A 72,089-nucleotide genomic window follows, 5' to 3' on the forward strand; every position below is an offset into this window, starting at 1 on the left:
TCTCTGAATCTCGGTCTGTAGTGGTAGCTGCACAGTCAAACATGATATCACTGACGACTTCCGACTCAAAGCATCTGCCACTACATTAGCCTTACCCGGATGGTAGCTAATGTCACAGTCATAGTCCTTAACAAGCTCAAGCCATCTGCGCTGCCTCATGTTCAACTCCTTCTGGGTGAAGAAGTACTTGAGGCTCTTGTGGTCGGTGAAAATCTTGCACTTCTCGCCGTAAAGATAGTGCCTCCAGATTTTCAACGCAAATACCACTGCTGCAAGCTCCAAATCATGCGTCGGATAGTTCTGCTCATGAATCTTCAACTGTCGCGACGCATATGCGATAACTCTGCCACTCTGCATAAGTACTGCGCCCAAACCAAGCTTGGACGCGTCGGTGTACACCACTAACTCCTCATGTGGCACTGTCATAGCTAACACCGGTGCTGAAGTAAGTGCATCCTTCAGCTGATCAAAGCTCCTCTGACAATCTGGACTCCAACTATACTTCGCGTTCTTCTTGGTCAAGGAAGTCAAGGGTACTGCAATAGAGGAAAAACCCTTGATGAACTTCCTATAGTATCCTGCTAAACCCAAGAAGCTACGAATCTCCGAAGCATTCTTTGGAATCCCCCAATCCCTCACTGCCTGCACCTTGGACTGATCCACTGCAATCCCATCCCTAGAAATAATGTGGCCTAGAAACGCCACCTGCTCCAACCAAAACTCACACTTACTGAACTTTGCAAACAGTCGATGCTCTCTCAAAGTCTGTAAGGCTGTATGCAAATGCTGTGTATGCTCCTCAATGCTCCTCGAGTAGATCAATATGTCATCAATGAATACAATGACAAACTGATCTAGATACGGCTGGAAGACACGATGCATGAGATCCATAAAAACTGCTGGAGCATTGGTCAACCCAAAGGGCATCACCAAGAACTCATAGTGCCCATATCGTGTCCTAAAGGCAGTCTTAGACACGTCTGAATCTCTGACTCTCAACTGATGGTAACCAGATCGCAGATCGATCTTGGAGAATACCGAAGCTCCCTGCAACTGGTCGAATAAATCCTCTATCCTCGGTAGCGGATACTTATTCTTCACTGTGACTCTGTTGAGCTCTCGGTAGTCAATGCACAATCTCATGCTGCCGTCCTTCTTCTTCACAAACAACACTGGAGCTCCCCATGGAGAAAAGCTAGGACGAACAAAGCCCTTCTCCAACAGCTCCTGAATCTGCTCCTTCAACTCTCTCATCTCTGTAGGAGCAAGTCGATACGGTGCCTTAGAGATAGGCACAGTATCCGGCAACAACTCAATACTGAACTCCACCTCCCTCACTGGTGGAACTCCTGCAACATCGTCAGGAAAAACATCTGGATAGTCACGTACCACCTCTATATCTGATAAAGATCTGCTAGAAACGTCTGTGGTAGTGACCACACTAGCAAGAAAACCCTGACATCCATTGCGCAACAGTTTCCTCGCACGAACAAGTGATATCATCTGAGGAATACTGCTAGACTGAGATGCAAAGAAAGTAAACATCTCACCTCTGCTGGCTTCACTGACACTGTCCTACGTCGGAAATCAATCGAAGCTCCATTAACTGATAGCCAGTCCATACCCAAAATCAAGTCAAACCCAGTCAATGGAAGAACCACTAGATCTGCTCGAATGGAGTGTCCCTGCAACTCCAATGCCAGATCCCTGATGACACTAGTGGTAGTGATAATCTGTCCGGATGGCATGGTAACATCGTAACCACTGTCTACAACCTCTGGTGTAATGCCTATCCGTCTGATAAAATCCCGGGAGATAAACGAATGCGTGGCTCCTGAATCTAGCAACGCAAACGTGGAGTTGCCTCCCACTAGAATTCTCCCTGCACGCAGAAGATTCCCAACAATTCATACCACTATGCTCCCAAGGTTAAAACACTAAAATCCTTAATTCTAATCACAAAGAAACAAAATTCTTATTCTAGCATGCTGATAATTAAACTCATGTAACAGGCATTCAGTTATAATCGCAATTAAACAAAAGCAAAGAATTGAAAAAGTTCTAGGGGTTAGGTATACCGGTGATCAAGGAGGTATCTGGGTCTGCCTCCTCAGCCTGCATCACATAAACTCGCCCACTGACATTCTGCCTCTTCGGGCAGTTGGCAATCTGATGCCCTGGCTCCTTGCAACGATAGCAGACTCCTGCTCCCAATAGACACTGCCCGGAATGCATCTTCTGGCACTTCGGACACACTGGATATCTCCCTGGAGTAGGGGCCCCGCCCCTAGTCTGCTGCTGTGGCTTCCCCTGAGGCCTCTGCTGATTCGGGCCCTTAGATGGCCCTGTAGACTGTTTCTTCGCAGGTGGCTGCGAAGATGGTCGCTGATACCCTGTCTGCACAAACTGCCTCTTACCCTGCTGCTCTCTCTGTATCTCCCTCCGTCCCTCCTCGGAACGCAAGGCCCTGCTGACTGCAGACTCATATGTAAAGACGTCTGCCATACGTACGTCATGCCTGATCTCAGCCTTCAGGCCCTCCACAAACTGCCGCAGCTTCTCCTGCGGACTATCAGCAATAATGGGCACAAAGTGACAGCCCCTCTCAAACTGGCTCACATACTCCACAACCGACCTGTCCCCCTGACGGAGACTCATGAACTCACGGATCATGCGACTGCGCACATCCTCAGTGAAGTACTTGGCGTAGAAGATACGCCTGAACTCGGCCCACGTCAGTGTAGGTAGATGGACTCCTCTGACTGCACCCTCCCACCAAAGGGCTGCATCGCCTCGCATCATGTACGTCGCACAGCTCACCCTGTCGGTGTCTGTGATCCCCATATAATCGAAGATGGACTCAAGAGAGCGAATCCATCTCTCAGCCATCAACGGATCGGTGGTCCCCACAAACTCCTTAGGCCCCTTCTTCTGGAACCTTTCTGCGACGTCCTCCTCGTGGGACAGTCTGGGACGGGCAGCCTGCTGCTCCAGCAAGGCAGTGATACCCGCCATCATCGTGGCACTGGCCTGCTCCAGTGCTGTCATGGGGTGCTGCTGAGGTGGCGGTGGAGGTGGAGGTGGAGGTCCCCCACGTCGGTTCACTGGTCTGGGAGGCATTCTGCACCACCACATATTTATTTACGTAAATCGTCTTGCATAACTAAGTGTTTAAAATTTAAGGCTAACTTAAATTATAGAAATTAAATCATACTATAAACAATAAAACTTACAGACCGGTAGCGTGGATTTCTGAGCTAGCATAGCAGTAGTGACCCCTCCAAGAACCTGGCTCTGATACCAACTGAAACGACCCTAACTCTATAATAAATAAATATGCGGAAATTTTTTTTTTTTTCTACTAGATAAAACATGTACATATATGCCCATACATATATGCACAGAATAAAATATTTAAAATAAATACAAGACTAAATAAATAAATAATTAAATACTTAAATAAAAGGCATTCTTTAAATTAAATAAATATCTGAGTCAACCCTATAGTTTAAAATATACTGCATAAATAAAATAATTAAAATGTGTGCATGCACTAAAACATTTAATAAAATATTCCCATAAAACTCAACCACTAAAAATATAATAAAATGTTTCACATGACATCATGCACGGTGACTCAGAAGCTGTCACGGTCACGGGGCTACTGCAGCACGGCTCATACATCCTCACCACCGGTAGGAGTAACCTGTTCCTCTACGTACTCACCTGCACCATATCAGTGTAGTGAGCCTAGAGGCCCAACATGCATACTAACAAGGGTTTAAAATAATTTAAATCAATTTACTACTAATACATACATATACATGAATGAGCATGCTTAAAAATTAATAACGTAAATTACATAAATAAACATACATAACATACATAATATCATACATACATAAGTTGTTGAGCATTTATTTTCTGAACATCGAATGGTCCTATCCGTAAGTGTGACCCATAGTGCGACTGATCAGTCTAAGAAACCATCGTACGAGGCTGGTGGCGAACCACCCATACATAAATGGCAGAAAACTGCCCATACATAAATGGCAGAAACTGCCCATACATAAATGGCCACACTACTTCAATTTCCACCTAAAATATTTTATTTTGCTCAACCATAGAAATTAAATCATATCATAAAAATTGATTTCATGAATGCATGTACTTAAATAAATTGTGTGTCCTTCATATATATTTAATTTAATTTTCTTACTAACATATAAATATTAAAATAACTTAAATGCATAAAAATAATTAAATATATAATCAGGACACATGCAATTTTCTCATGGATGGTTCTGGACTGCTGGCCCTACACTCAAGCCCATTAACTTAAGACTTGGCCCATAAATCAACCAAAGCCCATTAAGACTAACTTAGGTCCAATAACGCTGTCCCTGGCCCAATGGGCCCAAAAGCCCATTTACAGGCCCAATAAATTTCATGGGCTCCCAAGCCCATAAAATTTTGGCCAACTTAAAATTTAATAAAAATTATTAAAAGTCTAAAAATAATAAAATAACCCAAATTAAATTAAATGGTACTAATTAAATTTTTGGGAATTTAATTAGTCCATTTAATCCCTAATTAACTTAAAAACTTAAAAATAAAAATACCCGAGCCCAATTAAAATAACCCGGACCCGGACCCACTTAACTTAACCCATATTATTTTAGACCCGACCCGGACCATTTGACCCGACCCGGATCCACTAGAAACCCTAGCCCGATCGCCCCCCCCTTTCTCCATTCTTCTCGGCCGAGAGCAGCAGGCCTTCTTGGCCTGCTGCCGGCCGGCTCCGGCCGCCCCTGGCCGGGGCGCCGCCGCCCGGACGTAGCCCACGTCCGGGCGGACCTAACCCAACCAAGCCCCAGCCCCCATGCAGCCAGGAACCACCGAGCCGCAGCCATTCTCCCCAAACCCTAAACTGACAGAAAAATGGGCAGCCATGGTTCAGATCGTTCCAGGCCGATCCTAGCCCGTTCCAGCCCTTGTCCGACCCTACCACTCGACCCTAGGGACCCCAAGGAACCCCTCTAGCCGTGGACCAGCAGCCTACCTAGCCATGGACATGAAAAACGTGAGCATGAACTCCAAGAAGCCAAACCGAGAGCAATAAAGAAAGGATTTGAAAATTCTTGCTGTCAAAAATAATGAATCTCGGTCCTACACACCCACACACATACATACACTGATATAGGATTAAAAAGTGAAGAAAATCATGCCTTGCACCGAAAATGAGGATTTAACACGCGTAGGACGGACTTCGGGACGCCGGGACGACGATGGCTTGCTTGGAACCTTCGAAAATGGCTATGGAGTCTCCTTGAAGGTTGGATCGGTGAGGAAGAAGGTGATGGGGGTGAATGACGGCTGCTAGGAGGAACAATGGATCGGCTAGTTGGTTTTAGGGTTGATTAGGCTTAATTTTGTATTAATTAAGATATAGGTTAAATAATAAAATAAAAAGGTTTTTAAGATAATTAAAATACAAGTTAACTCTTAAATAAACCTTTAGAAATCTGATAATATAACATAAACTCGAAATAATAATTTAGGGGAATTTTAAAAATACTAAAAAGTCAATATTTTGACTAATTTTGGATAAAAATGACTCCTAAAATTAAATAAAATTAAATACTTAAAATTTTGAGATAATAAAACTCAAAGTAATATTTTAAGGCTCCAAAAAGGCTCATAAAATAATTTGGGTGGAAAGTTGTCATCTCGTCCGTCCACGGTCCCGTCTACGCGATTAAATAATAAGAATACTAAAAATCATAAAAATCACTAATTATGGGTTAACTGCTTAAAAATAAATTAAATCATGCATAAATAATTCACCTAATTATTTAACCCATAAATCATAAATTTAAATAATTAAATATCCTAATTATGCAGGCGGATTTATGTAATTAAAAATACCGGGTGTTACACCGACCCTCTAGAATAAGGCTAAAACACTAAGAATATGCACTGAATCAGGTCAACGCCTTGAACACACACTGAATTGTGAGAAATCTCGGCCTATTTATAGACAGAGTTTGGACGGTCTGAACCACCCTGGTTCAGACGTTCCGAATTGTGTATGCTTGCCACATCTCTGACTGCCACTGATTGAAAGCTCTGATATGAAATTTGAAAGCTCTGATCCTCTTTGGAAGCTCTGACACTTACTTCGGATACTCCGATCTGCATGAAATCCCATGTGTTTGTACATACTTGACACGTCAATAATGTGCATGGTACTCTAACTGAGTTCGGACCTTCCGAACTGTCCTTGTGCTTTCTAACTGCACCCTTGCCATCCGAACTCGTTCGGACCTTCCGAACTTCCTTGATTTGAGTTCGGACCTTCCGAACTAGTCCTTGAAGTCCTCCGAATCATTTTCGGACGTCTTAAAGCTGATTTTGTACTTATTTTTCTCTAGTTAGGATTCTTTAATCATGTTTTAACAATTTAAGGGAGTGTTTGCAATAGATTGTGCTTTTGTAGAAGTGATTAATTTATAGATTATAAAAAAGTTAAGAAAAATCAAAAGTTGGTAGTGTTTGAAAACAAATGTGAGAATCTAAAAATCAAAGTTGGGTAGTGTTTGATAAATAAGTGATTAGAGTGATTTTAATAATGACCTTCTTATTAGAATCACTTTTAAAAAATCATAATCACCACATGACTAGCTTTTGGATTTCAATTAAGTTAAGCATAAGCTAACACATAATCTAGGTTTAAGAAACACACAAAAATAATTTTTTTAAGCTAAAAGCTAACAATCATTTTTTTTAGTGATTGCAAACACTCCCTAAATATACTTTGACATTTTAATTACTTAACATGAGAATCAGGTTACTACAGGTATGTTGACTTAATTAACAATATCTCGGTTCACTTAATGGCAGATTGCGGTGGGTTACGAGTTGACCTTCCCCTCCCCGCCAAGCTAACAAAAAAGTGTTTAGGCTCTCCGGATCTTCGTGTTCCATATGATAAAATAGGTAGTTGGATTTGATAATTTTTCGATTCGTTTAGACAGTTTATGAGTTCACCCTCTCCATTAACCCATTTTAATTATAGTGAAACATACACCTAACAAATAACAATAATATCTATCATCTTACTTTGTACTTTAATATGAAGTGATGTTTCATATAAAAAATGAATTTGTGTACGTGCAAATGACCGGCCCTGCGTTGCAATTTAATTCACATAAATAAATATCTTATGCTTACAAATTCAATCCTACTTATTCGTTTTCTGCTAGCTAAGTACACAATGGGGAACGATTCATCCGGGAATATTCAAATGAATCAGGCGAAAACGAGCTTCTTCATCGTCGGAAGACGTTTACGACTTGTCGTCGAATTTAGGCTTGTATGAACCTTGAAAAATGGCATAGTGAACATTATTATTCTCTTGGATGAAAAGCTCCCCAGGAATTAAGACGAGGAATCATGCCATAAAGGGAGCCAACCGTCTACTGAAAAATGAAGTCATAATGATGTAGCACTCTGCTTAATAAGCTTTAGTTGGAATTTTACAATTAAAAGCTCCAGCTCAGGCACTACTCACTCCCCTCCTCATTCTAAATAAGGGGCACCCAATTGTCATATCATTTTCCATTTTTTTTTAAAAAAACTACTACTTCTGTATGATTTTTTTTATTGTTCTAAATATATAATCTAGTAATTTCTATATTTAGTTGCATTTTTTCTTGGTTTACTAATATATCTCTGTTAGTTACGTTCTTAAAAACGTGCAACCATTTTTTTAATGAACTGAAAAGGGATAAAATAAGAAGTTTTGTATATAAATTTGCGTTTCAATGATTTTCTTAATCTGTATGGAAAACTAAACACGACTACGTATTTGGGATGTTGGGAGTATGAAATATCATAATTTTAAAATAATTAATTTTTTTCATATTAAATGATCGATCATTCTAATTAATTATCATAATATTTATATAAAAAATATCTCTAGTTTATTTAAATTTCAACATATCTTTAAAAATTATGCATAAAAATTGCTTAACATTAAAATATTTCTTCACATATACAAGCATCATGGAAACATGCAACACCAATGGATCAACCCGATCAACATTTGCAATGAAGATTAATATTTTTTGTATGAAAGTAATGTTTTCTCACACATAAAAATTGACATATGAGATGATTTTACGAAAGTTTTTATGGAGAAAATAAAAATCAAATAACACTTCTACATGTGGGACGACGTATTTTACGATGGACTAATTTTTTAGAAAGTATATTTGTACAGGTCTATTTGTGCAAGGTTTTCATTTTTATGGAAAAGCCTCAGTCGTAGTTGGGGATTTCATTATTATATCGTAGTTGAACTTGAAAGTCTTACAAGGTTTTTTTTTTCCTCTCCTTCAAAACAAAAACAATAATTTCAATAAATAATTGTAGCACAAAAAAATTCTTATTAGATGGTCTTATATATCAATTTTAGACTATAAATCTTTTATTCGACTCGACGTATGAAAAAAAAAATATTTTTCATCATAATTTAAATGAAGTCGTCTCATGTAAAACTTATTACTCTAACGATAATATTATCGATTTTTATTGAATAAAGAGAATCGTTGATATAATAAAGAAACAGACCCGCACACATGTTTTGGACGCCGCTGATTCAACGGTTTCCAAAATTTTCGTTTTGTCGTATAACTCTCTCTCCCCACACACACACACACACACACACTTCGATTGATGCACACTCCTTCAATGATGACGCCATTTCGAGCTCTTCTCTGACAGATTTTTTACTGCCCCTTTCTTTGATTTGTTTCCCTTCAGAGAAACTTCACACAAATGTATGTTCACTCACTTCGTCTCCTTGTACTTCCCTTTTTCTTTACTTTTTTTTCACTGTTTTTTTCTTGGAATAATCACGGTGGCCAGAGGTGAAAACTGAGGGTTATACGTGGCGCGAAATCTGGGGTGCCCGTCTTTCTTGGTTTTCGTCTTGATTTTTGGTTCTGAATTTTGCCCTGTTCGTGAATTGGTTTCGTGGGTGTGTGTGTGTTTTTTTTCCCTTGCTTTGTTTCGTTGCGGAACTTGAATTTTATCTGTTTTTTGGTTTTTCAGAGGTTTGGAGTTTGCGATCATGGATGGTAGGAGGAGGCCGAAATGGGATGATTGTAGAAGATCGCAGAAGAAAAAGCCGCCTCGCTGTATGTTTTTACGTTTGATGTTTACGGTTTTCATTGTTAATTTGTTCTTATTTTGATTTGATATCGTGATTCTGCATTTGAATTTTGTATGATTTATTGAATTTGTGTGGGTGTAAATCTTTGTAAAAAAAATTAAAGATTTTGATTGAACCTTGTCGTTGATCAGAATGTAAGGACTATTTGCTCCATGTTATATATGGAAAATATGAGAAGAAGTGAGACTAAATTTAGTCCACCCTGGGCGAAACAACGAGTTTTGGGGGAGAAGTTTTGATGATAACTATGTCTCCGACTTGGTTCGCCTTTTGTTGTTTACATGAGCTTTTGTCTAATTTCTAAAGGATGTTACAAAGTTACATACTTACATGTGCATTCTTTAAGTTTCTCTGTGATTTGTTTATAATGCTCTGTTTTGTCCCATGAAGTTTATTGGTTCGACTCCTAAAGATGATTCTAGTTTATTGGTTTGATTCCAAAAGATGATTCTTTTGGCTGCATTTTGCGCGGAAATTTTTTTCATAGATTCTTTTGCATGCATCCTGTTTTTATTTGATCTTACTTCATTGTTTTTTTGGCAGTTTAGTTGACGTACGTCGGACTAATATTTTGAAATTTCAAGTTGCCGGTATCTTCGTAGTTCTACTGAGTGGAGATGGATCATTTCTTTGAACTGAATTAGTACATGTTACTCCGACGTGTTTATGGTTCCTACCTGATACCATTTTGCATATTGTTAATGATTAGAGGAAATTAGAAGGTGAACCGTTTGAATTTAGTTACCTACGTGTTATGGTCGTTGAAAAATACATTTCATCAGTTGGAGCTGGGAGAAACCTGCGAGTGTGAACTAGGCGCTCGACCGTTAAGATACGTTTTTGTCCTTATTCTAATCCAGGATAGTTAATACAGTTAACATTGTCGTAATCGCACCCTGGTAACGAATTCTCGTTAAGATGTTTAATTAACTTTTCTGGTCCTTTTTATTGCTATGTTTCTAAATTGGTGATCAATATACCGCGTTTATGTGCTCATTTGATTGATCATGTTTATTTATTTAGTCTCGCATTGTCGTTATTGAGAGAAGGTTATCAAAGAACCTTCTACAGTTTTTTTCGCTTGATAACATTTCTTTTCTCCAGTTTGTTGGCAGCCGGTTGTGCCGTTATGGGAGAAAGAATTTTGCAAAGTGGTTGGTTCTCTGGATTGGGACACATTGTCACAGATGAAGAAGTTTACACACCTCTATGATAATGTGATTAATTGGAATGACTCTGCGGGAGAAGAGGCATTTTCCAATGCTAAGAAACGATTCTGGGCCCAAAAAAATGGACTTCCATGTGACATACCGTTACCAGATCCGGATGTTTACATAGACCAAATCGATTGGGATATCAATATTGATCCTGAGCCATTGCCGGACCATGATGCGGTCCCCGATGAAGTGGCAAACCGCGACCCTGTCATAATATTTGGCGATGATTTTATTGCAAACCAAGCATTCTCACCAAGCGGCTGGGGTGATAATGAAGAGAACTTGAACGTCCCGGTTGGTTATTCTTTCGGTAATCATGTTGATCCATGGGAGCAAAATTGGGGCAATCCATATAGCAACCAGCCTGTATTCGAATGGCCAGGCTTTGCCATTGATGGGTGGTACTTAACAACGAATGGCGGTGATTCTCGACATATGCAGTATGGCAGTGGTTGGAATACCGGATGGGGTTGAGTTTATGTTGATCGTCACAATTATGAAGTGAGGTCTAAAATTTTCCAAGAAAACTAGACCCCGTCGACAAAAATACCATGAAGCAGGACCTGAAATTTTTCAAGAAAATAGAGTAAGTACATAAATTCTAGGGATCTTCCAGTGGACCTGTCTGTCACCATGCCGGAGCAATCTCAAGGTACTCCCGAAGGTAGAACAGAAAGGGTCATTATTTTATTCATTTTGATTTTCTAGCGTTCCTTATAAGATACATATGGTTCAAAACTTAGTACAATTCCAGCATCTGGAGTTTCAAGTGTTTGTTATATAGACCATCTTCATCCAAAATATTGGAAACTTATGTTTGCTATTGCAGGTGCGCGCTACTCTATATTAATCCCTTCTTCCAGCTTTACGTATCGTCCTCACTTCAATGTTCACCGTAGACATGATAACTGACAGCCCGTAGAATCGATGCATCTTCAACTGTAATTGTTTTTCTTGCTATGAAGATTTTGACTATTTAACTGGTGAGAATATGGAACATGTATATACAAGAAAATGTGCGCGTGTTGATTGAATTATGGACCAATAATGACCGCATATGATAACTTCCAAGAAGAGTCAATTGTCTTCTACGTGTACTGTTGTTGTGGATTCTTGTGGTGTCTCAATCACTCACTTGCTATCAGTCAGTATTTGACTTCACCCCACGTTGTATTTTGCAATTACCAGCCCTGTGGTGGACCAATTCGTAGGATCTTGGTCGCGATTTCCTTTTTGTTTTATTTTTTTTGAGTAATCAATCCTTTTTAGGGTCACCCCCAAAAAAACCCACAATTTTCGATTGACTAGCAACAATGCACGTGCGTTGCAATGAAAAACATGTGTTGGAGTAATATAATTCAAAACAAAATTAAAAAACTCTACAAAATTGTTATGACAGCAATATTGAAACTTTTGACAATTCATGCTAAATAATTACTCTGAAATCGATCTTGAAATAAACATATTTGTTTAATTATTTTTTAAAAAATGGACTAAATTTTCTAATGCTTTTTTTATCGTATCATTTTCTTTTGTTTGTCTTATTATGGATTTCATTACATTTTTTTTGGTCTATTGTTATATATATTATTCTCTCAATATATTTTTTTGGGCAATCAATGATACAATCTATAACATTCCAGATCTGACGACTATCCCCACTATATCAACACGGATCTTTTCAGCATGCTTATGTACGTTCCTACTCGCACACATCCTCTGAAACTTCTCAAGGGGTCGCTCATCCTATAATTGTCTCAAGTCAAGCATGCTTAGCTTTGGAGTTCTCATACGATGAGATCTCGAAAAAAAGATATTCACCTTGATGATATGAGTAGTTCCTATCAAAATTTTCAAGCCCAAACCGTTCAGTCACATACCTACGTAGTCTCAGACCTCTCTCATTTTGGTATAAAATCGGTTCATTCAAGTTCTTCTTCTCCTAGAAGCCTGTCAAGAGTTGCTTAATTCTTTTAACTTCTTGACACCGACGATTACTCTTCACTCTCTTGTCAGTCTCGGACATCACAAGTACAGTCTATGAACTTTGACTTTTTGTAATGATGCAACATAACTACTTAAGGTGAGTGAACTCTTAATTTACACTAAAAGAGATACTTGTATATTTGAGTTTTCTACAGCTTAACCCATTTAATATTTTCAGTAGTTCAAGTTGTGTTGCATCTTTTACTCCACTAACTTGTAGTAAATCATTGTAGCTCAATCAAATGTTAGTTTTTAATTTTTTTTTTTTAACTAAATAAAGCCTCTCACTTTCCCAATTTTGAGAATTCAATATTAGTAAGCTATAGGTAATAGACAATTATTTAGTTTTTACTTGTGTTACTTTTTGTTTAATTGTATAGTTTTTTTTATATATCTTGTGTAGTTCACGTTTTATGGTTTTTTTTAACTTTTATATTAATGATTATATGTATTGCATGCATACAATATACATCTACAATTAATTATATTCCAAATATCAATATTTATGAGTCAAAATAAATTTATTGAATCATAATTTAAGAACTATTTACAAACTAAAATATACATCATAATTAAGATTCAAGATTAACATGCTGACATAAAATTATGATAAAAATCTGAAGAATAAATGGTGCTAGTTCAAAGACAAAATATGATAATTATAATTGACGTTAGCTTAATTAATTAGAATTTTTTTAATATATGTATTTAATTAATTAAAAAGTTTTTAATACAGTATGTTGATAATTATTCTTTATGTATAAGTTAGTGATTGAGTCAGGCATGATCATGTTTTGAATTTTTTTTCCACCTTAAGTTCTAATAATAGTTTCTTGTGAGTTAAATTTCCAAATGAAACAAATTATCAAAACAAAAACTAATTATACAATTCAAGAATTCGGGTTATTCGATCAGTGACATCATTAGTTTGCTAATTTAATATATTTTGAATTCATATTCGATGAGTTTGACAAGAAAAATAACGTAGAATAACAAAATTTAAGTAAAAATATTATTTGATTGTATTTGTAGCGCAATATTTATATTTCATATATGTTTGAATTATTTCATTTATTTATTTTTAATATCCATATATTATTTTGTAATATTAGTAGATAAACAATGTATAAAAAACATAGACATTTAAGTATGTAGTACATTATACAATTTTTTATTTAAATATTCATATAATATATTGTAAAATTTATAGAAAAATAGTGTATGAAAAATAAGAATATTTAATTAAACTCATAATTAGAACTCAAACAGTGATTAAAAAAGAATATATAAATTGATTATATTTTGTAATAGTAATTAATATATTATTGATAATAACTAATATATTAACAGAAAAAATAATGTGTAAAAAATTAATTACATTGTGTACATTTTTATATTTTAATTATATATCCATATATTATTATTATTATTATCTGGTAAAATTAATAGAAAAATAATTTGCATTAAATAAGTTAAATATATTTGTAGGACTATGTAACTTTTTTTTATTTTAAGTACTCATATACTATCTCTTGTAAGATAGAAAAATAGTTTATATTAAATAAATTAAATATATTTTGAAAGAAAAACTCAAATAAGAAAATGAGCAAATAATAAATAGTATATACACAAAATATGAAAGTGAAAAAAATAAAATAGTTTGTAAAAAAATATTTAAGTTAATTCATAATTGTTATTTATATATTTATAATCGTAGTAGAATAGACCATCGACAGATTAATAGAAAAAATAAATTACACGATGTAAATTTTATATTTTAAGTATTCATAAAATACCTTGTAAGATTTAGAAAAATATTGTGAATTAAATAAGTTAAATACATTTTATAGGAAAAACTCAAATTATAAAATGAGCAAATAATAAATAGCATATGTATAAAATATAAAAGTGAACTTCAGAAAATTAGTGTGCAAAATTTTTTTTAAGTTAATCATAATTCTTACTCTCGTATACTCATAATAGTAATATAATAGATAAAAGATAGATTAATATGAAAAATAAAGTACGATATGGATTTTTTTATTTAAGTATACATATAATATCTTGCAAGATACCAAAATTTATTATTATTATTATTATTATTATTATTATTATTATTATTATTTCATGTGTTGGTTCATCTGTGAAGTAAATAATCAAATACGATAAATTAGATATCAAAGTAAAATATTTTTAAAAAACTTTTATTTGAAAGAGTACATAGTATAATTTTTAAACAAATAATTTAATTGAAGAGTCACATGAATAAATAATTGAGAAAAAAAACATTCATTAGGTAATAAGAAAAATGGTAATCACGTAAATTCACAATAAAAATCACATATTCATAGTGAAAAAAATATTTTAAAAATATTAATTGCATTTTAATTTTTTGTTTGAAAGATTTTATAGCATAATGCTTAAATAAATAATTTAATTGAAGAGTCAAGTGTTAAACTCAAATATTTATATATATTTTTAAAAATACTAACATTATTTTAATTTTTTATTTGAAAGAGTTCATAGTATAATTTTTAAGTAAATAAGTTAATTGAAGAGTCACGTGAATAAATAAATGAATAAAAAACACATTAATCCTATATAATAATGAAAGGGTAACCATATAAATTCACAATAAAACTCACATATTTATAATAGTAACTCAAATAAGAAAATGAGCAAATAATAAATACTATATACACAAAATATGAAAGTGGAAAAAATAAAATAGTGTGTAAAAAAATATTTAAGTTAATTCATAATTGTTATTTATATATTTATAATCGTAATAGAATAGATCATCGACATATTAATAGAAAAAATAAATTACACGATGTAAATTTTCTATTTTAAGTATTCATAAAATATCTTGTAAAATTTATAAAAATAGTGTGAATTAAATAAGTTAAATACATTTTGTAGGAAAAACTCAAATAAAAAAATGAGCAAATAATAAACAGTAGATGTATAAAATATAAAAGTGAACTCAAAAAATTAGTGTGTAAAAAAATATTTAAGTTAATTATAATTCTTACTCTCCTATACTTAGTAATAGAATAGATAAAAGATATATTAATATGAAAAATAAAGTACGATATGGATTTTTTTATTTAAGTATACATATAATATCTTGTAAGATACCAAAATTTATTATTATTATTATTAGTATTACATGTGTTGGTTCATCTGTGAAGTAAATAATCGAATGCGATAAATTAGAAATCAAATTAAAATATTTTTAAAAAAAATTTATTTGAAAGAGTACATAGTATAATTTTTTAAAAAATAATTTAATTGAAGAGTCGCATGAATAAATAATTGAGAAAAAAAAATATTCATTAGGCACGTAAATTTACAATGAAAATCACATATTTATAGTGAAAAAAATATTAATTGCATTTTAATTTTTTATTTGAAAGAATTTATAGCATAATGCTTAAATAAATAATTTAATTGAAGAGTCAAGTGTTAAACTCGCATATTTATATATATTTTTAAAAATACTAACAATATTTTAATTTTTTAATTGAAAGAGTTCATAGTATAATTTTTAAGTAAATAAGTTAATTGAAGAGTCACACGGATAAATAAATGAAGAAAAAACACATTAATCTTATATAATAATGAATGAGTAACCATATAAATTCACAATGAAACACACATATTTATAATAGTAATAGAGTTTTTATTTGAAAGAGTTTATAACATAATGCTTAAATAAATAATTTAATTAAATAGTCAAGTGTTAAACTCACATATTTATATATATTTTTAAAAATACTAACAGTATTTTAATTTTTTATTTGAAAGAGTTCATAGTATAATTTTTAAGTAAATAAGTTAATTGAAGAGTCACACGAATAAATAAAAAAAAAAAACACATTAGTCTTATATAATAATGAAAGAGTAACCATATAAATTCACAATAAAACTCACATATTTATAATAGTAATAGATTTTAGAAGGGAGTTTGTTTTGCGTCAAAACTCACTATGAAATATTGAAAATACAATTTTTTTACAATAAATTAATAGGCATCTCAGTCCTTGAAATTTTATGAAATTTACACGTTTGATCTCTAAACAAGGTGACTTATTGCACGCGCGTTTGTTTATGCACCTACATTACATAACTTTTTTTTAAAAAATAATATTAGATTTATGATACAAAATCTTCACTTATATTATTGTAATACTTTTCGGATCTACTCAACAACATCGCCAACAAATTAGTATGATGTGAATGATTTATTTGACTACATTTGAAAGGTATTACAGTAATACAAGGGAATTTTTATAACAAAGAACTAATATTTTCAAAAAAAAAAAAAAAAGGTTATTTATAAATAAAAACAAAACGTGTGCAACAACTCGTCGTGATTAGAGATAAAATGTGCAAATTTTATAAAAGGTCAAGTGCTGGGATGTTTATTAAATTTTTATAAGAAATAAATGTGTATTTTCAATATTTCATTAGCGATAGAAGCACACGTCATATAATATATAATATTTTATTATTTTCTATGGTAATTAAAATTTAATTATTGGAAAGATAATATAAATTTAATATATTAATATAATAAATTTAATATTTGATATATATAAATGTGAAATTAATTATAAAACAAACATGATATAATTTTGTTGAAGAAAAGTTAGAAAAGGACTAAAAAAAAGATGTCGAGAAAAAGGTGGACAAAGAAGGGTAACATTAAAAGATGTTTTTTGGTGTATCATGACACACCAAAAATTAGTTACTAGTTATAAGGTACTCAACTTTTATATAATATATATGTATATATATATATATATATATAATATAATATAGAGAGATTTAGTGGGGAAAAAAACTCTTTTAGGAGGTTTTGGTCTATTTAAGCTTTCAAAATCAAAATTTATCTAGTGTTGATGATTTTATGCACAAGTTGCGTGTTTGTATGATTGATTCTTTTTTTCTAAGATTTGTGATTATTTTGTTGTAGTTTGTAAATATTATTTGGACAATAATGATAAAACTATATTAAATTTGTAATTTATAGAGATAATATGTGAATTTTTGAAAATTTAGTGGATGAGATAGTTGTCGTAAATATTGTAATATTATCTTATAAAAATAATCTCTAAAAGTTTAGATCTTGATAAAATTTCAAAATATTATATTACTCATAAGATAAGATATTGATTTATGGCTTATACGATTATTATATACTCATTCTGAATTTAGGGACAATAATTCAGGTGAGTTCGATATGGTTGGCGCAAAATTCTACTAAAAAATCTTTTAATCCGAACACAAATCAATTCAAAAATTAGGGTCGATCAAAACTTTTCAAAATGTTCAAACCGACCATATTACACCGCACCGCTTTTTTCATTTTTTTTAATAAGTGATTGCAGTTTTTTTTTAAAAAAAAATTTAAACCGCACTGCCTCCAAGGTGCGGTTATTTTTTATTTTTTTTACCCAAAATCGTTCGAACCGTACCGCCTTACCTTTTATAGTTGTTTTAAATAATATTATTAACCACCGTATTTTAATATTCGATATATTATTTCTTTCTAATTGGCTTGCATTCCGTAACTTTCTCTCGCAACCTTCTTTCAATATTTTTCTTCTTTATTTCGTAATACAACAAATATTTTTCAAAGTGGCTTTATAATCTTGACTAAAAATAAAACTTAAAAGCATCCTATTTTATCTATTTTAACTTTTGATGCTTGATTTTTTATTTTATTTATCTAATTATATTTTGTACTAATTGTGATTATATTATCTTTAAATACATTATTTTTTTCTATTATTGTTTTAAATATTTTGAGTTTTTTTATTCATTCATTTTACTTGTGAATAATGAAACCAATTGTATATGTAAAAAAACAATTAAAAAAAATTAAGTATAATCGAACAGAAAATGACAATTTGGTTTGTTTTTTTTACAAAAACCGTAAAATCGCACTGTGATCATCCATACCGAAAATGACCAAGCCGATTTTATTTTTTAATAAAATTATTAAATAAAAATTCAAAACATACAATAATAATAGTAATATTTAATTTAAAGACATTATAACAAAATATAAGCTTATATATAATTTAAATGGAAAAATTTAGTTGTAATAAATTTAAAGTATACTTAGTACAAAAAATCAAAATAATTTTAAAAAATCAAAATTTTACAAAATAAATATTAAATTATAAAAATCTATTATACCAATATACAATAATTTTTTCCTCAAATATAAAATATAAAAAAATGTATCAAATATTTCTTAACTTGATATAATGATAATAAAAAAAATGTTCGGATCATCTCGTGTCAACCCGAGTTGATTCGAACTCAACCGTAACCTGATGAATTTTTTAGGTTAGTCTTCGAGTCCAACCTAATTTGATTCGAACCCAAAAACCATCAACATTAACCTAATATTTGTCGGGCCTACTCGTATCAAGGGAAAATGAGGGATATAGACCTGGTCTTGTTTTTAATTCAATAGATAGACCTCTGATCGAAAAGACTATATTGCCCCTGCTTTAAATGTTTTTTCTCTCCTCCTTCTCTTCTTTCACGTCTCTGCGATATTTTTTTTGTTTTTCTGTCTTATTTTCTCACTCTCCTTCCTCATTTTTCCTCTTCTTCTTCTTTTTTTTTTTTTTGGAAAAGCGGTCGACCGCCTTGGAAAATCGGCCGACCAAAGCTTGGGCTCGGTCGACCGCCTTCCCTGCCCAAGCGATCGATCGCATTGGAAAAGCGGTCGACCAAGCCTGGGTTGACCCAAGCCGGGCTGCCCGGCTTGGTCGACCCAGGCTTGGGTCAACCCAAACCATTGTATAAATATTTTATTGTGTAGCATTATTATCAAAAATATTGGTGATTCAATGGTTAGAGTCTAGGAGAAGAAAAGAGAGTCAGGTTCGAATCCTCTATATGTTTAAATGGCTCCTCGTATCGAGTTGTCAAATTGATTTATTTTTTGACACCCCGAATTCTGATGGTTCTAGGTTCTCCGAAAAATCCATTAGTTTATTTGATTTGAAAATAAAATCATAATGTTTTTAAAGGTTTGATGTTCATAAATAATAATAAATAAATAAATGCTAAAACTATGTTTCCCGAAGGTATGAAAAAAGGAAATTCATCTTTAATAATAATAATAATAATAATAATAATAAATAATGCTAAAAATATGTTTCTCAAAGGTATAAAAAAATTCGTCTTCTCCCACATAATGTTTTACCATATGAAATCAAATAAAAAAATTAAATTAATTATTATACAAAATAAATTATATTATATATGATTACGTGATAAACTCTTATGCCAATTAATTTGATTAAAATATATTGGGAACATTCACTAACTTCTTTGTTGATATTTAAGGGGACATATATATGGGGATGTAAACCGGGTTTACTCAGAATCGCTTAATTAGCCGAGTTTTCGGGGGGTTTTAGCCGAATTGGGGGTTTTAGGTTTTCGAAAAATTCAATCCGTTTTTTCCCCATCAATCTAGGGTTTCGATAAGGCGGCGCGCCATTTGATCTATTCGGGTATATAATTCACATTGGCCATTGTTTAAAAATTGATTAAAGATCGACACAGAAATTTCTTTTATTTCATTACAAAAATAACAATCATTAAATTTTAATATCAATATATTGCACGTCTGATTTCAAAAAGAGGAATTTGTCCTACGAATTTTGATTTGATCCTCCTCGATTTCAGGTTTGTCAACTCTCCATCCTATGATTAGTTTCTAAATTATTTCATTCGAATGGTTCAACCTAAATGTATTATTTGAATGATTTGATCGAGTACAGGTATGAGAATTCTGGATTTTTGTTTCATTTTTTGTTATTTATTTTAAACGTTGCGGCTCTATGTTATTTCTTTTGATTCAATAGATTGTGACTGTTTATTCCAATTCACAGTCTCTGATTGTTGGTCTGAATGTCTACAGTTCCTTGATTGCCATGTGAAAATTTGGTGTTTTACATAGAACTGGCATCGTTTTTGTTTGCCCACGAATCAGATTATTTTTTCCAGAAATCATTCATAAAGGGTTGGATTTGGAATCATTCCAATAATACTTTTGACCCCAAAAAAAAGAAATTGGATTAATTTTGGTGTTTTTGATGACTTATTATTATTTTTCATTTTTCAGCAGTTCTTTTATGTGCATGCTGTCTTTGTTCCTCTTCGGCCAGAAATCGAGAGAAGCAGTTTGGAACTCAGATTAAGTTGAAATATTTGTTGAGAAACTGAATGAGTTTTCCGGATCCTACGACACCTCATTCATTCATGCCACCACCTTTTCCTTGTGATTCCGGAGGATTTTGGCCTCCATATTTTGTGGAAAATATGCAACAAGATTTAGCTTCCCAGTTTGACCGTGCTCCACCATTTAAGAGAGCAAGAAACTCTGAAAACAAACCGCCAGTTAATCAGACAAATGGTACCGGAAGTAATGGTACCAGCAACATATTTTACAAGACACGAATCTGTGCTAAATTCATGGATGGCATGTGCCGCAATGGCGAGCATTGCACTTTTGCTCATGGTACTGAGGATTTACGCGTGCCCCCTCCGAATTGGCAAGATCTTGTTCGAGAAAAGGATAGGGGTGCTGGGAATAATTGGAATGATGATCAAAGAATGAGCAATAGAACAAAAATCTGCAAGAAATATTACCACGGAGGTGAGTGCCCATATGGGGAGAAGTGTATCTTCCTCCATGAACGGGCTCCTTCGAACTTTAATGCCGAAGTGCCTTGGCAGAGGGAGAGTTCTGCTATAAGCATAGGAACTAGAAGGGATGCCTTGTGGAGCAGCAGCGATGTCAATCAACCTGATTTGAATAAGCAGGTTAGTGGGGGCTTGGATACTTACCAAGTGAGAACGAATTTTTGGAAAACCAGGTTATGCAATAATTGGGTGACTGGTCAGTGTCCACATGGAGAAAGATGCTATTTTGCTCATGGCCAATCAGGTATATGTGATACACATTATGATCTTCTATTTAATGCTACTTTTGCCATGGGAGGTTTTTATTTTTTATTTTTTAAGCTTCAGTTGATTTGGGAAATTGTATATCGATCTTGTCCACATTCATTCGGTCTGGGTGAATTGAACCTTATAGACACATAGGTTTGGGTTAATTGAACCTTACAGACACATATAGGATATAGCATTACTGTAAGTAACGTTTAGCGGATCTCTCACCTTAAAAAGCAACAAAGTCTAGTTTTTTGTCTACTCAACCTCGATTATTTGGTTAATCTCTTAGTAATACACTTTCGTGTTTCCATTCCATTTACTGACGTTCTCATTTCGTAAAAGAGAAAAAAGTTGGCTCCGTATTTTGCCAGCTTAACAAATTCTGTGTTTGTTTCTAAGCTTTATTGATCTTTCCGTATACTTTTAAATGCATGTGTAGCAATGTTACGCGATTTTGAGACTATGATTATGTATGTACTCACCATTCTCTTAGTCGAGATAAAACAAAACGGAAATTTTCTTTTGATGGTGTCTTTTGTTTCGATCTACAGAACATTAGCCACGATTTTTGTGCATTATTTGTCGTATACCATGCTTTCTTTTTTCATCTCGGACAAAGAATTGCGATGACAGACAAGTACTACTTCCACTTTGACAGATTTGAAGGTTTCTGGTTCACGTGTTGAGGCAGAACAAATAATGAACTCTGGCTCCATCCCAGCCAAATCTATGGCTGCACCTGGAAATCCTGTGTCTGGTTCTCCTCTTGGCGAAGCTGGAGAAGATAAGAAGTCGTCGAAATGGAAACTGTCCAAGAAAGTTAATCGAATTTATGCTGACTGGATTGATGATCTATCACCACCACACTGCTCACCGAACAAAAAGGATGATATATGAACTTTGGGATGATAATTTATCAGTTACTAACCACATCCCAAAACTACTATTATTGGTGATAGGTTATGATCTTATGTTTGTTTGTTACTGTGTTTTGGACAGCCATCTCAATTGTGCAGTGATGATTGCATTATTTATTTATTGTAGAAAATTTAATAAGGAATTCAATTTTGTCATGAAATTTACGATTTGTTTCTTGGTTGGAGAGCATTTATCGGATACAAAAGCTTTTGGGGCGAAACATACCAAATGTTTTTGGCTAAAATGAGGATGTTTGGGTGGATTTTATTTATTTATTTTTATTTTCATTTTTTTAATCATATTTCAAATGGTTTATGTGTTATGGGCCCCGTTTGATTCATAAAATGATAGTGATAATAAATTGAAAGATATATATATCTGAATATATAAGGATTTTATGATGCATCTAGACGTCTCATGTAAAAACAAACATGTGAGGTTCATCTGTGTTTTTTTTTCAACTGAACTATTTGTTCGAGCATCACATACAACTACAGTGGTTCTTTCGGTGTAACATACAATCACCTTGATAAAAAATCATGGATTTCACTTCTCCTCGATCTTGGACACTTGTCGATTACACGATGAATCTCTCAAAACGTACAACTAAAAAGACCAAAAGAAGATTACAATAAGAAAAGTAACATGGGTTTGGATCACGAGAATTGGATATATGGGAACTTTAAGACACTTTTGTCTTGTGGTTCATCAATGAGGACGAAACAAGAGCCAGTGAATTTTGCCTCACAAATAAGCTATGACCCAACAGTTTGCGTGGCTTTAGTGCTAGCCTATATGTTAACATAGGACTCAATAAACTAATTAATGATGGAGACATGTGAATTCATATGCATGTGGTGATGGACTCTTCAATCACTTTCAGGTTTAGGAATCACATGTGAACCCCATGTCAGATCATGTTACAAACATATGAAATTATCATCTCTATCATACCAAATTTTTAGATTTTTTTTTAAAAAGCACTAGCTAAAAACTGATAGTGTTTGTAAAAACTTTTAGTCTTAGTTAGCTTCGACCGCTATTCTCGGATTTCCCACGTCCTCGTGCTAATTAGAAAATATATGGTTTAAAGATTTTAGTCATGAAGATTTTATCTTAGTTGTTACTCGAGGTGCAAACGAGTCAAGTGACATACTTACTCGACTTCAATTCGATTTGTATTATGTCTACTCAAACTCGAACTCGAACTCAATCGAGTAATCAATTTCAAACACAAACTCGAGTCACATATATATATTTCGAGCTATCAATCTTGAAAAACTCAAAAAATAAACTGATTTATAAATAAATATAGATAAATAAATAACTTCATATTAATATTATATATTATATTTATACATATATAATCGAGTAGCTCGCGAGCTATTCGAACACAAATATATAAAACTCGAGCTTGACTCGATTACAGTTGAGCTACTTGAGCTCGAGCTCGAGCTTGGTCAGACCGAATTTGAGTAAAGTTTTGACCGAGCCGCTTACGAGTTGCTCAACTTGACTAGCTTACATTCCTAGTTGTTTGTTATGACGTATTCAGAATTTTCAATCAGACGAGGCGAATTCAATAAATTTAAAAAATTAATACCGCACAAAATGTATATTAAAGTCATATATCAACCTCATATGTTTTACAATAACACTTTCAGGGATTTCATACTTTGAAAATGCTAAATAATAAGGTGTAAGCTAGTCATCTGACACCAAAGTCCCAAATATAAGACGAGATCCCGAGTTCGAGATTCAATGGTAACAATCCCTTCCTCCAACTCTGGAAAAAAAGGTTTTAAATTGCAAACGATTTTTGTTTGAAACATGCTTTCTAATTAGAATATAATGATCAATTGATCCGATTCGAAACCAAGTTTTCGATTTTCGATTTATCTTGCACTTGGATTAACTAGCTAACGTAGGAGTTTTTCCAGCCAAACGAAACTAGCATGTACTCCATCTACAGATCAAGACAAAGGGTTTGCCAAACATTGTCACGTGTTCAATTATATATTGCACCATCATTTTTTTAATTTCCATGCAAAAAAAACAACAGTATATACACATGGGAATCTTGCTATTTAAGTAACCATACATCCTACAATCTTTTCTTGATTCCTAAATGAAATCGAATTAATATATCGCATCTTGAATCATTTTTGGTTTCTTCATTGAAGAATTAATTATATATCTATAAGACAACATTATGTTTCAGAATCGAAGCAACTGGCAGCTGCTCTGTTTCTTGCTCAATATCTTTCTTCTGCTTGCTGTCGAAACCCATGTAAGCATATATTCACTGTATACTGAGAAAACTACACAAAATATTGATCATGAATGTTTAATTATATAATTTATAAATCTTTAAAATAAAAAAAATTGCAGGCAATTACGATGGTACTAGACTACTCTCCAGCTCCTCAGCCGCAACCATCAGGCCTCATCAATCCTACGGTGAGACTAATATTAATTAATAAACAAAGTATTGATCATGTATATGAATATATATATAATTAGCCAATATGAATATATAATCCATATATCATTTGACTAATATTCGACAATATTTGTGCTTATGATCATCAGTACGGCACAACTCCTGGCAGCCTCCATCCTCAAGGTTCGTACGTAATTAAAAACATTAATATGTATTAAATATTCTTGCTGATCACTATATATTTATTTGATTGAATGTATGTATGTATGTATGTATGTATGTATTAAACGACGTACGATGGAGCGCAGAATGTTGGGGGCGGTGCGCGGTTAGATGCTCGAAAACAGCATTCAAGAAGCCATGCATGTTCTTCTGCCAGAAATGCTGTGGGAAGTGTCTTTGTGTGCCTGCTGGTACTTATGGAAATAAGCAGTTTTGCCCTTGCTACAATAACTGGAAGACCAAGAGAGGAGGCCCCAAGTGCCCTTAAATATTTATACACATATATATATGTTATTACTCTTGCATATCATCATTTTATATTTTATAATAGTTATGTAATGAATCCCATCTGTTTAATCTGATCAATATGCATGTTTTTTTTTTTATCTTCTACTCTATGGTTTTAAGAGCCAGACGATCGAGATCTCCAAGGTTTTGTTTTGGAAAGCGAAGCATTATTATTTTAAGTTTAACCGGAAAATACATTAATTTTATATATAGCCGCAAATAACATACAAGATAATGTAAATTGACTTCTCCGATCAAATTGATTCTCAGTGACGCGAGAAATTAGGAATTAATAATTTCTTTGTTGGTGACATGTAACTCGCATAAGGTTCTAAATTTGAGAAGCAAAGGATTTTATGCGATTATTTCTAGTATGGAATAAGGCAATCATTTATTTTGGTATCTTATTGAACAAAAAAAGTGATACTGTTCCTCCATTGATAAAAAAATTTCGATTTTTGGGGAAGTAACATTCTTTCAATTCAAATTCAAAAGAAAAAAAAATAAAAAAGACTGAAATATTAAATGAAAAGAGTGGGAAAAAAATTGGAGTCTGTCAGACAGCTGCGTGACCATCCCAGCCGGTCTGAACCAACTGGAAACGATCCTCTACTGAACCAGTGGACTCGAGTCGAGCCACGATGCTGTCAATCACGCTCTGGTCGCGCAGCCACATCTCATCCACCAGACTTGGTTTCCTGTCTCCTTAGATATCAAGGACACAGAGGTACGAGCCTATAGAACAGATCCTGTTCAAGTAAGGTCGTGAGCTTTGTACACGGTGCGCGATATTAAATACTCTTTAATTTTAGTTTTAAGTTGCGATGTGGGACGAAAGCTAGTCTTGTTTGGCTGTTTGGACTTTGGAGTTCCTTGGTTCTATTAAAGATTGGCCCATATTTCTTGGAATTGAACAGTTTTTGATTCTGAATGTCGATGATTTTTATCGGATTTTGGTGATTGATTTCATCGACCAGACAAGACAAGGGGAAAGCTTAATATTGCTCTAAATCTTCAACATTCCTTCTCTCCCTTTCAATGGATTTAATTCTTTTTATCGCCTTCTCAATCAGTTCTTGTCCTCGAATCATGCCTACGCGGCGACCCACAAGTCGTTTTCGCTTTTATTCAAGTCCAATCACTTGAAGATCCATAGATTTTGTGATTTTGCACACCATTATTATTCTTCTTGTTCTGCCGTTGGGGCTCTGGATTCTTGCAGGAGCCTTCTATGTCTGCGAAAAATCCATGCTTCTGTTGTGGTCTCCAATGGGCATCAACTGCTTTCTGCAGTTGCTTCGAGGTTGATATCTTTGTACACGCAATTTAATGATTTTGGTAGTTCTGTGTCACTGATTAAGTCTCTGAGAGAAGCAGACACTTTTTTATGGAATTCTCTGATGCAAGATTATGTGAATTCAGGGTTCGTTGAATCAGCTTTTCTTGTTTTTAAGTTAATGAGAAGCAGGGGTGTTCCTTGTGATGGTTTCACCTTTCCAATATTGATTAAAACTGTTCTATCACTTGATGAAAGTGGTGTCCGGACAGTGGAAATGATTCATTGTGTGGGGTGCGAATGGGATTTGAATCAGATGTGTATTTCTGCAATACGTTGATTGATGCCCATGTGAAGATTGGATGTTTTATGAAAGCATTGAAGCTGTTCGACGAAATGCCATACAGGGATTTGGTTTCTTGGACTTCGGTTATTTCAGGGTATGCCTGTGAAGGAAATGTGGTCGGGGCTGTTGCGTTGTTTAATGAAATGGTAAAAAGAGGTGGAGCCGAACGTGGTCACAATGATAGTGATGATGCAAACTTGTTCTGATGTGGTTTTAGGTAGTCAATTTCATGGTTATGTGGTCAAAAGTGGATTCTTGATGGATCGCTCCTTGAAAAATTCAATCTTGAAAATGTATGCCGATTTTGATTGTCTGTATGATTCTGAAATTCTTTTCAAAGATACACTTAAAAGGGATGTGGTTTCTTGGAACATAATGATTTCTTTGTATTCTTCAAGAGGAGAGACTCTGAGAATGGCAGATTGCTTTGCTACAATGCGGGGCGAAGTTGAACCAAGCATTGAAACATTAACAACTTTAATTTCAGGGCTTGCACAATGTGGAAATCTTTGTCTAGGTGGACAATTACATTGTCTTGCTTATAAATATGGATTTTTGGATCATATTCTTAGTAGTAGTTTGTTGGACCTGTATGCGAAATCTGCAGATTTTGAAACCTTAACTGGATTATTCAGAGATGTCTCTCACAGAAACTTCAATACTTGGGGAACAATGGTATTGGTTTTGACCGAAAATGGTTATTGTGACGAAGCTATAGATCTATTCCGGCAAATGGTAGTTGCAGGTATTCAGCCCATGACAGAAAATTTGAGAAGCCTTATGGTTGCGTGTATGCACATGGGCACTCTAAGGCTAGGCAAAGTTGTTCACGGTTACTGTTTAAGACATTCTCACCTCGACTGTAACGAAGATTCTTTGCCCCTCGAGACTTCTATTCTTAACATGTATGTCAAGTGTGGAAACATTTCTTCAGCAAGAATTTTGTTTGATAGAATGCGTGCAAAAGATCTTGTAACATGGTCATCAATGATAGAGGGCTGTGGGATGCATGGATTAGGACATATATCATTGGAACTTTTCCATCAGATGAAGGATGAGGGCATCGAACCAAATCGTGTAACTTTCTTGAGTTTATTGTCAGCTTGTAGCCACTCGGGCCTCTTGCTTGAAAGTTGTGAAATCTTGATTTCCATGAACAGGGCATACAGGATCGAGCCTGATTTAGATCATTATACTTGCCTCGTGGATTTATTAGGTCGATCCGGTAAGATTAAAGAGGCTTTGTCCATTATTCTGAAGCTTCGTATTTTACCAGATAGTAGAATATGGGCAGCACTTCTTGCTGCTGCTAGAGTTCATGAAGATCAAAAAGTTTCTGAATACGCCAGTGACAAGATTTTCGAGTTGGAAAATCAAAATGCTGGCTATTACACGCTCTTATGTAACGTACGCGCCCGTGTGGGAAGATGGGATGAGGTTGAAGAAGTTAGGAATGCCATGAAAGACAAGAATTTGATGAAGCATCCAGGTTGGAGTTGGTTACAAGTGGAAGAAACATTTCATGGCTTTGTTTCAGGAGATAAACGGCATAGTCGATCGGATGAAATATATAGAATGATTGAATGTTTGTATAGAAATTCAATAGAAGCTTGATACAGGTAGAGATTCTCTTTTTGAACTTTACCCATAGGATCTTTGAGTGTCAATTTTGATACAAAAGTTGTAATCATCGGCAACAAAATTATCTGCAGAAATAACAAAATGAGAAAGGAAAACAAATATGTATTCTAATGCTTAACCTTTCTTCTTTTTATTTTCAAAAAAAAAAAACCTTTATTCTTTTTATTTATTTAATTTTTTTGTTAAAACCATGTTGATAGGCTTAATATGGGCCACATACAAAGTAAATATTTATATAATAAAAACTGATTTATTAATTCATTGTTTAAATTGATTTTATAAATACTTATATAAGTTAACAAACCATGCAAAGTTTTTTACATATGAGCTGATTCTGTAACAAGATCATTAGTCTCGTGTCAAAACGTGTCAAAAATTACTTCACGATACCGTTTGGTATATTTGATACATGTAAGATGATACATTATTTTTTTATTTAATTGATGTTTGTCTCATTTTTTATTTATCTCAGTTTTTTCGATTGGTTCGTGATGAAACTATATTTAAGTTATATTAGACATATTTCTCTACCTACATGACGAGCAAATGAAGTATGATAAATTGTACAATTATACATTTTGACAATTATGAGTGATGTAGGTTTTTCAAATATATTTAAGATATTATAAAATAGTAAACAAAATACTCGTTCAAATTAAAAACATATCAAACAAAATATTTTTCATCTTTAAACATTGATCGTTCATATTTTATCTCTATTTTATCAAACTTACTACTCATTTCTTATTTATTCTCATGCATAGCAACTAACGATAGTAAAAAAATATAATTTATTATTTCAAATATATATATATATGTATATATATATAATTTATTACACACGGGAAGATTCTATAATTTTATCTCATGTATAGCAACAAACTATAGCCAAAAAAAAATTTTAATTTACTAGACACGGGGAGCTTCTATAATATCTGATTTCTTCAAATAAATATTAATAACAATATGGTGTACCAAAAGATAATATATTATATCACACCGCAAGTATGTCATAGATTTGTTATACTCCTATATTTGACATATGAAACTAAATCAACATTGATATTTTCATATATTTTAATCTTGCACAATATTGTCTGCTTTGATTAATAATTTAATATTTATTTTGTTATTTTTACAAATACTATCGCCTTTCACAGTCATACCCAAAATATAAATAACAAGCTTTTATGAACTCCATAGTAAATAGAGAGAACCACAATCAAGAATAAAATGGTTGAGGTACACATCTTATTGATAGTTCTACATCTTTAGTGACCATATGAGCAACACCACAGGGAAAACAGCAAAATCTAGGAGTACTTACCACTTGCACAACTAGCGGATATATGCGACAAGAAATGAATCCTAATTTTAAGATGACTGAGCCCTTTAATCCGGTCCATGTAACGTTTATTTAGGCAGCTAGAGAAAATGAGGAAATGCATCTCAGGTACACCAATTCGTGGGTATGAGATGATTAATGTCGCATCCTCGTTCTAACAGTGTAACGAGCATACCAACATTAATTTATATGCCTGCTTTTCCAATAATCTATCTAAAGGGAAAACCATGTGATCAATCTTTGGCCAAGAAAAACCAGAAGTATGGAATCGACGAAGAGATGATTAGTCCTCATCACAGGGCCATCTCTGTCACAGGAAACAATTTCTCCAGCATGTTGTTTGAAAGGATACGGTTGGGATCAAGCTCTCTTCTTGCTTTATTGTATGCATCAACGGGGTATTTCTTCCTTAGCCTTGCCTGCATTGCTGCAAGCTCATCTTTGTCTTTCGGTACCTGCAACCAAGTAAGTCGAGAATAAGAAACTGAGAGCTTCTTGTTGTAACAAATAATATGACTGATGATGTCGGTACAACTCAAAATTTTGGATGGTAAAGATGCACAAGCACCATATCTCAATCATCATGCCCACAGACAACAACACGAGATAATAGGATGGTTGGACTGATTACTGCAGAGTCCCACAAAGATTACGAGAGTTCTTTTAGAAATAATAGCACCGGCTGGGCATTGGATTTCAATAATAGTTCGAATAAATTTCAAACCAGATTTGACACTCAAAGATTTTAGTTTTAGCTTAAGTTTGTGCGTGTGTGTTGAGTGGTGTACCTCAATCTTAGCCCAATGCTCATAGGCAGAGTACTTTTCCCACAGAGTTGCCTGAGTCAGTTTCCTGTAGTGGAAAAATTCTTCAGTGATTTCTTTCCTCTGACGGGCATCCGTTGTCGGAAGATACATAATTATACCAACCTGTTTTACAGAGTTTAAATTAAACAAGAATCTTAAATTAAAATAGTGCGATAATCAAGAAAGAACAAGGAAATTCATAAGAACATTTTATAAAGGAAAACACCTTATCTAATTTTAGATTGAATTAAAATTCTGCAAGGTTGCACCACATAATGCAATTGGATATTAAGCTAAATATTATAGTCAAGGATTAAATTGTGCAAGACAGCTTAATAACCTTTTCTGTTTTGAGATTTTAGATCGATGATGAATGGGCACACCCAAGTTGCAAATATTAAACTTTTCACCTCTTCAAAAGATATCATATCCTTCAGCGAGCACTTGAAACATAAATATTAAAGCTTTCATGCAGAAATAGAAAGAAAGCATTTCGAGCCAGAAAGTGAGCAGACATGAATATGATTGAGAGGTACCCATGAGAATATGCCGTCCTCTGATGAGCTATAAGCTGGACTCATGAGGCTTTTGCTGCCTGCCGTCCATCTTTGCTCAATCGGTGCAGGGGCGGGTATATTTTCACTCTCAATAAGCTGCAGCAATTGTTCTATGCATTCCAGATCTCTCATGTTTGGCTTTTTAAGGGTTCCAACAGGAAAACAGATTTCAGAAACCCACTGTTGGCCACCACAATCAAAGCCTAGAATTTCGTCACTCCATCCTACTCTATACCCCTCTGACTTCGTCCAATATTCAGCCTCTGCTTGATTGATCTTCATCACGTGTTCTTTATTGAATGGATCCAAGGAAAGTAGCTTATCTCTCAGTTCAGTAAATGAAAGCTCATTGATGTCCACATCATTTTCCTCAGGATTATTGGCAATAATTTTTCTGTAAGAAACAAAATAGCAAAGAGTATGGTAGCAAGAAATGATCAGCATTTTCACCTTTATCTTTCATATTTTTGTCCTATATGTGCCAGAAATATAAGAATGGGGAAGGCGCAGAAAAAATGGAAGATATGAAATTACACTTGTTTCCTATGTTGGTTTCGTGAATTTAAAAGATTGACTAACAGAATGCAATGCAAGTATGAGAGGTAAAGATTTAAAAAAAAAAAAAAAGTACAAAAGGTAAAGAGTTTACGAGTACTTCTTCAGCGACTCACGATAGAGATCTCTCACATGCTGTACTGCTTCTTCCTGAGTATACCTAGGTTTATGCTTTGGTGGACCTTTCCATTTTGAAAGAGGGTTACATGTTACAACCACAACAGTTTCGGTATATGGAATATACAAGAACTTGACGTGTTTGTTTTCCGAAAGAAGTTTTCTGCAAAAAGAAAATTTGTCAAACTATAATGTTCAAAAAAATCCAAAATTCATGCATTTTCCAGTTACACAACTAAATTTCTGTAGCATTAATTCCAGCGAACAAATTGAGCAATGATTACATAATATCTGTAGTTTAGGACGTCTATTAACCAAACTGTCAGATAAAGTACAAATTAGCCTCAGAATTGGTCAGAAGAGAATGGAGAAAAGTCATTCCATTGCAATGACATCCACTTCTGGTAAGTGATGATACATTGTGGTGAGGCCCAGTAAAAATATACAACGTGTTCATGCACAGTTGCCATCACCAGGCATCAACTACTTATCACTGAGATTTTAAACATTAATATTATCGCATAGTTCAGGATTGAATTTTTTTAAAAGCTAAAAGATTTAAAAAAAAACACACACACACAAACAAAACTACACTTTCGATTTTCAAAAAGCATTGGAAAATTATGGATTAAATTTGGATATACTAAGACAATGATTCATAATTTGACCTAAAATATTTGGTATCTAACAAATTCAGGGTGTTAGTTAGATGACATGAATACAAATTTATTGTGTTCAATTTTAAACCAGTACTTTTAATTAAAACAAAGTACATACATTATTCAATATCACATGGGGTTATATGAGCATCGAACTTGGTGTCATTAGTTCCTCTCGGATATGATGAAATTGCATTGGAAAATCAAAGACATCAGAAATTTTGATAAAATTTTGAAAATTTCTGAAGTTTCAAGATTTCAAGGATATTACTAAACGTTGGTGGAATTTTGTGTATAATTAAATTGGAATTTGCATTTTGTTTCGCTGGTCAAGAAATCCAAACTATATGTTGAAATATTGGTGATCAAAGAGAAATTTAAAAACATGCTGATAGATCTGCTATAATGAAGACATTGCAAAGAGATTAACCATCAGAAAATAAATGTATGGTCTTTAAACTTCATCTCCAACTAACTCCTACAAATTACATTCAAGGAAGACCATTTCCAATGCTCGTACACAAATATCTGTCCATAAAAGCTGAAGTGCCTGAATTTTCATATATTGCAGCAGAATCCAGGACATGGTTAAACACTGGATTACATGATGGAAAACTTCGTCTAACATCAATAATATTTAAAAATGCAATTATTCAAGGAATGGATAAGTGAAATAAATATTTTTAACTAAAGAGTTGATAGGTTGTAGGAATAGATATATGCATAGCCAAGTTGGGTAAAGGAATTACTTGTGGTTTCTTTTTATGTCCTTCATATTTGATACGTAGGTGTGCTCAAGAAGCTCCTGCCTCTCCACACATTGCAGCGTGACTTCAGCAACCACACCAAGCCCTCCTAAACCACAACGAACAAGATAAAAGAGTTCTGGATCTTTCTCTTTTGAAACCTCGATTGTACCCTTGCCAGGAGTAACCAGTTTCATGCTAACAACCTGCTCGTCAATGGGGGCAGTGTAGCACCTGTTCCATGTGCGCCGACCTGAAGATTAGAATTTCACATCATGCAGAGACCTAGAAAGTTTGGAAGTAACACAAAGCAACGTCATCAGACATGAGCATTTGCAAAAGACATGCGCCAAGAATCCATGAAAAGATAAAGGATCTTACAAAGTGATACATTTTCAAATCACTAATTCCAAGTTTCCCGTCTTTATCCAGACAAGAATGGATTAAGAGTGTGGTCTTTAAATGACAAGGAACTAAGACAAGCAAAACCAGCAAACAAATAACCCTGAGAAAGCATTAATATGTAAATGAATAAAGATATTTTTCTTCACCTGAATTTTGGATTAAAATAGAAGAACCCAACAAGCATCATAATGACAATACGAAAGCTGAGCTACAACCTTTTGTGCAACTACATTCTAAACATTAAAAAATCATAAATAAATAATCCACAAAAATGTTTTTGAAAGAAGTCCAATGAAGAATTAGCAAACAACATTGCCAACAAAGTAATAACATTTACTACAGGAAATTTGAGCAGAGGGAAGTCAAAACAATCAACCTGAACAATCCCACCAATCTGCTGCTCCCTGATCGACGCAAAATTCTGCAACGTAAGCCCATGTTCTTTAATTCCATCCACAAGCTGCTGAACTCTTATTCCAGCCTGCACTCTAACCCTCCTGGTTTTCTTATCCACATCCAAAACACCATCCATCAAAGCTAAGTTCACCATCCCAGCACGCGTTAACCCAATCCCATTTGGCGAAAGACCCGATCCAACAGGCCGAATCTTCTTCTTTTTCTCATTGAAATCTTTTACTATTGATTCGAGCTCTGCCAATGACTCGGGCTGGAGAAAAGTGTGCGTCTGGACCTCGTGTGTCCCACTCCAGTTGGATACAGTGTGGAGGTCAGGGGGAAGGGGAGCGTAGCGGAAGAGTTGGGCTTTCTTGTGCTTGGAGTTTTCGGGGAACGGGAAAGAGTAGTAGGTGGCGGCGCCGCACCCGATAAGGAGGATGGTGTAGCCGATGTATTTGCGTAGCTCGGAATCAGAGGTGGAGGATGTTGGTGTTGGGACAGAGCAAAATGGGCGAGGGCGAGGAGCTAATGGGTGAGCAGCGGCAGAGGGAGATTGAATGGGGCGGTGGTGGATACGGCGGAGGGAGCGGCGGAGCGAATCGGCTCGGAGCCGAAGCATTTTATGAATGTTACCGAGTTTGTAATGAGGTGTCGAGTTGAACTTGAATGTGAGTGGAAACGTTTAGAAATGATGAAACTGCAATTTCCTTCTTTTTTTCATTTTTTTTTTCATTTTTTATTTTTATTCTGATGTTCAAAATATATAATCATTATATAATTGATCGTTTATCATTTTACTAACAATTATAGCTAATGGTAATAATGCAACTCAAATCAATTAAATTGAATAACAACTCAATCATCACATTTATAAAATTGGTAGACTCAAAAAAGATAATTATAACATCTCCAATTATGCTTTTTACATACATATAATCAAATGTGACATCTTTAATTTATTTCGGTTCAATGAGAGTCGCTTTAATTTATCCAATGTGAAAGTTCACATAACATGAAAATGAAGAGAAAATAAAGATTAATTCTATAATTCAAAATTAAAGATTCATGGGTTTTTACTTTTTAAAATCAAAATGAGCTTACAATCAATTTTTTTTTAGAGAAATAAACTTTCAATAGAAACTAAGAGCAATGATAATTGTGTTTTATTTGCATATTTTGATGTCGTTTTACTATGTTTTGCATGCATTCATGTGTCAATGTTTATGTTTTTATTTAAGTTTTGTAACTTTTGTTCATGTTTCATGCATCATGTCTACATAACATTTTCTCGGGTTTTGGTGTAGTAAATGTCAATTTAAAGAAAAGATGGATCAGAAAGGATCTCAATCGAGCTGCATGTTTTCACCTATCGAGCGAGAGAGAAGTGAAGTGAAGTGCGAGACAGATGATAAACCGCTCGAGCGGTACTCTTTGGCCGATCGAGCGAAGGGCAGAAGAAGATGCAGATCAGAATTATGTTCGCTCGAGCGGTACTTCTGTACCGATCGAGTGCGACGAAAGTTCGAGAAACTTTTAATTAAAAAGGAAACTTGTTTGAAAATGACTCTAACCTTAATTAATATATTTATCTCGATTTTTAGGGATCTGGTAATCAGTTTTGGACGGCTGAACACAGAAATACTCTTGGCGGCTAGGTTTTTCTTCTTATTTTCTTAGATTTACATTTTATTTTCTTGTTGGATTTTGTTGAGAAAATTCATGAGTATTTGTGGCTAAGTTTTAATTCTTGGTAGAGAAAGGCAAACTCTTTGAAGTTTATTTATCTTGTGAGATTCGGATTCTCATTGTTTGATTTTTATTTGAGTATCAAAAGTTGTTTGAGATCTATCATATATTTGTATGTTTAATTGTTGGCTTGATCATCTAATAATTTTTTCATACAATCTACTGCTAAATTAGATATCAAATCCGTAATTGTTTGATCCCTCTAATTTGTGAAACAACTATGATTAATGATTTCCGCTTGTGGATTTATTAATTTGTAGGAACAACGATTGAATAGATTAAACATAACTGCTTGTGTTTGTGTTGTCTGGATTCATCAATTTCACTAGTTTGAATGCTACCTTGGATTTAAATCTTAGTCGCTTATATTTTGGTTAATTCATTCGTAAGGGTTAATTTAGAACGCTCGTGTCTAATTAACTAAGATTAAAGTGGGATAGAAATTTAATTTTCAATGATGAATATTCAATGAGGATTAATTATTTTTAGAGAATCGATGACCGAGTGAATAACTTTATGGGCGTAGTCGACCTATACCAAGACTTATTTTTAATTGATTACTTCGTTATAATTTGAATCCTGCATACTAGTTGATAAAAATTTATTTTGATTTGTTTTTAATTATTAGTAGTTAATTTCAAAATCTAAATCCCCTTTTTCATTTACTTTCAATATTTTTAAGAACACGATAAATTTCACTTTTCTCGTGAGAGCGATCTCTACTCTCGCTACTGTATTTTATTTATCTGAGTTGAGTCGGGTAATTTGGGAGCGATACGACTAAGCGCTACCAAGCAACAATCTAGTTTTACAATATCAGCAAGTCAATTAGGAATACAATCATTAATCCATTCAAAAGAAAAATAAAAACGACGAACTCGTTGAGCCAACAGACGAGCAACACGGTTAGCCGAGCGACCCATGTGCTTGATGTAAACAAACTCAGAAAAAGCAAGTAACGATCGCATTTTCATAGCAACTGCACCTTTTCTGACCCAGAATCTCACTAAATTTTCGATCAATCATATTGGGATATTTGTCATGTTAGAGTAGGAGCCCATCGAGCCAATGTGTTGGCCGATGGTCCTTGAGAGAACTCTTGTATGATAATTTTTATTTTAATAATATTTGACATTATTTAATTTGGCACATCTTTATCTTTATACCCATGCAAGCTGCATAGATAAAGCCCTTGAATATACAAATAGTAGAAAGAATATGAGATGGTCATGTGATGACTATCATGAAACTCATATTTGGAATACTGTATATTCTAAACTGTTCCTAGTCGATTCAGCCGCCATAAAGAAGGATAAAGGCCGCTCGAGCTTGAGACTAGTATTTGCGATGTGAGTACCATGTTTCATTGGTAGGGAACATGGAGATGTCTAAGCATGCAAATAGGTGCTCCTTGTAGAGTGCACTGAACAACCCTCCCTAAAGGATTTTCCAAGTGGTTCTCACTTATCGAGTGGAGAAGTCCTAGTTTATGGTTGTACACCATTAGTCCTATAACCCGGGACAACATGGAGACTCTATATGCTAGTGCTTCACTTTGAATTGTTTACCGACTCAACTGGGGTCATCAGGTGGCAATGTTGGGTGTTGTGACGAAACATATAGGAGTCAATGCATTGTAGTCGGGGATTCACCGCTTACCAACGGGTATGGATATCCTATGTTATATCATGCATACGTAGCTTGAAATCTCTGATCAGAGTAAGTGGTAATTAAGAAAGGAGTTTCTTGAATTACACTTTCGATGCAACTACGGCATGACACATAGTTATCGATTCAATGACAACTCTCGATAAACCAATGGTTGTCGAATCGGTCGGGATATATGAGTTGAAGGCACCGTACTGTACGCTAACCATAATTGATTGGTTCTTGCAGGCACTATCATTTGATACCTAGGGAGTCATGTAAGCAATGCTGCTAGATGTTTACATGACTGGTTGGGTACTATCAGACTTGAGTTTTCTGACGTTCTTATTATCAATGTGTTGATTAATAAGAATGGAGCTATCTAGGGTATGCTCATATAAGGGACTTGTTGATCCTGAATCACATGGAGATGTGAACCCACTGCTAGTTGTATCAGTGAACCATTGAGGGTCACACAAGTACTAGCTTTCTAGATCCCGTTGAGATTAAAATTAGTTCATTGTGTTGAACAACTTACAAAGGAGTTTATAAGTAAAATAAATTAGAAGTTTGACTTCTAAATTGGAGAATGAATGGAATAAGTAACTTTTAATTTGTGAATGTGTTCCAAGATTAAAAGTTGACTTAAAATAATTAGTTTATGAAAATGGTGATTTTCTAAACTATTATTTTGAACTTAGTTAATTAATTCAAGTGTTGAATTAATTTAACACTAGTAGACATTTTAATGTACAAATAATTAAATTAATTCAAGTGTTGAATTAATTAAACACTATTGAGTCTAGTAGAGCTCAAATTAATATAGTGTTGTATAATTATTGATACTAGTGGACTTGAATGAGTTCAAGTTAAATTTAATTAATTGATTAAACTTAAATGGGTTTAGGTTTAATAATTAATTAAAAATAAGTTCAAATGACATTTGAATATATATATTTATATATGTATATATATATAGGCGTGTATATATATATATATATGATATATATATATATATATATGTGTGTATGGAATTTGAAGGGTTGTAAGATGGTTTGCAATTTTCCATGCATGGCTTAATTGTACTCATTAATCTCTCTCCTTTAATATATTATTTGGAATAATATATACACACACACAATACATTCCATTCCAATTTTTAAAGGGAAGTGGCCGAACACTCCATATTATTTTCCTCCAAGTTTTCTTTCATTTTTGTGTGAGAAGAAAAGGAAAATCTCAATGAAAAATCCTCTAAATATTCTAGTGCATATTTAGAGTAGATATAGATCGTCTAATCGTGGACCTAATTCGGAGGCTCGAAGTGTTGAATTCATTTTGAGCAAGGAGTGCTCTTGGAAGCTTGTAGATTGAGTCTACCCTTTTCAAGAGCCTAGTTGTTTATCAACTTGGTTGGAGCCATAAATCAATCTTTAAGATTGATAGGTAAAATTCTAAACACCCTATGGTTGTTTGAGTTTTTGAATACTACATAAGTGCTCGGATTTCTTTTATTAAAAATTTTATATTTCCGCTGCGTTTTCGGGCACGAGTTAACCGATCCCCTTCAGTGGTATCAGAGCCTAGGTTACTCTTTTGTGTAGTATTTGTTGGATATTATGTTGAGGTCAATTTCTAACCGCATGAGAAAATCAATATTTTAACTTTTAGGGCAAATTTTATAAAAATTATTTTTTTTATTTTCGTCCTAGGGGTAGCCGTGGGCTGCCCCATATTTTTAATAATAATAAAAAAATATATTTTTTGGCCGAAATCCGGCGACGGAGTTTCGGTGACGACTATAACGACTTGAGTTTTTCAAAAGGTGTTTTGAAATATCATGTGTTATAGGCCCTAAATTGTTAAATATATTATATTTGATTTTTATGAAAAATTAAACTTTATAATATGTGATTTTTCTCATAAAATAAATAGTTAAAGTGTGACTTTGATTATTTATAGTAAATTGTGATTTACAAGAAATTCAATTATAAAGAAATTAATTTGAAAGTAAACAAAGGTGTTTGTTTATTTTGTTAATTTATTTTATAATTGTGGTGGTTAGTGATTGGACCAAGATATATAATATTTGATCAATTGATTATTGAGATAATTAATTGATGGTGTATGATATGTGATATTGTGCATGAAGGATGATTAAAAGCCCAAGACCAATTTGCTAGGTGTGTGCTAGGATATTTTGTGTTGAATGGTTGTAATAATTATCAAATTACAAAGTGGGCTTGGTTTATGGCCCGTTCTCATCCTATGAGATGTATCCCTATTTGCCATGGATATTTTCATGTAAAATATTTGATAGCGGAAGTTCAAGATTGGAAGATGGTGGACCATGATGAATTATGAAGATCCAAGACATGTAAATATTGGAAGCTTATGTAATTGTTGCATTTGCATCCCATGCATTCCCTAGGAATTGGACCTAGGCCCGTGTTTGGCTCACACGGGCCAAATAGTTTTTGGGGCGATTGATCATCCTTGTTAATTAGTATGTGCGTTATTATTTTATAATAACAAAGTTGCATGAATCCGGCAAACATACGATCAAACATGGCGATCTTTAAAATTAATGATGAGACCTTTTTCAAAATTAAAAAACCCTCATTTTGAATTAGATTCAAAATTTATATCAAGCCCGAAAAGGGGAATTATAAATGTGTTTATAATTTCCATGTCTTCCATCGACAATGGATGCATGACGAACGCTACTCGTATTCAATGCTCGGCTCATATTATTGGGGGGGCTGGGATGCCGGAAAGCTGTGACATCCATTGACATGGTGATGTGAACTACGTGGAAATCCCATGACTTCGGCTCATATTATTGGAAGAACTCATGGCGACCGTCCATTAAGGTTCGATATCGATGGGTAAGGCTTGACACGTAAAGATGAACGACGTCATATTATTGGGTCCTAATCAAGCGTGAGACAAAAGTTTACGTAAGGGTTGCATGGAGATGCAATTGGAAACTACCTTTTAGAAATTATGATTGGCTGATATTATTCGGGATCGTAATTGGCTGATTGGACCTTATGTACCTACTGAGGAAAGGAGTTTCCCGTTTTTACTAGAGGGTAGTAAAAATGTCAAAACAGTTGGAGTAAATATTTATAAAGTTAAAGTCCATACTTTATATCTTATTAAATATTTTAAAATAGTCATTGACATTTATCTGTTATTATTTTTCAGTACAAGTTTTGACAATGTCATCAATTCGCAATCCGCTATCTACTATACTCGACAAACATTTACTGACCGGTCCAAATTACCTTGATTGGCTAAGAAATCTGAAAATCGTCTTGAACTCGGAAAAGATTGCATACACACTTGATGAGTCGCCCCCTGATACGGCTCCGACTGATTGTAGCCCTGAGGAGCTACAGACTTACAAGGATTGGTGTGACCATGACTTGAAAGCCAAGTGTTATATGCAGGCTTCTATGAATGATGAGCTTCAGCGACGTTTTGAGAGTGCAAAGCATGCTGCTGACATTCATTTGCATCTCAAAGAACTCTTTGGTGAACAAACACGCCTTCTTCGACATGCGATTGTCAAGGAGCTAATCACTTTGCGCATGCGAGATGGGGCTTCGGTCCATGAGCATGGCCTGAAGTTGATTGGGCTCGTGGAGAAACTCGTTAGCATGGATCTTGTGCTACCAACTGAGTTGACCACAGACGTGTTGCTCTTGTCACTGCCTAGCTCATTTGATCCTTTTGTGGTGAATTTCAACATGAACAGGTTAGATCCAACCCTTGAGGAGTTGGTTAACATGCTTGTTACGTTTGAATCCACAATCAAGAAAGAGAAGCCGGTTCTTTATGTGGGATCTTCATCTGGTTCAAAGAATAGACCACATGGGAAGGGAAAGAAGCGTTCCTTCCATGCTCCCAAAAAGAACGTGCCCTTGAAGAGGCAAGCTCCGAGTCCTGTTGTGGTAGCCACACCAGTTAAGGCTAACAAGACTAATGACGTCTGTCATCACTGTAAGAAACCTGGACATTGGAAACGTAATTGCAAGGAATATCTTGACCAGAATGGTTCTGGAAAAGGTATGTTCTACATTGAAGTAAACATTTCACTTAACTCTTCTTCTTGGGTATTGGATACCGGCTGTGGCTCACATCTCTGTAATGATTTGCAGGTGATGACAAGAAGTAGGAGACTCAGAGATGGTGAGACCTTCTTGAGGATGGGCAATGGGGCAAGAGTTGCAGCCAAAGCTATTGGAGATGTTTACTTATTGTTGGACAATGATTTTAAATTATGTTTGAGAGATGTTTTGTTTGTACCAGATTTGGTGAAAAACATTGTTTCCATTTCTATGCTTGATAAAGATGGATATTCTTGTTTATTTGGCAAAGGTGTTTGCAATATTTACAAGAATGAATGTTTAATTGGTACAGGACAATTGGAAAATGATCTCTATAATTTAAAATTAAAAGATATTCCTATGTATAATGTCCAAGAGATATCAACAACATCCAAAAGAAAACAAGATACTCTAAATCCAGCACACTTATGGCATGCTCGATTAGGTCATATATCTTTTAAAAGGATGAACAAGCTAGTGGGAGAAGGCATGTTTGATATGTTTGATATTAATTCTCTTACTACTTGTGAACCCTGTCTAAAAGGAAAGATGACCAAAATTCCCTTTAAGGGCCATGTGGAGCGAGCCAAGGGACTGTTGGATTTGATCCATACAGATGTGTGTGGTCCACTTAGCATCACCACTAAGCACAGACATTCTTACTTCATTACCTTTACCGATGACTTCTCTAGGTATGGGTATGTGTATTTGATGAAATATAAATCTGAAGCTTTTGAAAAGTTCAAAGAATTCAGAAATGAAGTAGAAAAACAATTGGGACGAAGCATCAAGGCACTTCGATCGGATCGAGGTGGTGAGTACTTGAGTACTGAATTCCAAGAGTATCTTAGGGAGAATGGGATTCTCTCACAGTGGACTCCTCCTGGTACACCTCAGTTGAATGGTGTTTCAGAACGTCGTAATCGAACTTTGATGGACATGGTTCGGTCTATGATGGGGTTCACGGAGTTGCCGCCATCCTTTTGGGGATATGCACTTGAGACAGCGGCACTGTTGTTGAACAATGTCCATTCAAAGACAGTTGATAAGACACCATATGAGATATGGATGGGAAAATCTATAAAGTATTCTTATCTAAGAATATGGGGATGCCCTGCTTATGTGAAGCAGATAGTGGGAGATAAATTGGATGCTCGATCCATTTTATACTACTTCGTGGGATATCCAAGGAATTCGGTTGGATATTATTTCTATCATCCCAAAGAAACAAAGGTGTTTGTTTCTAGGAATGCAACCTTCTTGGAGAAGGAATTTCTATTGGATAGAAAATGGGAGATGATAGAACTCGAAGAAGTTCGAGAAACACCCACGATTGTGGAACCCACACCCGAACAGCCAAGAGAGGAGATACAAGCTCCTAGAAGATCCGAGAGGATCTCAAGACCACCTATGAGGTATGGTCTGCTTCTTGAAGAGGGCCAAGATGAGCCTGACCATGGATATGATCCAAGGACCTTCAAGGAAGCATTGTCTGATGCCAATTCATCCAAGTGGCTTGAAGCTATGGAATCTGAGATGAATTCCATGTATTCGAACCAAGTGTGGAATCTTGTGGATCCACCTGAAGGAATTGTTCCTATAGGGTGTAAATGGATTTACAAGAGGAAGCTTGGGACGGATGGGAAGGTTCTGACCTTCAAGGCTCGATTGGTGGCAAAAAGTTATACTCAAAGGCAAGGAGTTGACTTTGAAGAAATTTTTTCTCCAGTCGCAATGTTCAAGTCCATAAGGATATTGCTTGTCATTGCCGCATGGTATGACTATGAAATATGGCAGATGGATGTGAAGAAAGCTTTTCTTAATGGGGATATTAAGGAAGAAATTTACATGTCTCAACCTGAAGGGTTCACATCTATCGAAAGTGAGCATAAAGTATGCAAACTTCAGAGATCTATCTATGGTCTCAAACAGGCATCTAGGAGCTGGAACCTCAGATTTGATGGTACAATCAAAGAGTTTGGGTTTACTAAGAATCCTGAGGAACCATGTGTGTATAAGAAGGTCAGTGGGAGTGCTGTGACATTCCTGATACTTTATATTGATGACATTCTACTCATTGGGAATAATGTAGGAATGTTGCAATCAACTAAAGTATGGTTATCGAGTAAGTTCTCGATGAAGGACTTGGGTGAAACATCTTTTGTATTGGGAATACAAATCTATCGGGATAGATCGAAAAGATTGCTTGGTCTCACCCAATCCACATACATTGATACCATCGTGAAGAGGTTCTCGATGGATGAGTCTAAGAAAGGACATCTACCAATGTGTCATGGCGTGTCTCTATCCAAGTCCATGTCTCCCAAAAATGATGCAGAGATAGAGACGATGACACGCATTCCATATGCATTTGCATTGGTAGTATCATGTATGCGATGATATCTACACGTCCTGACGTGGCCTTTGCACTTAGTGTTACAAGTAGATATCAATCGAACCCTGGTCTTCCACACTGGAAAGCTGTGAAAGACATTCTCAAGTATTTGAGAAAGACTAAGAATATGTTCTTGGTTTATGGGGGTGGATAACTAAAATTGGAAGGTTATACCGACTCTAGCTTCCAAAGCGATGTTGATGATTCGAAGTCAACTTCCGGTTTTATATTCATGCTCAATGGTGCTGTTGTTTGTTGGAAGAGTTCCAAGCAAAATAGCACTACGGATTCAACCTGAAACGACCCTAGCTCTATAATAAATAAATATGCGGAAAATTTTTTTTTTTTTTTATACTACTAAATAAAATATGTACATATATGCCCATACATATATGCACTGAATTAAAATACTTAAAATAAATTCATGACTAAATAAATAAACAATTTAAATACTTAAATAAAATGCATTCTTTGAATTAAATAAATATCTGAGTCAACCCCTATAATTCAAAATATACTGCATAAATAAAATAAATAAAAAGTGTGCATGCACTAAAATATTTAATAAAATATTCCAAACACCTCAACCCTTAAAAATAATAAAATGTATCATAAGACTCAAGCACGGTGACTCAGAAGCTGTCACGGTCACAGGGCTACTGCAGCGCTGCTCATACGTCCTCACCACCGGTAGGAGTAACCTGCTCCTCTACGTACTCACCTGCACCATATCAGTGTAGTGAGCCTAGAGGCCCAACATGCATACTAACAAGGGTTTAAAATAATTTAAATCAATTTAATACTAATACATACATATACATGAATGAGCATGCTTAAAATTTCATAACATAACTTACATAAATAAACATAAATAACATAATACATAACATACATAATATCATACATACTGAGTTGTTGAGCACTTATTTTCTTAACATCGAATGGTCCTATCCGTAAGTGTGACCCATACTTATAGTGCGACTGATCAGTCTAAGAAACCATCGTACGAGGCTGGTGGCGAACCACCCATACATAAATGGCAGAAACTGCCCATACATAAATGGCAGAAAACTGCCCATAAATGGCCACACTACTTCAATTTCCACCTAAAATATTTTATTTGCTCAACCATAGAATTTCAATCATAGCATAAAAATTGATTTCATGAATGCATGTACTTAAATAAATTGTGTGTCCTTCATATATATTTAATTTAATTTTCTTACTAACATATAAATATTAAAATAACTTAAATGCATAAAAATAATTAAATATATAATCAGGACACATGCAATTTTCTCATGGATGGTTCTGGACTGCTGGCCCTACACTCAAGCCCATTAACTTAAATCTGGCCCATTAACGTACTTAAACCCAATATCTTAAACTTTAAGCCCAATTAAATTAATTAAGCCCATTAAAATTACACTAAGCCCAATAACACTTAAACTGGCCCATTGGGCCCAAAAACCCAAAGACTGGCCCATTAACTTTTATGGGCCCAAAAGCCCATAAAAATTATGGACTAACTTAGTTAAAATTTTAAAAATCCAAATAAAATTATTTGGGAGTCCAAATAATTTTATTTTAATTTAATTGACTCAAAAACCCAATAATTCTTAAAATGTTTTAAAAATAAAAAGACTCGAGCCCGGCCCACCAAACCCGGACCCAAACCCACTTAACCCGACCCACTAACTTACTGACCCGACCCGAGCCCCTGACCCGACCCGGACCATGCCCAAAAACCCTAGCCCGATCACCCCCTTCCCAAGACTGTTCTGCCACTGTGAGCAGCAACCGAAATCCCCGGCGGCCGCCTTGATCCGACCACCCACCGGCCGGAGGGCCACCCCTAGGACTTAGCTCACATCCAGGCCTTTCCAACAAGCCAAGAACCAGCCCAAACCGTCGACTATGGAGTGAGAACGAAGCTCTGCCACCCGGCCCTTCTGCACTGTCGCGCAGACCCGAGCAGCTGCGGGAGAAACGTTCGTTCTCGAAGCTCCGACCACGAAAGACCATGAAACCTCTTGCAAAAACTTAGGAAACTTAAAGGGGGTTCTAACCCAACCGACCTTACCCTAAACCGTGGTCTGAGGAAGGAGAACGAAGCTCCCTTCCTTGAAACCCTAAACCTGCGCGAACAGCACAGATTTTGTGCAGCCATGCCCAACCTCTTCCTAGCCATCTCCAGCCCATGTCTGACCCTACCACTCGACCCTAGGGACCCCAAGGAACCCTTCTAACCATGGACCAGCAGACCACCTAGCCATGGACATGAAAAACGTGAGCATGCATATGAAATCGAAGAACAATGCGCCTAAAACCAACATCAATCGATTTTTCTGAAAAAGTTTTCAAAAGATTTCGATGCCTACCAAAACCTACATAATATATACTGATATGACGTTAAAATGAGAAGGAAAATCATGCCTTTCACCGTAGATATGGATTTAACACGTGTAGGAAGGACTTCGGGACGACGGGACGACTTTGGCTTGCTTGGAACCTTGAAACCGATCTTCTATGGAGTTTTAGGGCTGAAGATCGATGAAGAAGATGACTATTCTGTGAGGGTGGAGGCGGCTAAGGGGTGAAGTGATCGGCTAAATGGGGTTTGGGTAGATTAGGTTTAAATTTTGGTGTTAATTAAATATAGATAAATAATTAAAAATAAAAAGGTTTTAAATATTAAATATGTAACTTAAACTCCTAATTATAACTTTAAAAAAAATCTGATAACAACATAAAAATCTCGAATTATTAATTTAGGGGAATTTTAAAAATACTAAAAAGTCAATATTTTGACTAATTTTGGATAAAAATGACCCCTAAAATTAAATAAAATTAAATACTTAAAATTTTGAGATAATAAAACTCAAAATAATATTTTAAGGCTCCAAAAAGACTCATAAAATAATTTGGCTAGAAAGTTGTCATCTCGTCCGTCCACGGTCCCGTCTACGCGATCAAATAATAAAAATACTAAAAATTATAAAAATCACTAATTATGGGTTAAATGCTTAAAAATAAATTAAATCATGCATAAATAATTCACAGAATTATTTAACCCATAAATCATAAATTTAAATAATTAAATATCCTAATTATGCAGGCGGATTTACGAAATTAAAATACCGGGTGTTACAATTCTCCCCCCCTTAAATTGAATTTCGTCCTCGAAATTAAAGTACTTACCCGAACAACTCCGGGTAGCGAGTCCTCATATCCTCCTCGGTCTCCCAAGTAGCTTCCTCCTCCGAGTGATTCAGCCACTGGACTCTGACCATCGGTATGACCCGCGTCCTAAGCCTCCGCTCCTCTCTAGCCAAGATCCGCACTGGTCTTTCCTCGTACACAAGATCTGGTGGCAACTGTAAGGGCTCGAAATCCAACACATGCGACGGGTTGGAGACATATCTCCGAAGCATGGATACATGGAAAACGTTGTGCACTGCCGCTAGCCCTGGAGGTAGAGCTAAACGATAGGCCAACGTGCCAACTCGCTCCAAGATCTCGAATGGCCCTATAAATCTCGGATTAAGCTTGCCTCTCCGTCCAAAACGCGCTACTCCCTTCATAGGTGACACCTTCAAGAATACGTGATCACCTACAGCGAACTCCAAATCGCGTCGTCTGGCATCTGCATAACTCTTCTGCCGACTCTGCGCAGTCCTCATCCTATCTCGAATCTGCGTCACGATGTCAGCTGTCTGCTGCACAATCTCCGGACCCAACAAAATCCGCTCACCAACCTCATCCCAATGCACCGGAGATCTGCATCTCCTCCCATACAGTGCTGCATAAGGAGCCATACCTATAGACGACTGAAAGCTGTTGTTATAGGTAAACTCCACTAATGGCAGTCTAGTCTCCCAAGATCTTCGAAAATCGATGACACAAGCTCTCAGAAGATCCTCGAGAACCTGGATCACTCTCTCGGACTGACCATCTGTCTGGGGATGAAAAGCTGTACTGAACAAAAGTCTAGTCCCCAAAGCTGTGTGCAGACTCTTCCAAAACGCTGAGGTGAATCTCGGATCCCTGTCTGACACAATAGACACTGGTATGCCATGCAGTCTAACAATCTCTCTGATGTAAAGCTCTGCATACTGTGTCAAAGTGTAAGTAGTCCTTACCGGCAAGAAATGAGCTGACTTGGTGAGTCTATCCACAATCACCCAAATCGCTGTACACCCTCTGGTACTCCTCGGTAAGCCAACCACAAAGTCCATCGTAATATTCTCCCACTTCCATTCCGAAATAGGGAGAGGTCTAAGAAGTCCTGCTGGACGCTGATGCTCTACTTTGACTTGCTGACAAGTCAAGCACTCTGACACCACTCTCCCAATGTCACTCTTCATCCCAGGCCACCAATACAATAACTGTAAGTCTCGGTACATCTTCGTACTTCCGGGGTGAATGGAGTACGGAGATGCATGAGCCTCTGCTAGAATCTCGGCTCTCAACTGATCAACGTTCGGTACCCACATCCTCCCACGGTACTGAACGATGCCATCCTCCACTGTATACAAGAGATTTCCTCTAGCCTCATCTCTCTGTCGCCATCGCTGTAGCTCCTCATCAGTGGACTGCCCCTCTCTAATCCGATCTCGCAAAACTGGCTGCACCGTCAACACTGACAAGCTCGGTGCCTGGCCGCTCGGATAGCACTCCAAACCAAATCTCTGAATCTCGATCTGTAGTGGTAACTGTACAGTCAAACATGATACCACGGACGACTTCTGACTCAAGGCATCTGCCACTACATTAGCCTTACCCGGATGGTAGCTAATGTCACAGTCATAATCCTTAACAAGCTCAAGCCATCTGCGCTGCCTCATGTTCAACTCCTTCTGGGTGAAGAAGTACTTGAGGCTCTTGTGGTCTGTGAAAATCTTGCACTTCTCGCCGTAAAGATAGTGCCTCCAGATTTTCAACGCAAATACCACTGCTGCAAGCTCCAAATCATGCGTCGGATAGTTCTGCTCATGAATCTTCAACTGTCGCGACGCATATGCGATAACTCTGCCACTCTGCATAAGTACTGCGCCCAACCCAAGCTTGGACGCGTCGGTGTAAACCACTAACTCCTCATGTGGCACTGTCATAGCTAACACAGGTGCTGAAGTAAGTGCATCCTTCAGCTGATCAAAGCTCCTCTGACAATCTGGACTCCAACTATACTTCGCGTTCTTCTTGGTTAAGGAAGTCAAGGGTACTGCAATAGAGGAAAAACCCTTGATGAACTTCCTATAGTATCCTGCTAAACCCAAGAAGCTACGAATCTCCGAAGCATTCTTTGGAATCCCCCAATCCCTCACTGCCTGCACCTTGGACTGATCTACTGCAATCCCATCCCTAGAAATAATGTGGCCTAGAAACGCCACCTGCTCCAACCAAAACTCACACTTACTGAACTTTGCAAACAGTCGATGCTCCCTCAAAGTCTGCAAGGCTGTATGCAAATGCTGTGTATGCTCCTCAATGCTCCTCGAGTAGATCAATATGTCATCAATGAATACAATGATAAACTGATCTAGATACGGCTGGAAAACACGATGCATGAGATCCATAAAAACTGCTGGAGCATTGGTCAACCCAAATGGCATCACTAAGAACTCATAGTGTCCATATCGTGTCCTAAAGGCAGTCTTAGACACGTCTGAATCTCTGACTCTCAGCTGATGATAACCAGATCGCAGATCGATCTTGGAGAATACCGAAGCTCCCTGTAACTGATCGAATAAATCCTCTATCCTCGGTAGTGGATACTTATTCTTCACTGTGACTCTGTTGAGCTCTCGGTAGTCAATGCACAATCTCATGCTGCCGTCCTTCTTCTTCACAAACAACACTGGAGCTCCCCATGGAGAAAAGCTAGGACGAACAAAGCCCTTCTCCAACAGCTCCTGAATCTGCTCCTTCAACTCCCTCATCTCTGTAGGAGCAAGTCGATACGGTGCCTTAGAGATAGGCACAGTATCCGGCAACAACTCAATACTGAACTCCACCTCTCTCACTGGTGGAACTTTTGCAATATCGTCAGGAAAAACATCTGGATAGTCACGTACCACCTCTATATCTGATAAAGATCTGCTAGAAACGTCTGAGGTAGTGACCACACTAGCAAGAAAGCCCTGACATCCATGGCGCAATAGTTTCCTCGCACGAACAAGTGATATCATCTGAGGAATACTGCTAGACTGAGATGCAAAGAAAGTAAACATCTCACCTCCTGCTGGCTTCACTGACACTGTCCTACATCGGAAATCAATCGAAGCTCCATTAACTGATAGCCAGTCCATACCCAAAATCAAGTCAAACCCAGTCAATGGAAGAACCACTAGATCTACTCGAATGGAGTGTCCCTGCAACTCCAATTCCAGATCCCTGATGACACTAGTGGTAGTGATAATCTGTCCGGATGGCATGGTAACATCGTAACCACTGTCTACAACCTCCGGTGAAATGCCTATCCGTCTGATAAAATCCCGGGAGATAAACGAATGCGTGGCTCCTGAATCTAGCAACGCAAACGTGGAGTTGCCTCCAACTAGAATTCTCCCTGCACGCAGAAGATTCCCAACAATTCATACCACTATGCTCCCAAGGTTAAAACACTAACATCCTTAATTCTAATCACAAAGAAACAAAATTCTTATTCTAGCATGCTGATAGTTAAACTCAAGTAACAGGCATTCAGATATAATCGCAATAAAACAAAAGCAAAGAATTGAAAAAGTTCTAGGGGTTAGGTATACCGGTGATCAAGGAGGTATCTGGGTCTGCCTCCTCTGCCTGCATCACATATACTCGCCCACTGACGTTCTGCCTCTGCGGGCAGTTGGCAATCTGATGTCCTGGCTCCTTGCAACGATAGCAGACTCCTGCTCCCAAAAGACACTGCCCGGAATGCATCTTCTGACACTTCGGGCATACTGGATATCTCCTTGGAGTAGGGGCCCCGCCCCTAGTCTGCTGTTGTGGCTTCCCCTGAGGCCTCTGCTGATTCGGGCCCTTAGATGGCCCTGTAGACTGCTTCTTCGCAGGTGGCTGCGAAGATGGTCGCTGATACCCTGTCTGCGGAAACTGCCTCTTACCCTGCTGCTCTCTCTGTATCTCTCTCCGACCCTCCTCGGAACGCAAGGCCCTGCTGACTGCAGACTCATATGTAAAGACGTCTGCCATCCGCACATCATGCCTGATCTCAGCCTTCAGGCCCTCCACAAACTGTCGCAGCTTCTCCTGCGGACTATCAGCAATCATGGGCACAAAATGACAGCCCCTCTCAAACTGGCTCACATACTCCACAACCGACCTGTCCCCCTGACGGAGACTCATGAACTCACGGATCATGCGACTGCGCACATCCTCGGTGAAGTACTTGGCGTAGAAGATACGCCTGAACTCGGCCCACGTCAGTGTAGGTAGATGGACCCCTCTAACTGCACCCTCCCACCAAAGGGCTGCATCGCCTCGCATCATGTACGTCGCACAGCTCACCCTGTCGGCGTCTGTGATCCCCATATAATCGAAGATGGACTCAAGAGAGCGAATCCATCCCTCAGCCACCAAAGGATCGGTGGTCCCCAAAAACTCCTTAGGCCCCTTCTTCTGGAACCTTTCAGCGACGTCCTCCTCATGGGACAGTCTGGGACGTGCCGCCTGCTGCTCCAACAGAGCAGTAATCCCTGCCATCATCGTCGCACTGGCCTGCTCCAGTGCTGTCATGGGGTGCTGCGGAGGTGGCGGTGGAGGTGGAGGTCTCCCACGTCGGTTCACTTGTCTGGGAGGCATTCTGCACCACCACATATTTATTTACGTAAATCGCCATGCATAACTAAGTGTTTAAAATTAAGGCTAACTTAAATTCTAGAAATTTAAATCATACTATAAAGATTTAAAACTTACAGACCGGTAGCGTGGATTTCTGAGCTCGCATAGCAGTAATGACCCCTCCAAGGACCGTGCTCTGATACCAACTGAAACGACCCTAGCTCTATAATAAATAAATATGCGGAAAATTTATTTTTTTTTTTATACTACTAAATAAAATATGTACATATATGCCCATACATATATGCACTGAATTAAAATACTTAAAATAAATTCATGACTAAATAAATAAACAATTTAAATACTTAAATAAAATGCATTCTTTGAATTAAATAAATATCTGAGTCAACCCCTATAATTCAAAATATACTGCATAAATAAAATAAATAAAAAGTGTGCATGCACTAAAATATTTAATAAAATATTCCAAACACCTCAACCCTTAAAAATAATAAAATGTATCATAAGACTCAAGCACGGTGACTCAGAAGCTGTCACGGTCACAGGGCTACTGCAGCGCTGCTCATACGTCCTCACCACCGGTAGGAGTAACCTGCTCCTCTACGTACTCACCTGCACCATATCAGTGTAGTGAGCCTAGAGGCCCAACATGCATACTAACAAGGGTTTAAAATAATTTAAATCAATTTAATACTAATACATACATATACATGAATGAGCATGCTTAAAATTTCATAACATAACTTACATAAATAAACATAAATAACATAATACATAACATACATAATATCATACATACTGAGTTGTTGAGCACTTATTTTCTTAACATCGAATGGTCCTATCCGTAAGTGTGACCCATACTTATAGTGCGACTGATCAGTCTAAGAAACCATCGTACGAGGCTGGTGGCGAACCACCCATACATAAATGGCAGAAACTGCCCATACATAAATGGCAGAAAACTGCCCATAAATGGCCACACTACTTCAATTTCCACCTAAAATATTTTATTTGCTCAACCATAGAATTTCAATCATAGCATAAAAATTGATTTCATGAATGCATGTACTTAAATAAATTGTGTGTCCTTCATATATATTTAATTTAATTTTCTTACTAACATATAAATATTAAAATAACTTAAATGCATAAAAATAATTAAATATATAATCAGGACACATGCAATTTTCTCATGGATGGTTCTGGACTGCTGGCCCTACACTCAAGCCCATTAACTTAAATCTGGCCCATTAACGTACTTAAACCCAATATCTTAAACTTTAAGCCCAATTAAATTAATTAAGCCCATTAAAATTACACTAAGCCCAATAACACTTAAACTGGCCCATTGGGCCCAAAAACCCAAAGACTGGCCCATTAACTTTTATGGGCCCAAAAGCCCATAAAAATTATGGACTAACTTAGTTAAAATTTTAAAAATCCAAATAAAATTATTTGGGAGTCCAAATAATTTTATTTTAATTTAATTGACTCAAAAACCCAATAATTCTTAAAATGTTTTAAAAATAAAAAGACTCGAGCCCGGCCCACCAAACCCGGACCCAAACCCACTTAACCCGACCCACTAACTTACTGACCCGACCCGAGCCCCTGACCCGACCCGGACCATGCCCAAAAACCCTAGCCCGATCACCCCCTTCCCAAGACTGTTCTGCCACTGTGAGCAGCAACCGAAATCCCCGGCGGCCGCCTTGATCCGACCACCCACCGGCCGGAGGGCCACCCCTAGGACTTAGCTCACATCCAGGCCTTTCCAACAAGCCAAGAACCAGCCCAAACCGTCGACTATGGAGTGAGAACGAAGCTCTGCCACCCGGCCCTTCTGCACTGTCGCGCAGACCCGAGCAGCTGCGGGAGAAACGTTCGTTCTCGAAGCTCCGACCACGAAAGACCATGAAACCTCTTGCAAAAACTTAGGAAACTTAAAGGGGGTTCTAACCCAACCGACCTTACCCTAAACCGTGGTCTGAGGAAGGAGAACGAAGCTCCCTTCCTTGAAACCCTAAACCTGCGCGAACAGCACAGATTTTGTGCAGCCATGCCCAACCTCTTCCTAGCCATCTCCAGCCCATTTCTGACCCTACCACTCGACCCTAGGGACCCCAAGGAACCCTTCTAACCATGGACCAGCAGACCACCTAGCCATGGACATGAAAAACGTGAGCATGCATATGAAATCGAAGAACAATGCGCCTAAAACCAACATCAATCGATTTTTCTGAAAAAGTTTTCAAAAGATTTCGATGCCTACCAAAACCTACATAATATATACTGATATGACGTTAAAATGAGAAGGAAAATCATGCCTTTCACCGTAGATATGGATTTAACACGTGTAGGAAGGACTTCGGGACGACGGGACGACTTTGGCTTGCTTGGAACCTTGAAACCGATCTTCTATGGAGTTTTAGGGCTGAAGATCGATGAAGAAGATGACTATTCTGTGAGGGTGGAGGCGGCTAAGGGGTGAAGTGATCGGCTAAATGGGGTTTGGGTAGATTAGGTTTAAATTTTGGTGTTAATTAAATATAGATAAATAATTAAAAATAAAAAGGTTTTAAATATTAAATATGTAACTTAAACTCCTAATTATAACTTTAAAAAAAATCTGATAACAACATAAAAATCTCGAATTATTAATTTAGGGGAATTTTAAAAATACTAAAAAGTCAATATTTTGACTAATTTTGGATAAAAATGACTCCTAAAATTAAATAAAATTAAATACTTAAAATTTTGAGATAATAAAACTCAAAATAATATTTTAAGGCTCCAAAAAGACTCATAAAATAATTTGGCTAGAAAGTTGTCATCTCGTCCGTCCACGGTCCCGTCTACGCGATCAAATAATAAAAATACTAAAAATTATAAAAATCACTAATTATGGGTTAAATGCTTAAAAATAAATTAAATCATGCATAAATAATTCACAGAATTATTTAACCCATAAATCATAAATTTAAATAATTAAATATCCTAATTATGCAGGCGGATTTACGAAATTAAAATACCGGGTGTTACACAACCACTGAGGCAGAATATATTGCTGCATCCGATGCTGCAAAGGAAGCTGTTTGGATTAGGAATTTCGTCCAAGAGTTGGGCGTTATTCCTAATGGAGTTGATCCAGTCCCGGTGTACTGCGACAACACTGGTGCCGTTGCTCAGGCAAAAGAACCAAGGTCTCATCAGAAATCCAAACATGTACTGAGAAAATATCACATCATCCGGGAAATTGTGGAACGAGGAGATGTCTTGTTAGACAGACTCGCCTCCACAGATAATGTTGCTGATCCACTAACTAAGCCTTTACCAGGACCATTGTTCGAAAAGCATCGCGAATCAATGGGTTTGAAGAATATGGGTAGTTGGCTCTAGTGCAAGTGGGAGATTGTTAGAGTAGGTGCCCGTCGAGCCAATGTGTTGGCCGATGGTCCTTGAGAGAACTCTTGTATGACAATCTTTATTTTAATAATATTTGACATTATTTAATTTGGCACATCTTTATCTTTATACCCATGCAATCTGCATAGATAAAGCCCTTGAATATACAAATAGTAGAAAGAATATGAGATGGTCATGTGATGACTATCATGAAACTCATATTTGGAATACTGTATATTCTAAACTGTTCCTAGTCGATTCAGCCGCCATAAAGAAGGATAAAGGCCGCTCGAGCTTGAGACTAGTATTTGCGATGTGAGTACCATGTTTCATTGATAGGGGACGTGGAGATGTCCAAGCATGCAAATAGGTGCTCCTTGTAGAGTGCACTTAACAACCCTCCCTAAAGGATTTTCCAAGTGGTTCTCACTTATCGAGTGGAGAAGTCCTAGTTTATGGTTGTACACCATTAGTCCTATAACCCGGGACAACATGGAGACTCTATATGCTAGTGCTTCACTTTGACTTGTTTACCGACTCATCTGGGGTCATCAGGTGGCAATGTTGGGTGTTGTGACGAAACATATAGGAGTCAATGCATTGTAGTCGGGGATTCACCGCTTACCTACGGGTATGGATATCCTATGTTATATCATGCATACGTAGCTTGAAATCTCTGATCAGAGTAAGTGGTAATTAAGAAAGGAGTTTCTTGAATTACACTTTCGATGCAACTACGGCATGACACATAGTTATCGATTCAATGACAACTCTCGATAAACCAATGGTTGTCGAATCGGTCGGGATATATGAGTTGAAGGCACCGTACTGTACGCTAACCATAATTGATTGGTTCTTGCAGGCACTATCATTTGATACCTAGGGAGTCATGTAAGCAATGCTGCTAGATGTTTACATGACTGGTTGGGTACTATCAGACTTGAGTTTTCTGACGTTCTTATTATCAATGTGTTGATTAATAAGAATGGAGCTATCTAGGGTATGCTCATATAAGGGACTTGTTGATCCTGAATCACATGAAGATGTGAACCCACTGCTAGTTGTATCAGTGAACCATTGAGGGTCACACAAGTACTAGCTTTCTAGATCCCGTTGAGATTAAAATTAGTTCATTGTGTTGAACAACTTATAAAGGAGTTTATAAGTAAAATAAATTAGAAGTTTGACTTCTAAATTGGAGAATGAATGGAATAAGTAACTTTTAATTTGTGAATGTGTTCCAAGATTAAAAGTTGACTTAAAATAATTAGTTTATGAAAATGGTGATTTTCTAAACTATTATTTTGAACTTAGTTAATTAATTCAAGTGTTGAATTAATTTAACACTAGTAGACATTTTAATGTACAAATAATTAAATTAATTCAAGTGTTGAATTAATTAAACACTATTGAGTCTAGTAGAGCTCAAATTAATATAGTGTTGTATAATTATTGATACTAGTGGACTTGAATGAGTTCAAGTTAAATTTAATTAATTGATTAAACTTAAATGGGTTTAGGTTTAATAATTAATTAAAAATAAGTTCAAATGGCATTTGAATATATATATTTATATATGTATATATATATAGGCGTGTATATATATATATATATATGATATATATATATATATATATGTGTGTATGGAATTTGAAGGGTTGTAAAATGGTTTGCAATTTTCCATGCATGTCTTGCAATTTTCCATGCATGGCTTAATTGTACTCATTAATCCCTCTCCTTTAATATATTATTTGGAATAATATATACACACACACAATACATTCCATTCCAATTTTTAAAGGGAAGTGGCCGAACACTCCATATTATTTTTCTCCAAGTTTTCTTTCATTTTTGTGGGAGAAGGAAAGGAAAATCTCAATGAAAAATTCTCTAAATATTCTAGTGCATATTTAGAGTGGATATAGATCGTCTAGTCGTGGACCTAATTCGAAGGCTCGAAGTGTTGAATCCATTTTGAGCAAGGAGTGCTCTTGGAAGCTTGTAGATTGAGTCTACCCTTTTCAAGAGCCTAGTTGTTTATCAACTTGGTTGGAGCCATAAATCAATCTTTAAGATTGATAGGTAAAATTCTAAACACCCTATGGTTGTTTGAGTTTTTGAATACTACACAAGTGCTCGGATTTCTTTTATTAAAAATTTTATATTTTCGCTGCGTTTCCGGGCACGAGTTAACCGATCCCCTTCATGTCATACAACGCATAAAACTTAATATACGAATCAATATAAGCAGGGAGTGGGTATCGAAGAAAAATATTAAAATGTTGCATAAGATTAAACCGGAATCAATTATAAGATTCATTTGGATAAAATCTATACATATATTTATTTAGTCGTTTTTCAGAATTTTTATTAACCATTTCACAAAAACTTTTATGGGACTATCTAACGGGTTAATGTTATGAGATGCATCTTATATTCGACACAACCCATGGAAAATATCATTTTTTGTGCCAACAATAATATTAATTTTTCATGTAAATATAAATCGAATTAATATATCTCACAATATATATATATGTAAAATCGTCTCACAATATATATATATATACTTTATTGTTTCATATTAAAAACAGACAATCCACCAAAAGACAACTCACAAATGGTCACATTATAAAGCATTGAAATTATCAACCACCAATCAAATATAAAATCATTTGAAAATAACTAACATAGTTTTGTATTTTTTAAAAAAGCACCTAATGCTTCCATGGTTTGAGTTATAATACCAAAAGCTATTGTTCAAAACAAATAAGACTATAATTTTATATTTGTTTGTAGCTAAATAAAATTGTGTTTTTTATGTGCAATAAATTTTCTTTCTGAGATAATGTTGATGTGCAATAATTGTTTTTATGCATACTGATATATTTAAAATATTTGAGTTGTATTCATATTATCATATACAACTTTTGATAAAACGAAAATTGTTCGATCCTACAGATAACAATTGAAGTGTTACATTTGAGTTGTTGCATGATTAAAAAAATGTGTGTTGCATTATTATTACAAGCTATAATTTTTGACGAATCATAATTAATGTTCAATCCTACAATGTTTTTAAATAAAAAAAATCTCAATGAATGCTCTCCAACTTTGAATTTTTATCATTGCAATTTGCAATATCTCTTACAGCTATACATAATTTTTTTGTTCCGATTATACCATTAAGACTTAAGAACCGACCTGTTAACATTTTCGAAGACCAAAATCTATCCGGACCTATATTTAATATTTATAAATGTTATAATTTTTAACAAAAAATATATATTAACAAATTTTCAAATTTGAAATAACAAAATTAAATTAATTTGGACATGCATAAAATATGAACAAAATCAAGCATATATATATATCAACAAGTAAAATTCATTTTGACAAACGAATTATTGATAAAATGTCAAATTGATACAATAGACAATTGAAAATGGTTTATTTAAAGTCAATTTACTTTTTACTTAAATTATTTTAAAGTACAATATTCTTGTTAAATTCAAATAGATACAAATTTTAATTTTCAAAATTATTTTATTGATTACAATTATAATCATAAATTTATATTTATTTAAATTTTATATTATAAAAAAGAGATTGTTTCTCATTGTACAAAAATATTATAAATATCAATTAATACAAACATACACACATATGTATATAACAACTAATAAATTATATATTCAAAAATAATATACATTAAAAATTATTTATAAATATATAATAAAATGATAATTTTCTCTTTGTCTGTGTTATAATATTATCATTTATATCAATAAAATTACAATTCGTCAATGAATCACAATATATATAACTAAAATATAATTTATTATATTTATAAAATATTATAAATAAATATTTTTTATATTTAAATATTTAATTAAAAAAACCTTGCAATTTTTCAGAAATCTAAACCAAATACAAAAAAACTTGGCAATCATAATCATGCAAATCGAGACAATCAACATGATCAACGTGATGTTGTATTGTTACTCCGATCTTCATAGGCCACCGATTTTTTTTCCAGTGATATATATGCATGTGTGTGTCTTTATTTATGATATACAAATTTCACGTTAAATACTTTTCGGATTCATGATATAAAATTTTTCTTTTTATAATATAGTAAATATGAATTTATTTTTACAATTTTAACCAATGAAATAATTTTAAAAGTGAAGTATATATATCGAGTTGTATTTAATAATAATATTGAACTTAAAATCTATTTAATTAAATGACAAAATTGATTTTTTAGTTTGATCATATACCAATTAAACAATTTTTTAATTATTCAAGTATTACTTTGATATTATATCAATAGTTCATGTAGTAAAATATTTTTACTCAGATGTCAACAAAAAGATTATGAAGTGTACTTACCATAATCATAAAAATAATATAAATTTTTACCATACGATATTTTATTTAAATAAATAATTTATTAATTAGTAAATATAAATGTATTATAATTTTAGTTAGATAATTTTTTTTATAATTTTTAAATCAATATAAATTAATTTTTACATTTTTAATCAATAAAAATTATTTTGAAAAATAAAATGTACATTTAGTTAAATTTACAAAAAATAATTGAACTTATAGCAATTTTATTAAACCATAAAATCGATTTTTTATTTGGATCATGCATCATTTAAACTATTTCAATAGTTCATGTACTGATTTGATATTTTATTAATAGTTTGTGTATCAAAATAAATTTTATACATTTATTAAAATAAATGTGACTTTTTAAAAATAAAAATAAAAAAATTCTTTTCTAAATAAATGTGACTTTTTAAAAATAAAAATAAAAAAATTCTTTTCCATTAATCCATAGACAAGACGTTTTTTGAAGTTGTCAGAATCGCAAATGGGCAGTGTGGAAAATAAAAGGAAGAAGTGGAAGGACGTGTGGTTGTGGATATCGCACAAATCCGCATTCGCTGTGGTTGAGCGGAATCCACCACAAGCTCCATACTTTTTCACCTGGTTTCTGTAAAGTATGCTACCATGTTCTTCCCTTCAATCGTTTGGATTTTCGAGTAAGTGCATAACAAGATTTTTGCTCTAGTTTTCAATTTATCGACAGGAGTTATTGTTCGTGTTCCCATTTCTTGCTTCATGTGTTGCTGTCGACAGGAGATTAGGTTAATAATCAAGGAAATAATCGAGACCAGTGTTTGTGTTGTTCAAGAACTGCGGAATCCTTCGTGGGTTTCTTGAAAAATACCAGTCTTGATATATTTTAATATGGATACTTTACTAAAGACTCACAACAAGCTTGACTTTCTTCAACCGATTCATGGGTTCACGGAGAAATTTAGTGCCTACACATCTTTGAAACCTCAGAAACTGGAAACTAAGTTTGTTTCCAAGAAATCCAGTGTGAAATTCGGCAAAAGTTTTTGTGTGAAAGCCAGTTCTAGTGCCCTTTTGGAGCTTGTGCCTGAGACCAAGAAGGAAAATCTTGATTTTGAACTTCCCATGTATGAACATTCGAAAGGCCTAGTGGTGGATCTGGCAGTTGTAGGTGGAGGTCCAGCAGGACTCGCGGTGGCGCAGCAAGTTTCGGAGGCAGGCCTGTCGGTTTGCTCAATCGATCCTTTTCCCAAAATGATTTGGCCTAATAATTATGGTGTTTGGGTGGATGAATTCGAGGCCATGGATTTGTTGGATTGCCTCGACACGACGTGGTCTGGTGCTGTTGTGCACATTAACGACGAGACCCGCAAAGATCTTGATCGGCCTTATGGAAGGGTTAACAGGAAACAGCTGAAATCGAAAATGATGCAGAGATGCATTTTAAATGGTGTTAAGTTTCATCAAGCTAAGGTTGTGAAAGTAATCCACGAGGAATCGAAATCATTGTTGATATGCAATGATGGTGTTACTATTCAGGCTGCAGTGGTTCTAGATGCGACTGGTTTTTCCCGGTCCCTAGTCCAGTATGACAAACCATACAACCCTGGCTATCAAGTAGCTTATGGGATTTTGGCAGAAGTGGAAGAACATCCATTTGATATAAATAAGATGGTTTTCATGGATTGGCGAGACTCACATCTCAACAATAATAAAGAGTTGAAGGAAAGGAATAGAAAGATTCCTACATTTCTTTATGCCATGCCCTTTTCTTCAAAAAGAATATTCCTGGAAGAAACGTCGCTTGTTGCTCGTCCTGGAGTACCAATGAAGGATATTCAAGAACGCATGGTGGCTAGATTAAACCATTTAGGTATAAAAGTGACTAGCATCGAAGAGGATGAACATTGTGTGATTCCGATGGGAGGCCCCCTTCCGGTTTTACCTCAGAGAGTTGTAGGCATTGGTGGCACAGCCGGGATGGTGCACCCTTCAACTGGCTACATGGTAGCAAGAACTCTAGCGGCTGCTCCAGTCGTTGCCAATGCCATCGTTCGCTATCTCAAATCAGATCGAAACCTTCTTGGTAATGAATTATCTGCGGAGGTTTGGAAAGATTTGTGGCCGATAGACAGGAGACGCCAAAGGGAATTCTTTTGTTTCGGTATGGATATTTTGCTGAAGCTTGATTTGCATGCCACCAGAAGGTTTTTCAGCGCCTTTTTCGACTTGGAACCACGTTACTGGCACGGATTCTTGTCGTCCCGCTTGTTTCTTCCAGAACTAGTACTCTTTGGTTTATCCCTTTTCACACATGCCTCGAATTCTTCTAGGATAGAGATTATGGCCAAGGGCACTGTTCCTCTGGTAAATATGATCAACAACTTGGTACAGGATAAAGATTGAAAGCCTGCTATATGAATCTTCATGTTTATTGTTGACCTTGTTAGCAAATGCATCATGTATCAACTGCTATTATCGATATTTTTCCTTTTCTGCGTTCTATAACTGCACTTCTAAGGGAGGGGCTAAATCTGTATAATAGAATTCAGTTTTGTCAGGTTTTGTGGATTAAAATTGACTTCTGTACTTCAATAAACACATAGCAGGGTTGATTCGATGCTAGTATAAGCGCGTTTCCTCGTATGTAGGATACAAAGGTCCCGATTTATTTGATCATGAGGTTCACATATTCAGATATGGACACCGCAGTTTCAAATACATTCAGATTGTTGGTCTAATATAAGGTCCTTATGCTAGGTTGAAATTTTACTAACCATGATCCGAAGGGGGAAAGGAACCAATCTTTATGTTTTTATCCTATCTATTATTACATAAAATATTCTTGAAATCAATAAATTATCCTAATTTATTAGGTCGCCTTAAAATATAATATTATTTGGATTGATTTTTTTCTTTGTGCTTCAACTATTTTACTCTAAAAAATGTGGAATAATATATCTGATATTTAGAATATTTTATTTTTAACAACGAAGACATTTTTTTATAGTTAGCAAAATATATTTACGGTGCTTTGTTGTGCATATACATAGATATTACCGAAGAATATGGATCTACTTTATGAATTTTCTATGTGATTCTATATTACACCGGAATTTTATTGTGAGTATTTTCGTTAGAGTGCAATAATTGTTCATGCTGGATAGAACGATCGAATTATGGTGGTTGAGCTGCTGTACAATTTAAAATTTTGAGTTGTACCTTACTATCAACTATAGATTTTGGTACATTACGGTCTTATAATTGATATCATGGTCAAAGTCATGAGTCTGATTCTCATTGATTGCAATGAGTCCGATTATTGGGAGAGATATTGTTGTAATGCAATAATTACAATTGATATCAGAGCTAAGGTCATGAGTTCGATTTTAATTGATTCAAGGAGTTCAATTATTGAGAGAGATGTTGAAGTGCAATAATTGTACATGCGTAGAGTGGAACCATGGTCGAACCACCGAACCATGACACTTGAACTGTTATGCGACGCCTTTATCACCAGATATTTGGTGAAACGACAAGTTTTTTTTACACGAAGTTCACTCAAATAACTAAAGAAAAAATAAATCATATGAAGTTTATTAAACACTTAAAAAAAAAAAAAGTTTTGTACAAGATGGTCACAAAACAAATCACGTGGATCCGTCAAGTATCAACACTCTTAACACTTTTGTTAGAATCATCCCAATTCCCATTCAAAGAGCAATTAAGACATTCAACTACCGAGAAATGATAAACTCAGCGCAGTTTTAGCTGAAGACAATAGTAATTTTTTGCTGTCTGAGAGCGACCACTGTCTATGGAGGCTTTCGATATTATAATTTTGAATCTCTCTGCGTTTCTTTATAGATTGAAATGATTCAATCACTGAAATGGGATATTCGGACTACTATTTAACATTTTTTTAAAACAAAAAATCGAATTTCTAACAGTTAGATGTTTCTTTTGCCAATTGGTAGATGATCAATGCTAGGGTTTTCAAATATATATGAATCATAAATTTGTTTTTCGGTTTGGTTGAATTTCAAAGACAGACTTCAAAATTTTGTGAAAATCACAAAAAAGCTTAAAAGCACTTTTTTTTAAGCAAAGTCAAACACTACTGTTATGGGGAGTGGCAATTTACATTGTTTAGAAAATTATATTTGAAGCACCCCAACTCGCTCAACTAATCTTGCCTCCTACAGAAAGTATATCAAGCACTAACTGGCCTTAGGTACATCAACTTTTTTCCAATACATGATCATGAAAATTCTGAGTTTGGAGACTGAAGGACACATCAAGATGAACTTCCCCAAATTCTGCAACAGTCTGAGAACGCAAAACGGGAAAATCCATATCTGATCACAACAGCATAACAGGTCACCAAACGCAGCGATATGTTGAATGTAACTGCGTAAGTTCACCGTTGTAAGTAACCTTGACGACCTGCCCTTTCTCCAACCCATAGTAGCGAGCTATTGCATCAGTCTGTAATATCCGTGGAAGCTGAAAATAAGAGGAACAGATGTTAATGGTCGACCAATACACACTTAAAAAATGAAGAGATGGTTGTGAAAATTTATTTGTTCTCAACAAAGCACCATCTTGGTCCAAAAGTACGTGGGACAAATTTTGCAATGTACTTGATATGCATGCATAGATAAGCATATATCAATTTCAAAGCCAAGAGAGGACTATTGACGTCATTTACCACGAGAAGATTTTTTGAGCAATTGAACATTTAACAGTTATCAATAAGCTTTTCGAGTTGAGGGACCATGAATACAACAGATTCATTATTTTTCACTCGGTCAAAATAAAATCCGCATAAAAAATTTCTGCATATCCCTGTTTGTTTCAATAATTAATGTGGCCGGCGTAACATAGTCGTAGCATGTGAGTACCCACAACAAATAATAGAGGACCATAATCCTGCAACTACAAGAATATTGACAAATAAATAATCCACTCCATACACACAGAAACATTACAAATCAGTAAGATTGAACCTCAACCTCACATCAAGTACATGCTAACCTGTTTTTCTTCTATGCTGTACTTCTGTAGTAGACTTTCTTTCTCTTCATCAGTCAGCAGTTGATGTTTTGGCTTTAGTTCATGTTTGGTTATGTTAACAAGCAAGTTCAAGATCTAAAAAACAAGGCAAAAATCAAAGGAAGGCAAGTCAGATCGGTAAAGGTACTAATATTAACGTGAATCAATAGGATTACCACCACAAAAATATTGGAAATAAAATGGTCTAAAGCCCAAGAAGTGTGTAAGGAAGAGAAATGGAAAACAGGACATAGAAAATACTTTATTAGATCCTTATAGATAATAAGTTTACAAAATTTACAAGTAAAGTGCATTGAAGCTCAGGACAGCTAAAGATAAATAAGCCAATACATGTGAGCGTTCAGCTTCCTACTTTGTTTAAAGAAACCAATTGTATTGATATGTTGGCAACAGATTACGCATTTACAACAGAAAAAGTAACTTGTACCCAAACCATATACATCAAAATCAGGGGGAGCAGGCAAAATGCCAACAGTAAAGTTTACCTGGAAAATTTCGACTTTGCATGAAATGAGGTCCACAGCTTTCAAGGCCTGGCTTGTTATTTTATTCTGCACTACCAAGATCAGCCGACTCAACTTGTCTCTGCTAATAATCTCAGCTACAATGGCACGGATGACGTTGACTTTAACTACGTTTGGAGCACAGAATAGAACCAGAGTCTGCAATGAAAACACATCACACCTCAATAGATTCAATACCATCGTCCTAATAAACTGTCTGGAGAAAATTAACTCACTCACCAAAAGTAAAACTTAGAATTGGTAAACGGTCTAACAGAAAGAGACTAGATGAGCAGACAAAAATGATCCGCATAAGAACGACCAAGTTCTCATAGCAATAAGCTGGGATTCACAGGCTTTTATATCGTCGAGAACCCATTGTAACTAGTTAAAACCTAAGACTAATCCCACCATGATTTATTGGTTCAGTGTAGCTTAACAACCAAAACCCCTCCTAAACAAGTGTCGCGATGCATGTACAACAGATGGCGGTTAAATATACAGATCATTTGGGTTTTAACCCCAAGAAACTCATAATCTAAAGAAAGAAAACCACGAAGAAACTAGAGATGCATTGCAAAAGCTTAATTGAAGCTACTAATAGTCCGATGGTGATTCAACTTTTTTCCTCCTCAAACACATGCCGTAACACAAAGCTCCACCAATCCCAATAGAAGGAAAACAAAAAAGATTGAAAAACGAGCGAGTAAAAAGATTTTGCAAAAGCGGCGACCTTTAGAGAAGGGTCATCCCGGTGGAGAGCAGAAATCCTCAATGTATCAACATCAGGCGTCTGCCCATGCCTATCCCGAAATTCTTGAAGAGACACCTCGATCTCAGAATTGGGCACTGCATAGCCACGGTCTCTAAGCATTTCCAGCAGCGTTCGGCGCGCCAAATAGTATCTGTGGCTCTCGGTACTGCCATTATCGACGAAACTGCTGAGGCAATTCCCCAATTTCTCTTCAGCATCGATTTCCATAGCTGAATTAAGGCAGAATCGGGGATGCTTGGCTTGGAGTTGTATAACCTAAAAAGTTTCTAACGGGATTTTCTTTACATATTTGGGGAAAAATACGGAGGTTTTGTTATAATATAAAAATAAAAATAAATTTAAATTCTCAATTTTGTAAATAAAATAAAATAATTGTAGTGTTGAATGCTTTTTTTTTTTTTTAACACAATATTATATCAAATCAAGTCACCACGTATTATATCGAAAATATCATTAAGGCGAAAGAAATGCATGATATTTTAGACTTGACAAAAATGGGTTCTCTTAAGGGTTTTTTATAAAATTAATTTATAAATTAAATTAAATTTAAAAAATAAGGTGATCTGTAGCGTTTTACAATAATACTGTAAAACGCTACTGCTAATAAATTGCAGTGTCCGCTTCGCTGCCAGCAAATTGTAAATTTTGGGGATACTTTTTTTTTTTGTGGCTCTTTTATTTATTTATTTATTGGGTTCTTTTTTTCATATAATTTGTAAATAATGATTTATATTTATTGTTTTCGTTAATTTTTTTCTCAAAAAAATCTAATTTGTCATTTAATTTATGAATTGATCATCAACTAATTTTTTTTATTTTATCAAGAAAACAAAAATCTAATATAATTTTTTTAAAAAATGTTATAATTACATTTTATATCAAAAAGTAAAAATAGTTATTATATCTTGAATATATTCTAAATCAAATGCATGCATTGTCAAATGTCAATTATAGTTCAAAAAAAATATTTTGTTGATCAACTTTTATTGTAGCATTCAAACGTTGATAAATTATATAATGATGAAAATATAATTACTAAAATATCTGATAATTAAATACGTTGATTTTTTTTATCAAATTTATTTTTAATATCTTTACAAAAAAATTGGTTAAACTAATTTTTAAAAAATAATCAGTTAAAATAATTAAATAATAAAAAATAATTTGTTTGGTTTAAGTTATAATTACAAAAAAAAAATTAAACTAATTTAAAAATTTATTCATTCAGTTATATTTATATAAAAAAAATTGGTTAAACTAAACAAATATTTTCTATATAAAATTTAAATTTAAAATCATATTATATTTTTTAATATAAATTTGATTTTAATTAAAAATTGGTTAATGCGGCTACCAAATTATTTTAGTTTGGTTGTGTATGTGGAGTCGATAGAGGTCCTTCAATTCTATGAACAAAAATTGGTTAAAAAATATATCTGTAAATATAACTAAAACCATACAAATCATTTTTTTTATTGTTTAATCATTTTAACTGATTTTTTAAAAAATAATTAGTTTGACCAATTTTTTGTAAACATATTAAAAATAAATTTGATAAGAAAAAATCAACTTATTTAATTAATCTCAAATATTTTAGTAATTATCATTTCATCATTATATAAGTTATCATCGTTTGAGTGTCACAATAAAAGCTGATCAACAAAATATATTTGTTGAACTATAGTTGACATTTGACGATGCATGCATTTGATTTAGAATATGTTCAAGATATAATAACTATTTTTAGTTTTTTCTTTTTGATATAAATTGTAATTATAACATTTAAAAAAAATTATATTAGATTTTTGTCTTCTTAATAAAATAAATTTTTTTTGTTGATGATCAATTCATAAATTAAATAACAAATTAGATTTTTTTGAAAAAAATAACAAAAATAATAAATATAAATCATTATTTACAAAGTGCATGAAAAAAAACCCAAAAAATAAATAAATAAAAGAACCACAAGAAAAAAAAAAAAAGTATCATGGGAACGTGCCATACATACATGGCACGGTCTCCAAAATTTACAAACTGCTGGCAGCGGAGCAGACACTGCAAAAATTGTGGTATCCACTCTTAGCAGCTCTTAACTAACAAATGGACAACATGATTTGCTGATTTTCGAACTAAAACAAAAAAAAACAAGAATGAATATCCAAAGCAAGGATCTCACAATCTTCGACAATTTTATGTTTTTTTTTATATTTTGATAAATATTCTCATTTTTCATTACTCAAATTAAAAAAAATCTGATAATAATATTGATAAGAGTATATTAATAAACCATATGAAATATATTAATAATAACAACACAAGTTAAAAAAAATTAACGTTAGTAAATTGATAGATTTGACAACACCACCACCAATTATACAAATTAACCTTTTTTTACTAATTAAATTAATATTTTGATTTTCTAACGTCAAACAGTTCGCGACAAAAACACGATGTTTTAATATCTTTGTTTTTTTAATACTCAACATCATTAATAAACAGTTGCAAGGGATTATCATTGCTCGCCCCAAACTCGAATAACACACTAGAATGAATGGATTAAAGTCTAGAGTGATAAGAGTCTACACAAAAGCATACACATAGAATTAGCCTAGAAAACAAAACACATTACACACCAAGTAATTAATGTCAATAGTCATTCATGAGCTATAGAACTCAAGTGCAACAAAGCGAGCATCGAATCAACCCATTCTCGTTGCACTCCGGGCAACTCCTCAATTCCCCGCCATCCTCGTCGTAAACCTTCCGGCTACCGCAGCAATTCCGGCAAGGAACAAACCTCACATCCCCACAAATCTTGCACACGAAACCCGAATCCATACCCGAAAAGCCTTCCAAAATGTTCGCCAACTCCCCTGACTCGTTGAGTTGCTTAATCTCCTCCACACCACCAATGTGCTTCCCCTTGACAAAAACCTGTGGCAAGCTCACCCCCTCCCCTCCTAATGCATCCTTCAACTCATTCCTATACGACCGATCCATCGACACGTCTCGCTCGTCCACTCGCACTCGATATCCCCTCAAGATCACCCGAACCATGCAGCAATCCTCGTAAGTCTTTCTGATGCCCCTCAAGCTAGTGTAATACAACACAATCCTATCTTCAGAACCCAACAAGGGGCAAGAATCCTTCCTAACATGAGACACCAAGAACTCGACTTTTTTAGGCTTAGAAATGCATCCTTGTTGTCTACCTAACAATGCCTTGCGATAACTCGATGCCACATTAGACTCCATTTTGGCTAGAAATGACTCCTCGGAGAGATACTTCCACAAAGGCTTAGACTTTGGCTGCTCAAAGAACTCAATAGAGTCAAATTCTCTTTTACAAGGCTTCTTGGGAGATTCGACCATGTGAAAACTGAACTCATCCTCATCAAGCCCTTTCATGAGCTCCCAAGTGTTGATAACCGAGACTGGGGATAAAGGGTCCTCGGACCCGCCAAGATCGTTGGCCCCTTTTGTCTGGACTGTCCGATCAAGTTTGAAACTAGGATTTGGGAGCACGAGAGAACCATAGGTAGTGGAGGTGAGGGAGACAAAGTGATTGGAGTCCCCTTTCCTCACAGGTGGATGGTAAATCAAAGGGGCCGCAACAGAGAGAGTTCTTGGCACCGGATTAACAAAAGGGTCCGAAAATGCGCCAGCAGGAGACGACAACTCCGGATTACAATGTGAAGAAGATGAACATTTGGCAGAGGGATCCCTGTGCTGAGCCACAAAGTTAGCAGGGCAAGAAGCCGAACAGCCCATGAAAAAGGGTAAAGAATTGGGCAAAATGGGATCAAGAAGCTGATTGATCTCCTTGTCTTGTCTCCAATATTCAGCTCTCTTGTTTTTTTTTTTGCCCTTTTTATCTTGGCATAGTCTGTTGGGAATTCACGGAGGGGCTGTGATTTGTGAGTGGTGGTGGGGTTTTGGTGGGATGGGAGAAGTAAATAGGGAATTAAATGCAGGTTTAAAGGTGGAAAGGTGCCGACTTTACGAGAGGAAAGTGATGAAGAACGCGGTACTAGATTGGTGCTGCAGCTGGCGCTGGTTTTGGGATATGTAATGTAATGCCTTGTTTCAAGGGCTCTTGGGATTTGCTTCTTCACGACAACTATCTATGTTCGCGTGTTAATTTTGGCAAGTTTTTGATTGATTGTATTATCTCGTTGTTATGGATGGATCCTCGAACTTAATCTCTTCAAGTTTGAGTATGTCGAATGATAAGAGAACATGTAACAAGTTAACATTGATAATTGAAATGTAGGCGGAGCCAAAAATTCTAAATTAATCGAGTTAAAATTTTAAACTCTAGAATTGTTTAAACTTTTGAATCAAAACCACTCGAGCTACTATCAAATTAATCAAAAAAATTTTCAAAATCAATATATATAAAATTGTAAAAAATATTCGGGTCACTCGAGCTATAGCCCGGGTGCCTCTGTATGTGGCTCCGCCTCTTTCAAGGTATGTGATTTGATGGTTAAAACTATATTTTATTTTTATTCTTATTCTTATACTTTTAATTTCAAATTTCAATTCATTCGTATCTGTTCGAGTTGTGTCATTTTCATCCTTGTGTTTCATAATTGAATACATGCATTGTCATTCTCTCGAATATAATAGCGAATCAATTCATTCAAATTTGTTTTTTTTTTTTTTGAAGATGCATTTACTTTAGCTTCTTCGAGTCAAAATGTTGTACCGCTTCAAATTGTGAAAACTCATTCTCGCCAAAAAAAAAAAATAAATAAATAAATAAATAAAATGAAAAAGAAGAAAAATAAGTAAAAAGGTAAGAAATTCATACAGAAACATCTTTATCAGCCAATTATTACTTAGATATCACCAAATTACACTAACTCGTGCATGATTGGTACATTGAAAAATAATAAAGAATGAATGAAATCAACTTTGAAATTAAGTAAGATTGAGAATGAAATTATTATTAAAAAAGTTGACCTCGAAGGAGACCTCATTCCACATGAGTTAGAGGCTAATTGTCTCATGCGGAGATTAAATCGAAGGATGTGCATGAGCGGCAGAGACTTGAAGGAGAGAGCTACATGTCCATTAAGAATGAAATTATCGTTATACTCTAATTTCATTCCAACAATTGGTACCAGAAAAAAATAAAAATGATTGGAATGAAATTAATTTTAATGATAAAATCATTTTTTAACTTCATATACCAAAATAATAGTTATTCAAACACTTATTATTATTATTATTGATGATGATGATGCATTAATTATTGTAGAATTTCATTATATAATTTAAGTAATCTAAATTTATAATTTTATAATTATAATTGTAATTATTTTATTATAATAATAAAATTTAATAATATTTTTTAATAATAAATGAGTAAATAATAATAATTTATTAATATCATTTTTTTTTCAAAATAATATTAACTAATTATAATAATATATTTATATTAAATAATAATATATTATAATACTAATAATTAATATTAAAATTATTATTAACAATAAACTAATAAAATAATTATATAATTATTTTATATATATTATAGTAGATTATTATATAGGTTAATATTAGTTTATATTTAAATAATTTAAATGGAAAATATTTTTATATAAACATCGAAATGAGAGTTGTGAATGACTATTTTCATTCAAAATATAATATGAAAATAGTCATTTCAATAGGGATGAACATTTCTATTTCAAAGGCAAACCAAACATATATATAGGGAATGAGATAAAAATGTAAACATTTCATGTCCTTGTACCAAACATGTCCTTTAGGACATGATTGATACGTTTGAAATGAATAAAGTAGGAATAAAATCAACTTTGAAATGAAATAACATTAAAAATGTAATGGTTGTTATATTCTATTATAACGATTGATAGCAGCAAAAATCAATATTCTAAAAAGCGCTAGACGAGAGGCGACCCATGCCTAGCGCCTAGCCGCCTAGGCGGTTTTTATTTTTAAAACCTAAATGATAAATGCCTTGGGATATTCATGAGTTTTACTTAATTAAGGGTGTTCATTCAGGCCGAACCGAATCGAACCGAATTTCACCGAAAATCCGAACCAAAAACCGAATCGAA

The 72,089-nt window shown here is 35.0% G+C and overlaps 6 protein-coding genes, 1 non-coding gene and 2 pseudogenes across 13 annotated transcripts; 5 read left to right on the forward strand and 4 right to left on the reverse strand.

Annotated features, from left to right (window-relative positions):
• Nucleotides 1-8,683: 8,683 nt before the first annotated feature.
• LOC140867215 (uncharacterized) lies at nt 8,684-11,443 on the forward strand. Of its 5 annotated transcripts, none has more exons than XR_012145080.1 (4): nt 8,684-8,846; nt 9,121-9,206; nt 10,346-11,122; nt 11,288-11,443. XR_012145080.1 is itself a non-coding variant. In XM_073272292.1 (3 exons), the coding sequence occupies exons 2-3, from the start codon at nt 9,140-9,142 to the stop codon at nt 10,930-10,932; spliced, it is 654 nt and encodes a 217-aa protein (XP_073128393.1). In that variant the 5' UTR covers nt 8,684-8,846; nt 9,121-9,139; the 3' UTR covers nt 10,933-11,443. The 5 variants fall into 5 exon arrangements, 3 of the variants coding, with proteins under 3 accessions (XP_073128393.1, XP_073128395.1, XP_073128394.1); XR_012145081.1 differs by having other exon boundaries at nt 10,346-11,110; XM_073272292.1 differs by having other exon boundaries at nt 10,346-11,443.
• An 8,458-nt stretch (nt 11,444-19,901) lies between these two features.
• Nucleotides 19,902-22,555, forward strand: LOC140866231 (zinc finger CCCH domain-containing protein 39-like). Of its 3 annotated transcripts, none has more exons than XM_073271169.1 (3): nt 19,902-20,166; nt 20,606-21,430; nt 22,097-22,555. In XM_073271169.1, the coding sequence occupies exons 2-3, from the start codon at nt 20,707-20,709 to the stop codon at nt 22,333-22,335; spliced, it is 963 nt and encodes a 320-aa protein (XP_073127270.1). In that variant the 5' UTR covers nt 19,902-20,166; nt 20,606-20,706; the 3' UTR covers nt 22,336-22,555. The 3 variants fall into 3 exon arrangements, with proteins under 3 accessions (XP_073127270.1, XP_073127272.1, XP_073127273.1); XM_073271171.1 differs by having other exon boundaries at nt 20,609-21,430; XM_073271172.1 differs by having other exon boundaries at nt 19,951-19,991.
• A 1,879-nt stretch (nt 22,556-24,434) lies between these two features.
• Nucleotides 24,435-25,289, forward strand: LOC140866997 (protein GAST1-like). Its single transcript, XM_073272064.1, has 4 exons — nt 24,435-24,646; nt 24,748-24,816; nt 24,949-24,982; nt 25,108-25,289. Exons 1-4 carry the CDS (start codon nt 24,569-24,571, stop codon nt 25,287-25,289), a joined length of 363 nt encoding a protein of 120 aa, XP_073128165.1. The 5' UTR covers nt 24,435-24,568.
• A 570-nt stretch (nt 25,290-25,859) lies between these two features.
• LOC140870255 (small nucleolar RNA U3) lies at nt 25,860-26,076 on the reverse strand. Its single transcript, XR_012147225.1, has one exon. It is a non-coding gene; the product is annotated as a small nucleolar RNA U3 (small nucleolar RNA).
• Nucleotides 26,077-26,322: 246 nt separating this feature from the next.
• Nucleotides 26,323-28,620, forward strand: LOC140862775 (pentatricopeptide repeat-containing protein At4g19191, mitochondrial-like; annotated as a pseudogene).
• Nucleotides 28,621-29,759: 1,139 nt separating this feature from the next.
• On the reverse strand, nt 29,760-34,817 carry LOC140863948 (L-galactono-1,4-lactone dehydrogenase, mitochondrial-like; annotated as a pseudogene).
• Nucleotides 34,818-60,183: 25,366 nt separating this feature from the next.
• LOC140863431 (lycopene beta cyclase, chloroplastic/chromoplastic) lies at nt 60,184-62,203 on the forward strand. The gene is made up of 2 exons (XM_073266860.1): nt 60,184-60,326; nt 60,424-62,203. Exon 2 carries the CDS (start codon nt 60,535-60,537, stop codon nt 62,047-62,049), a length of 1,515 nt encoding a protein of 504 aa, XP_073122961.1. The 5' UTR covers nt 60,184-60,326; nt 60,424-60,534; the 3' UTR covers nt 62,050-62,203.
• Nucleotides 62,204-63,738: 1,535 nt separating this feature from the next.
• LOC140865836 (DNA-directed RNA polymerase V subunit 5A) lies at nt 63,739-66,271 on the reverse strand. Its single transcript, XM_073270627.1, has 4 exons — nt 65,956-66,271; nt 65,205-65,381; nt 64,681-64,794; nt 63,739-64,149 (listed from the first exon to the last, which is right to left on the reverse strand). Exons 1-4 carry the CDS (start codon nt 66,202-66,204, stop codon nt 64,024-64,026), a joined length of 666 nt encoding a protein of 221 aa, XP_073126728.1. The 5' UTR covers nt 66,205-66,271; the 3' UTR covers nt 63,739-64,023.
• Nucleotides 66,272-68,510: 2,239 nt separating this feature from the next.
• On the reverse strand, nt 68,511-70,082 carry LOC140866396 (uncharacterized protein At5g39865-like). The gene has a single exon (XM_073271374.1). The coding sequence runs from the start codon at nt 69,766-69,768 to the stop codon at nt 68,671-68,673; it is 1,098 nt and encodes a 365-aa protein (XP_073127475.1). The 5' UTR covers nt 69,769-70,082; the 3' UTR covers nt 68,511-68,670.
• Nucleotides 70,083-72,089: the final 2,007 nt, after the last annotated feature.

Source organism: Henckelia pumila, chromosome 4 (assembly GCF_033568475.1).
Source record: "Henckelia pumila isolate YLH828 chromosome 4, ASM3356847v2, whole genome shotgun sequence".
NCBI lineage: Eukaryota > Viridiplantae > Streptophyta > Magnoliopsida > Lamiales > Gesneriaceae > Henckelia > Henckelia pumila.

Excerpts from the sequence above, each read along its gene's own strand:
- LOC140865836 (XM_073270627.1), bottom strand. The coding sequence starts at position 66,204 with ATGGAAATCGATGCTGAAGAGAAATTGGGGAATTGCCTCAGCAGTTTC. Across the intron at positions 65,382-65,955 it reads GGGATGACCCTTCTCTAAAG|ACTCTGGTTCTATTCTGTGC; the intron begins GTCGCCGCTTTT and ends TTTTCATTGCAG. Across the intron at positions 64,150-64,680 it reads ACAGCATAGAAGAAAAACAG|CTTCCACGGATATTACAGAC; the intron begins GTTAGCATGTAC and ends TCTTATTTTCAG.
- LOC140866997 (XM_073272064.1), top strand. The coding sequence starts at position 24,569 with ATGTTTCAGAATCGAAGCAACTGGCAGCTGCTCTGTTTCTTGCTCAAT. Across the intron at positions 24,647-24,747 it reads TGCTTGCTGTCGAAACCCAT|GCAATTACGATGGTACTAGA; the intron begins GTAAGCATATAT and ends AAAAAATTGCAG. Across the intron at positions 24,817-24,948 it reads CAGGCCTCATCAATCCTACG|TACGGCACAACTCCTGGCAG; the intron begins GTGAGACTAATA and ends TATGATCATCAG.
- LOC140863431 (XM_073266860.1), top strand. The coding sequence starts at position 60,535 with ATGGATACTTTACTAAAGACTCACAACAAGCTTGACTTTCTTCAACCG.
- LOC140866231 (XM_073271169.1), top strand. The coding sequence starts at position 20,707 with ATGAGTTTTCCGGATCCTACGACACCTCATTCATTCATGCCACCACCT. Across the intron at positions 21,431-22,096 it reads TTTTGCTCATGGCCAATCAG|ATTTGAAGGTTTCTGGTTCA; the intron begins GTATATGTGATA and ends CCACTTTGACAG.
- LOC140867215 (XM_073272292.1), top strand. The coding sequence starts at position 9,140 with ATGGATGGTAGGAGGAGGCCGAAATGGGATGATTGTAGAAGATCGCAG. Across the intron at positions 9,207-10,345 it reads GAAGAAAAAGCCGCCTCGCT|TTTGTTGGCAGCCGGTTGTG; the intron begins GTATGTTTTTAC and ends TCTTTTCTCCAG.
- LOC140866396 (XM_073271374.1), bottom strand. The coding sequence starts at position 69,768 with ATGGGCTGTTCGGCTTCTTGCCCTGCTAACTTTGTGGCTCAGCACAGG.